This window comes from Cupressus sempervirens, chromosome 8 (assembly GCF_028749045.1).
Source record: "Cupressus sempervirens isolate cs-2001-9-10 chromosome 8, ASM2874904v1, whole genome shotgun sequence".
NCBI lineage: Eukaryota > Viridiplantae > Streptophyta > Pinopsida > Cupressales > Cupressaceae > Cupressus > Cupressus sempervirens.
The window spans coordinates 811,065,959-811,138,047 of record NC_143125.1 but is presented as its reverse complement, the minus strand read 5'-3'; the positions used below and the strand labels follow the sequence as shown (position 1 = coordinate 811,138,047).

At 34.2% G+C, this 72,089-nt stretch overlaps 1 pseudogene; it reads right to left on the bottom strand.

Annotated features, from left to right (window-relative positions):
- Nucleotides 1–11,962: 11,962 nt before the first annotated feature.
- Nucleotides 11,963–57,569, bottom strand: LOC149544884 (putative aldo-keto reductase 2; annotated as a pseudogene).
- Nucleotides 57,570–72,089: the final 14,520 nt, after the last annotated feature.

Genomic DNA, 72,089 nt, shown 5'->3' with positions numbered 1-72,089 from the left:
CGTGAAGTCTTGTTTTGAGCACCCGTTAACTCTGCATTTTTACCGCAAGTGTCAAACAATGACAAGAGGCTATGTTTGCAAGTGAATATCTCACACCTAGAAATGTTTCATGACTCACTGCTTTGGGAGTGTCTAGTGTCCATATCCAAGAACCTATGTTTCAAATTTCAAGTCATTTCGAGTCTTTTAGACTAGGTTTTGAATCCCTCAGAGTTGGTAGTTTACTGTTTTCATGCTGATGCAAATTGTTCAGAATTCTAGGAAGCCCTATTTGATGAGTTATAACTTTTGAAAGTTGACTAAAATGCTAAAATTTCTTTTGCATTGCATTATGGATGTCAGAGACTTGTTATGTTCCAATTTTGAGTTTATGATGAATCTATTTGATCAATTTTTGAATGTGATTCCAAACGCAATTTCTAAAGTTTTACTAGTGTCAACATTTGCAGATTGATTGGAACCCCTGTTTGTGCTGTCATATCTTGAAATTTGTGATTGCCTAGATCAAATAAATTTTACCCCTATGTTGTCCTCTAAAAATACTGTAAGTGTACCAAGTTTCAAGTCTTGACAAATCTGTCTGCACACTTTTCTAGGTCAATTCCATTTGCAAAAAACACTTTTCTGTCAATGTTTCCAATTTGCAAAATTTTGAGTAGCCTACTTTGACCAATCGCCATTTGCGTCCCATTATTCTTCATGAGCCCAAATCACAGATCCATATTCTCCTCGTGATAGTGAACCAACATCCCAATTTTCATTTTCCCAAGTGTTCATTTGCCCAACTTTCAAAGCCAAATTTGAACCTAGTTTATTGATTTCTAATGTGTTTTCTTGTAGGTAGTTCTGAAAGGGTCACTTTGATGGTCAATATCTTTTGACCTTGAATTTTTCATGAGACGAGATTCAACGGGGTGCAAGTATGCAAAACAGAGATTTAGTGTGCTAGTTTTCAGAGCCCAATTAAGCATTCTTGTTAGTTTTCAAGGCCAATCAAAGGACCTCCTAGCACAAAGTTGGTGAGTTACCAATTAATAGTAAAATGATCTTTAATTGATGGTTTGATGATCAAACTTGTTTCTATTCAATACGAGAGGGTGAATGGATCACTTTGGCACTTTAGGTGTTTGGAAATGAAAATTTTTTTAGTTGAACCCACTTGGAGGCCTGACTAATTTTACTAGAATTGACTTTCCTCTAGTCTTGAAAGCCATAGTGAAATGACTTGAACTCATTATGATTCCTTTATGTGTACACTTGTGTTTAAAGATTGAATGGGAGAATAAAATGAACCAATATTGCATGATAGATGTTCCTTCACTTTTGCATGCGTTTCTTTTGACTTGGTGCTTACCAAGGTCACTTGCAAGATTGACGTGACATCACACATTGTACAAGTGGTGACATCCTTAAAGGTTTAAAATACTAGATCAAGCATGGCTCCAAATGTTCTCATTTACATTCTCTACAGGCTAGGAAGGTAATCTAGCATATGTGAGAATAGCCACCATTGAAGGAAAGGGGAAAAATGAGGTTCTTTTTCAGCTTCTAGTAAGTCCTTCTCAATCAGAGGGTCTTTCTGATGGAGTAGCATTATTGTCAACTTCATTCTTGAAGCCGCTGATAGAAAATAAAGAGCAAAGCCCCACTCCATCACCCACATGGAAGAGGCAAGGGGTCATGTTTTAGGAGGAACCCACGCCCACATGAGAAAAGGAAAAAATATGCCAAGTTAAGGAAAGGGTGAAGCATACCATGCATGAACAAGCAACACATTTGACATTAGAGAACAAAAGAAGAAAGGTGAAGAAAACTAAAGATTGCCAGAGTAGACAATGATATGGAGATCAAATCTTAGACATTATGAAATTGATTGCAAGAGAGGTGGGGTTACATGATCTGATTATGATTCAGTGGTTCTATCTCTGATACCACTTGATTCGTAAAACTAATCGAGCACTTACTCGAAATAGTTCACGAGTTAGATTTACAAAGACTACATTGGTCAATATAACATCAAGATCTTTTAATTATTGATATGAATCCAACATGTAAATTCAAATCTCTAATCTACTAAGCTCAAAGAAACAACTGCAAGATTAATCACAAAAGAATAGAATCGAGATGATAACAGAGTTCACCAAAAATTGGCTACGTCTCTAGATTCACCAAAAAAATGAATCGATCTATTGCCTTCAAGACTTGGAAATGCCACAAGTTACAAAAAGAAGTCAGCTTTCACCTTACAAGAGGCTTCAAGAAAGTAGCTTCACCTATGACAACAACTCCCATGTCGGAAAGACATCCTTATAGAAGAACATGAAGAAGCTCTGCAACACTTTTACAAAATGTAGATTCTTCACCAAGTTACAAAATTTCTCTAAGGAATGCTTGGCTTACAAGAAGAATTGCTACGAGAAGAGTTGGAAGAATTGGATGATCAACTGATGGTCCCTCAGGAAGACCCTCCTAGTCCCCTTTTATACATAAAAATAAGCCAAAATTGGGCTAAAACAAATTTTTTAAAATATAGGGCTTATTAATTAACCCCATATCCGAAATCCCCATTTAGCTATTTTACAAATTTGGCTTAAAACCAAATTGGGGTATAAAATCCCAACCATATAAAAAAACCCTTATTTAGAAGAGGTTAGTGGGTTTTTTAAGGTTTAAAAATAACATTTACCATTCCCGTTTTAAAGCACACAAATAGTGCAATGACAAGCCTTATTTTAGCCTGGCCGTCGGTCGGGGGTTCCAACCTAACCGACGGCTCTTTAAAAGCCATTCCCGGTGTGATAAATGTTAAATATAATATTTTTCCCTTTGATTTTTGAAGTTGAGTGGTTTCCCAATGGCCACCAACCGTGTCTTGGAGCCCGCTGATCATGGGTTCAATTCTCGGTGACCCCTTCATGTGTCAAAACATAATTTTGATAAAACAAACTTCTCTCTTCCACCATGTAGCACAAATTTACTTGCCACATCTACCACATCACTTTATGATGTCATATGATGACTGTACTTGCCACATCACTAGTCAACCCTTTTCTTGGGTGAACTTTGACTAAAAACTTTTGCATACGAACTCCTTTTTTGACAAAACAAACATCGTTGGAATTGTGATGGCGAGACCTTTTCGATGATACCAACTTCGACCAATTTGGTGATAATGAATTTTTCCACCTTTTTTCTCATCCCTGATAGCTGAGTTTACCAAGCTTTGACCAAGCTTTGACCGGAAATATCTTGCACAAACAAACTCATTTTTTGCCCATTCAAATTGTGCCAAATTCAAAATTTTGTGCTCTACACGATGGTACTACTTTCGAGACAAACTGCAACACTTCAATTTTTGGTCCTGAAGATCCTCCTAGATCAAACCTCCTCCAAAATTATATAGTTCCTTCAAAAAATCTCACATTCAGTATCCTACCACTCACCACAATCTAAATCTCTCGAACACACTGTCACATTTGCTTGGTGTGGCGTTACACTTTGGCAATCTAGGAATTCACAACTCCTAATGATGCAGTTCAAAAATGGAACTTAAAATACCTAAAGCAAGAAGGAAAAACCAAGTATGATAAACCTATCCCCCAGTGCTTCTCATAGGGAGTTCACATTCTACATCTCTTGCCATCTTTGGACATGCTTCTGTTTCTCCTCCAACTACTCGAGCATGGTATTTGCGCCTCAGCCTGAAATATTCCCTCACCTTTGTACATTGGGATAGCTGATTCAAAGCTCCACCATATAGCTTAGGTCATGTTCATCTAAAATAATGAGGTCATTGATAACATCCTTCATGAACTTTGACTGAGTTCAAACATATCTTCAAAATGGCCTCAACTGAGTCTTCAAGCTGAGAACGTACAAGGTCATTGTTGACCATTCTCAATAACTCTGTCTAAAAAGTTCTCTTCAACTAAAGCTTCACACTAAAAGAAACTACAAGAAACTACAAGAAACAAATTTCTATCATACAGTATGAAGTTTTCAAGTATCTCTTTCCACTGATTACAAGAGACATGGCTTCTAAGAGCCTTACAAGTTCTTAATCAAGAAGAAATACAAATTCATAAATAAACTATTACAAACAATTTTAATGAGTTTTATTCTCACAAAACCACACTAGCTTATCAACATGTTTATTATACTACAAACACATAATAAACACAAACAAGTTGATATACTACTTTGACGAGCAATGTTCCCAACTCTTTCAGAGCTATTTGAAGGAACTCTCCTTTATTGGCTGCTTAGGTTGTGGCTTGGTTTCCTCTAGGATTGCTTTAGAGGTGGTAGCAACTACTGGCTCTACTGTCATCTCATCAACATGCTAGTGGTTGGGTCTCTCTATGGACCTTGATTGACAATGGAGCTCTGGATGTAGCTTCCAACACTTTGCATCCCAATGTCCACTAATGCCACAGTGGTTGCAAAAATTTTGAATTCTAGAGGATTGTCCCATTTCCTTTCTGAATCCCAATCCTTGGTTTCATGGTCATTTCTTTTCCTTGACCAGACTGGTGATACCTTGCTCAGAAACACCAAGGCCCTTTCCTCTAAAACCCATCTTTCCTAGCAGCTTCATTCTGATACCTTTTGTGTGCTTCTCAAAGTGTGCAAAAGAGCTCTGCTCATCCTCTGTTGACTTCTTTTGGTATGTGGAAGAAGATACTTCAAGATAATTGTTGTCACTATCTAGCAGATTAAGAGTCTTAAGGTACTCCATCTGTCGACAATAGACACACTCTACTACACCAGGATAATTTTCCCAATCATGGCCACAAGAAAACTAGGCTAATGACTTTATCATTGAAGAGGCCCTCGTACTATCAGGTGGGGTAAGCGGGGAGTATAAGGCTGATGTATCCTCAGAATGTAGACAAAACTCACAAATATGACCACCCTCAGATACAAGAGAACTCTGCTTGTTCTGCTCTTCAATGATCTCTTGTAATAGGATCTCCTACCTTTGCTTTTCCACATTGGCCTCTTCCAACAATCTCTTCAATTCTTCATCTCTTTCTACAAATGATGATTTTCCTCCTCTAGCCTCTGCACCTTGTCAGACTTTTCACAATGACCATGAAAAATAGTCTCGATCATCTTCTTCATCTCAAAGAACTCTTGTACCATTGATGATGTCATCACTGTGGATGCTTCACCTGATTTGGAAGCCATCTTGTGATTAACTGCAAAAAGAGTTAGTAACTTGCTTTGATACCAAACTTGATTTGATTATGATTTAGTGGTTCTATCTCTGATACCACTAGTAAAAATAATCGAGCACTTACTCGAAATAGATCTTGATGTTAGATTGACCAATGTAGTCTTTGTAAATCTAACTTGTGAACTATTTTGAGTCAGTGCTCAATTATTTTTATGGATCAAGTGGTATCAGAGATAGAACCACTGAATCATAATCAGATCAAGTTAGTCTCGGTGGGGTTGGAACCCCCAACCGACAGCCAGTCTAGAATAAGGCTTGCCATTGTGCTATTTGTGTGCTTTAAAATGGGAATGGTAAATGTTATTTTTAAACCTTAAAAAACCCACTAACCTCTTCTAAATAAGGGTTTTGTTATATGGTTGGTATTTTATACCCCAATTTAGTTTTAAGCCAAATTTGTAAAATAGCCAAAGGGGGGTTTTGGATATGGGGTTAATTAATAAGCCTTATATTTAAAAAAGTTTGGCTTAAAACCAAATTGAGGTATAAAATCCCAACCATATAACAAAACCCTTATTTAGAAGAGGTTAGCGGGTTTGTTAAGGTTTAAAAATAACATTTACCATTCGCGTTTTAAAGCATGCAAATAGCACAACGAAAAGCCTTATTTTAGACTAGTCGTTGGTCGGGGGTTCCAACTCCATCGGAGGCTCTTTAAAAGCCATTCTTGGCATTATAAATGTTAAACATAATATTTTCCAGTGGTGGCCCAATAGCCACCAGCTGTGTCTTGGAGCCCGCCGGTCACGGGTTCAATTCTCGGCAACCCCTTCATGTGCCAAAACATAATTTTGATAAAACAAAATTGTCCCTTCTTCCACATGGCACAAATTTACTTGCCACATTTGCCATGTCACTTGCTGAAGTCATATGCTAACTGTACTTGCCACATCACTGGTTAACCCTTTTCCTGGGTGAACTTTGACTGCTCATAACTTTTGCATACGAACTCCTTTTTTGATGAAACAAATGTCGTTGGAATTGTGACGACGAAACCTTTTCGATGATGCAACTTTGACCAATTTGGTGACAATGAATTTTTCCACCTTTTTTCTTGTCCCTGATAGCTAAGTTGACCAACCTTTGACTAGGCTTTGACTAGCAATATCTTGTACAAACAAACTCATTTTTTGCTCGTTCAAATTATGCCAAATTCAAAATTTTGTGCTCTACGTGATGGTACTAATTTTGAGACAAACTGGAATACTTCTATTTTTGGTCATGAAGATCCTCCTGGATCATTTCAGCTCACACAAACCATGTTGCTAGCCGAGATGAATTATAGAGGAACTTATCATTGTGAAAGGAAGAGACCCACATTAAAAGAAGCAGCTCAACAATTAAAGGGATAGAGTTTGCAGCAATATAAAAAAGTTGCCCAATTATACAAAAGGAAGTTCACACATTATAAAGGAGAACCGCAGTTTTAAAAAAGAAAACATTATAAAGGGGAGTCTGAGCAAGAGTGGCACATAAAGAGCAAGTAGTCCATGTTAAATAAGGAGGAGCTATCACGAGTATAAAATAAAGACCCTGTGCTAAAAATGGTGCCATGGTTTTAACAAAGAGAACTCATACATAAAAAAGCAAAGCTTCCACACGTGAGAATCTAAGAATCCATGCCATGTTTGATGATGCATTGAGTGGAAGGCCTTAAGCAAGGTATAGCAAGCCAAAAGAGCTTGTGTTGAAGTAATGGGAGGTGTATATGATGGCAGAGCTAGAGGAAGAGTTTAAAACTGTGCTAAAAGCATAGAGTAGACCAAGGAAGAAAGCCATGGCAAGTCAAAAGGAAAATCTTCCAAAATTAAAAGAAGAAGCCTATGAAACATAAGCATATGCTAAGTGGAAATATGGAGGAGTCCCATACCAAAGAAAATGGAGAAATGGGACGTGCCAAACAAAGAAAGTCACATATATGTTAAAGAGACCACTTAGCTTATAAAACAACAAGGAAGCCATGAGTTTGAAGACAATTGGCATCAAAAAGGCTCATGCTATAAAGAAAGAAGCTGGCTAATAAAGGATTAACTTAGAGGTCAAAGGAAAATCATAGATCAAGGGCACCATGCAATGGCAGATAGGTTCATAATTTGAAGAGAGGAAATTGGGTACCCAAGCAAATAAGAAAGACACCACTCGCACTAGATTAAAGACATCCAAAAAATGTAAGAGAGACCTAGTGCGAAGCATGAATGTTGCCAATCAAACAAAAAATAGAAGCTACCAGCCTGTCCCACACCATTTTAAAAAAAGGAAGCTCGTGCCAAAGAAGAAGGAGCCAAGTTCAAAGACACTGAATGCCCATGCAAGGGCAGTCAGTGCATAAGTAAAGGCATTTGTTATAATAGTCAATGCATTGGAGAATCTGTCTAAACCCAATTATCCCACATTGAGTAGGAGGGCAATATTTTTAGTCTTTAAATACTTTTAGACTCAACATGCATTGTGTCTTAAGGACACACCCTTTTAAAAGGGCAAGTGTGTGGTGGAGGGTCCCAGTCAACTGGAGGCGCTAGCAAAATTTTGAACTCGCACATATTCCAAAGAGATGACATCAGTAGAAACTCACTTGAAAGTCCAAAATCTGATAGCTCGCTACTTTGCTAGCTAGAAAATCCAAGGTTTTCTGGCTAGCGACATAGCGAGTTGTCGAAAAACCTCTGAAACTCAGTGAAAGTAAAATACAAGGTAAAAGAAATGTGGGTCCCACCTACAAATTTGACAATGAATTAGGTAGCACCAAGTGGTAGCTGGTAGGATGACATGGAACCTAAGTGTTGAGATCATGCCATGTGGAAAATCGTACAACCATCGCTATCTTGCCAAGGAGAAGTTGCTCATGCAATAACATAGTGACATAGCGAGCTTTGATGTGGCAACGACACATGGTAGCAAAGGATAGGGTCACCAACTAATCACAAACTGACACATAGAGCTATTGGATGGTTAGAGCAAATCAAAGGTTAACAAGTGGATTTCTCTGATTGGTCAAAAGAGCAAAGCAGATTTTTAAAAATAAAAAATATCTTTGCACTACATGTTCATTCTGAAGTTGAATAAATTTGATTCCAAATTATAAATTTTGTATAGTTTGAGCTATAGGTTTATTTTAAATTTTTCAAATTTATTCTTTTACTTGCCATGGAGTCATGAACAGAGCCTAAAACTTCAGAGGGCCATAACATGAGCATTTTTTTATCAAAAATGGGTGTTCCAATATACCATCAGAACTAAAATGAGATGAACTTTTTGAATATGAGGTCAGATTGTGCACAGGTCTTCACCAATTTGTGTTATAGGTCAATTTGTGTTTCCTAGGGTATTGGTAATAGAACAACCAAATTTGATCATTGAACATTAGAGTTTGTTAGAGGGTGGGTTTGAAAACTTTTTGAAGCCTGATTGTGGTAAAAATAAGTTGGAAAAGATTATCTTGCATTTTGAAGGCCAATTAACCAATTTTTACTTTTTACTTTGAGTTCAATTTGATATCAGCAACCAGCTATCTTTTCTACCAAATATCTGAGATTCTTTATGCCTTTAAGAGCCAAAATAATGGGGATTTGATAGGCAGTTATAGAGAGAAGGTAGAAAGATCCTTTTTCATCTTCTTGGGAAGGAATTATGAGGGTACACGTGTCAGTTGTAGATTCAATATGGGAATTGCTTCCTTCCTATATCTTTCTTTCTTCTTCTCTTTTGTAAGGTTATTGGCAGTTTTCTCTGGGTAATACTAGTAGGGTTCCAGTGCTTTACTATTACCAGGATTGTTGATGGTTTTTCTTCTTGTCTATTAAGTTGTGCTCTAGCAGTGAAGGCCACACATCCATTTATGTGCAGATTTTTAGTTCATGTCATGTATTATTTTATGAGATATAGGAATTTGATGCTAGATTATGTGACATATCTATAGTTTTATTCAGTTTTACCAATTTATGTATTCAGTCTTTTCTATGGATGAATATAAAAAAGGGGATTTACATGAGTTATCTAAGTTCTCTTATTTTGACTCCTAATTCTTCATATGTGATTAACTTTGTAATTGAGTGAACAAGGTTAAGTTGATTTAAGACATCTTGGATGAGGTGTGTATCAGATATGTTGTTGCTTTTGAATCAAGCAGTTAAGTAACTGCTTCATCATTTTGATAGGGTTTCTGGGTGTATGAAGGGGACATTGCATAAGAATGGGATATTGCATAAGAATGGGATTTGGGGATTTCAGTTGACAAACTTAATTGTAATGCAATCGAGTTAGGTCATCCTACTGGTAATGACCCTATGTTTCAATGGATAAGGCATTGATCACTAAATCAGATGCAAGCTAATAGGAAGGTTGTTTGTACAAAATATTTTAATCAAATAAATTCAGTATTTCACATTTTTTAGTGGGTTGAATAGAACTAACCCTCACTCAACTTATGAGATTCATATATTTCCATTTAGCTACTATAGATCTATGTCATTTCATGAGTAATTAGGAGATATAAGGGGTTTCATCTGTAGTGATTAGATTCGGGTATATGTTTTGCACTGGTACCATACATCACTAGTACATTTGACCCCAATTTTCGACCAAAATTTTTGACCATCTATTAAAATTTTTTAGATTGGTCGAAATATGCAAGGAAAAATATCTTTTTTAAAAAATCCATGCCCGTGTTGGTTGAATTTTCAACCAACACGGGCTTCATATGTTAAAATTTTTTAAAAAGTGGGAAAAACTCATTGTTGCTGAGGACGAAAATGGAGGAAGGGTTTCACAAGCTGGAGGAGGCAAAGGCGAAGGTTTTTGAGAAAGGGGCATCTATGTATAGGGGGTGCATGGAGACGGGTGTGGTAGCGGCGGTGTTAATGAAATCCTTGCAATCAATGTTGTCATCTGCTAATGAGGAGGCCAAGTTAGGGCTGGAGATGAGAGTGGCGGTGTTGGTTAATGAGGATGGGGTGTTTTGATAATGCAGGATCTGTTAATTGCTAGTTTCGACATCACTAGTGCAACAATAGAATGGGCAATGGTAAAACTCATTCATAATCTAGATAAAATGGAAAAACTCCAAGGGGAGTTAGAGGAGGTTGTAGGTCATAGTAGAAGAGTGGAGGAATCTGATATTGATCATCTACCTTACCTTCATGCAATGGTGAAAGAAGTGCTTCGACTGTATCCTCCTGGTCCTCTTTTGATCCCTCATAAAGCATCAAGATCTTATGAAATAGGGGGTTTGCGATTGCGAGGGATCCTGTTGTGTTGGAAGGAGCCTTCCAAATTTATGCGAGAGAGGTTTTTGGAGGGAGAGGGAGCTACTATGGACTTTAAGGGACAAGATTTTGAGCTTATACCATTTGGAGTAGGGAGAAGAATATGCCTAGGGCTTCCTTTGGCTGATAAGATGCTTCATTTAATTTTGGCTTCGCTGGTTCACTCCTTCGACTGGAGTCTTCCTAATGGAATGAGCACAAAGGAACTAGAGATGGACTATATATTTAGAGTGGTATTATGGAAGAGTCAATATTTGGAAGCAATCCCACTACACCTGCAACATCACTTGTATTAATTCTTCAATATTAAGGTAATTTCTTCAATACGTTGGATCACAAAGTCTAATACGATAATGCCGTTTAGAATGAAGGTGTCATAATAGATTTAGTAAGTTGACTGACTTTCCCTACAATAATTTTATTAGTGTCTAAGACTCTAAAGTATCAAGAAAAGTGACATCTGTGTACACAACATAGTGAATGAGGGCTACCATTTCTTTCTCAGGTGTCACACCTCTGTATCAAGAGAGACATACCCATACAATGTAGACCCTTCCTGCACTCTACATGGCACTACTTCTGTGCATATCAATGAATTTGAATGCAATATTATAAATAATTTCTGCATGCAACTTCTTACCATTATATACTTATTTTTATTTAAATTAATATGATCATAAACAAGTTTGAAATTTGTATTAGAAGGACTTTGAGATTTTTATATGGTTTTTGTAATGTAATATGGGTCTTATTCAATGTTATACCACTTCTCTGAGTGTGTTTCATATTGTTTCAAGGAAATTCAAGGAAATTTGGATTTATTTGTAGCTACGGGTTCTTGTGCTTTGTCTTGATAATAAAACATGTAATTGGCACTGGATGGACATTCTAGATTATCTACTTTGAAACGTGAATTTGTTGACATATGGGGTGAAAACCTCTAATGTATCCTTGGCATGCACTGATAATAAATGACATATTGTTATCCTGATGTACAAGCCCACAAGTTATGTGGAGTAACAATGGTTGAATATCGAAGTCTCTGAGAGAACCTTGGAGACATTACAACTCATTTATTGGATCTTTATTAATAACTCCTACTTAAGATCCATGTGGAAGGGTTTGGGTTTATCACTAGTCCATAAATATTGTCATGCATAAATGTTAAAATGCCAATATCATTACTATTAACGAAATATATTTCCACCGGGTTTATAAAACTCTTTATAGAGTCATTTACCAAAAGCTCTCTATTAATAGGCTCTAAAAATACTCTATTAATAGACTTTAAAAATACTAAATTTTCAATAATAAGCATTTATAACTGATATAGTACAAGGCTAAAAAGTCCATTTATTTAGATTCTTTTTTTTTTAACGCTGCTAACTCTTCAGAGCCCTTTATTCATCTAGCTCAATTGCAAATGTTCTGCTCTGGAACATAAACATTTATGTGCTTTAATTCAATGGAGAGTGTTGTATGGGAGTGTTTCTGAATTTATTCAGGTCAATTGCAAATCAACAACTCTGTGTCGATCTCCAGCTGCAGCATCTACAGGAAAGATGGCTTTGATTTCATTCATGTCATCTGCTGTCAATTTTACCGAGAGAGAAGATATTATCATCCAGGTTCTTCATCTTGGTGGTTCCAGGAATGGGCACAACATCATTTCCCTAGTCTTGAACCCATGCAAGAGCAACCTGGCTTGGGCTGCACCCTTTTCTTAAACTGATCTTACTTAGCTTTAGTAATAGATCTTGGTTCCGCTCAAGATTCTCACCTTAAAACCTCGGATTCCCCTATTTAACAGATCAATTATTATGATATGAAACAATCAACAATGACAAAATCAAATCAAATTAATTTTCACCTTTATTGTCAGTCTTGTCATGTAGATTTTTGTTTAGATTTTACTTTATTATTCAGTCTCAATGTTTGAACTCAACATCAGATCATCTTTAAAATGGTACAATTATTAAATGAAAAAAAAAAATCCTATCCTTTACCTTACGAAGTCATTATCTGTCACACTTTGAAGAAGTTTTCCTCTTGTGCTGAAGAAACCCATGCCTAAAGGACTGTATGGAACAATCCCAATCCCTAACTCCCTATGAATGGAATAAAATGAAATAAAATAAATATAAGTAAGCTTGTATTCCTTATCTAAGTTCAAATGGAACAAAGTTCAAAAAAAATCTTATTAAAAACTTCAACTTTTGGTATATACTGTGAACCCAATTCACAAATATTTATTCTTAGTTCTCTGCAATCTATAAAGTAAACATTGAATCACTGACTGTTGAGGGATTATATCATCACAACGTTTACCTAGAGGTGGGAATAATTTGGGCCTCAGAATCCCTACTCCAGAGAGACCATTCAAGCTGCACAACAGTGATTGGATGCACTGCATGGGCCCTACAGATTGTTGAAGCAGAGGCTTCAAAAAGACCCACATATTTTATATTTCCCTCTTCTACCAACTTCTTCAGTTCAGCCATCTGTATAAAAGGAAAACTGATTTGCTTGTTATCAAATTTCTTATGTTTTGCTAGGCATCGGTAAAGAGCCAGAGGGATACAATCTTGCCCTCCAAAGCCATACAACCTTGATTATTAGACACATATTTTCTAGTGAAATTAGAGGTTTGAAATTTTGATTTTGTTTTTTCTGAGACAAATTCATTGACTCATGTTACATTAGCTTCATAAGAACTCATCTCTCATGACAATAAGTTGGAGTAGTATTGCACTTAGTGACCTTCTGGAAAGGCTTAATACTTCACCTTATGAGCATCATCTAAATGTAATGAGTACTACGTGTTCCATTCATTCTTATGAAAAATGAGTTCTTGTGAACCACTATTAAAATAACTTGTGTCAATGTGTTTCACTAGAAAACCACATAGTTGAATCCTTGTAGTAAAATCACAATTTGACTTGCTGTAGAAAATATTTCATACTTATCAATCTCAAGAATTGATATGTAAAATATATTTCTCACATCAAATCAAATTCAAGATTCAACTATGTAGTTTTTGGAGAAAAACCATTGCCCAAAATTTTATAAATAAGATTAAAATAAAAAACCTATCATAGTAGTACAGATTTTGAATCTTAAAACTTACAGCGCCATGACAAAATAGTATTTTGGTGCAAGGTTAAGAGTTTGGAATCCGAAGACTTATAGTAGCTTCTATGGGTATAGTAATATCCACCCTATGCTAGTAATAAAGATCAATGTAGTCTATATCAAGCCTCTTGAGGCTTGCTTCATAGGCAGCCCTGACATATGCAGGATCTCCCTTCACACCAAATTCTCCATTACTCCAAGTCAATCCAAACTTAGTTACAATATGCACCTTCTCTCTGATACCTTTTAGAGCCTATTTAGGAAGGAACAATAAAAGCATTATGCACGGTGTTAGAACAATCAAGCTCAGAGAATTAATAGATTAAGAAATGGAAACAGTACGAGCTGGAAACAAGATGTGCATCTTTTGATCAATCAATGGTTTTAACAAATGCATCTTTTGAGTAATATTGATCACTTTTCAGTGATAGGTTATATAGTTTTCAGCTATGTAAGGATTTGGTACAGTTGATGCTTCCGCAACTCATAATTATGTTATAATGTTGAATTACTTTTCAGAAGATTCTTCTAGTGCAGGTTGGAAAAGAAGCATTAGAACTTAAGTATAAACACACAAGAGAGCTTGTTAGGTTTGTTTACATGAATGATCCAATGTTTTCCAAGATGACACAAAATAAAACAGCATGTATGGTAGAACCATTTTTTAAATTGTAAAGTGAAGCTTCTTGACACCTAACATATAGAAATTGTTATCCAAATTTGCTCATCTACATCACCACTTATCAGTTACAGCAGTAATCTTAAACTATATCATAGCAGTAACTAGGAGCCAGGCATGCTCAGATCAACATGTATGGTAGTCACAATCAAACATGGATTTCAATAATTTTTAAAGAAATGAAAGCATTTCATTTTATTCATGCTGCCTATCCAAGAACCTTGAATGGCACAAAGAAATCTTACTCCTTTTGTCATATATTCTATCTTGGCTATATTTATAAGATGTGTTTGTATAATCTTTTGTCTAACATGAGAAGTCATACAAAATATTTGGAAATACCTTCATCTCTAAGTTACAAGGCATAGAATCATGCTAAATTGCTTTAATCCACCTTAGGTTCAGATTTCTTGATTATGCTTTGCAAATATTGATACACTGTTATCCTCTTTTGTAAATCCAATTTGACATTATTTGATTCGTAGTTGCTCTATATTATGCATTAATGGTAGTCCATGTTCAGAGAATGTAATCCCATCTTTGTTATATGAATAGAGTTCGCATAAGAGATGTTGGTATGGTTTTTATAAACTAGGTTAACAGCTCTGTCTTCTAAGTTGTTTCTTATAAATGGACATTTGGATATGGTGATAGTAATGAAGGGTCTATATTGGTCAATATGATTGTGTTGGAACAGACAAGCAAAGGAAGTAATCAAAACAATTAAGAAACACATTGCCAATAAGAATCCTAAGATCCAAATTCTTTCTCTGACGGTTAGTATTGAATAATATTATAAATTTCTATATACATTTTGATTTATTTTAAGTTATCATTACTGAGATATTTGGTTGAATTCTGAGTGCAAAAAATTTACTATAGTAAGAATTCATTTATGATTGACTTTGATGGATAACTTTGATTTAATATTTGCTTGGTTATTTTTGTAGCTATTAGAGACACTTACAAAAAATTGTGGTGATACTGTTCACTTGCAAGTTGCCGAGAGAGATGTACTACATGAAATGGTCAAGATAGTAAAGAAAAAGGTCTGTAAAAAAAGCTTTTGTGTAACTTGCACATGTTTTTCTGGGTTGTAGCTTAAACAATTTTTGGTTTGTGCTCTTAGTGCATATTTTCAGCAGTCCTTTATGTGGGTTTTATTTGTATTTTATTTTGTAGCCTGATTTAAATGTTAGAGAAAAGATCTTGGTCCTGCTAGATACATGGCAGGAAGCTTTTGGGGGGTCAAATGGAAGATATCCACAATATTATTCTCACGAGTTACAGGTAAGGAAAAAAATAAAATGAATCTTAAGGATGTTCAACAAATCTCATGTTTTTCAAGGGCAGGTTGAATATATTTAATTGACTCTGCCAAATGGTAGGGTAGAACATTGACCTTGAGATTGACCCTCATTTTTGTTACCTAGATTTGCTTTCTAGCTCGCATACTTTAAATTCCATTTGGAAGTAGTGTATATTGTTAAACTATTCCAGGATTCAATGCAGCAGTGATGTTGGCATAATGACATTAGTTAGTAATTAATTTCATGCTGCATGTTCTTAGTTTGAAGTTTTATTATTAATTTTAGAGCCCAGTGGCTCTAGGGCCTTGAGTATGGTAACCTGAGAGAGTGCATGAATTTTTTGTTATTGCATATTAAAATGTGATTGCCTGCCTCAGTTTGCTACATTTGTAGATAGTTTAAGGCTTTCCAGAAAACAACAATAATTGTGTTACGATTGCTCAAGTATCTTCTGCAGTCACTCCTCAAAGATCTATTTTAAGTTTTTATCTTAACCAACGGAAGGCATCAACTCATTATGGAAATTTCCTTTTAGGTGCCTACCAAAAATGGTATGATTCTTCAGAATGATGGGGCTCCTACACAAGCAACATAATGATCTCTTTATGGGATATATTGGATTTTGCCCAAAAATAACAAGTCCCACAACACAAGTTATTTATAAATAGTATTCTATATATAAAATACGTAATTGCAATTCAATTTAGAGAAAATTGTATCAAGGATTTATGATAATTATACAAATGATATTGAAAACAGAACACCCTAAATTCACTTGTATCCATTTCACTGCATACTTCTAATAGCTGACCATATTAGGAATTCGGTGGAAAAGCTTGATAGGATGCTAGGAGAGTTGAGACTATCCTCCTCAATTAAACTCAAGGGCACATAATGAGTGTCCAAGTCATATGGCCCCTTGGGCCATGAGAATGGCAGGACATCTATCATCTTGTAGTTGTTGTAGATGGCATGGTTACTCTCGTTGATGTTATTTCTTTGTTGATAAATATGTCTATTGCATTTTCCTTGGTTTGTTAAATGGGAAGTAATCTAAGGGGAGAACACTTCGTTATGTTTCCAAGTAAGTTTTTTTATAAATATAAAATGATAGCATTATTTAGACTTGCACAATACACCAAATTTTTCTTTGCTTCAAGCGACTTGGAGGGGTGACTTGGTGAGCTGACTCGGCTAGCCGACATGGCGAGCGGACTTGGTGAGCGAACTTAAAGAGTTAAGCCATCTCACAAATTTCAAAAGAAAATGTTGAAAATTAATCCAACAATAAGATGCTGCTCTAACTAAGTGCAAAGAAAAGAAGGTTATTCACGATATTCAAAGAATGAGTTTGATGAGAAAAACAAGTGCAAATATACGAATCTGAAGAACATAGAGTAAATCATACAGGCATCTAGAAATTCAAGAAATAATACAGCTCACAATTAATATTTTATATCTTCTATACATGCTAGGTTGGAATGCTTTTTCCTTTATGGAATTTTTTTTGGGCTTCTACATGCTTTTTGGTCTATGAAACCTTGCTTTGTCAAGCCTACTCGGGATGTACGAAGTTTTACCACAATTGGAAGAGAGATTTCTTGGTAGTGGGCCAAAAAGAAAAGGATAATAAAATGTGTATCATCTAATATCTCACTGAGAAACTAACTTCAACAGATTGCTGGTATTCTGATTAAGAAGAAGCTAAACAAGGAAACATTAAATTGACAAAAGAAGAAATCCTTGAACTCCGCAAATGTTTTGAAGATTAAACCATGTATATTCAGCATGATGAGAATCAGATATGATATTATTGGTGTCAACACATATTGCTTATAGGAAATGGTTCTTCTATTAGAACTAATGGTCTTACTATTAGACAAAGGCCATCAAGGAGATGGGTTGCATAGATAGAAGACAACATTCAAAAGATCAGTTTGTTGGGCACCTTTGACACTGCAAAGGATGAATCAGCCTGCCTTTTGAGGGGCAAAGAGACTGCCAAGATGCTCCTCCTCAGGTTCAAGGATGCCCGTGCCAGAAAGAAGACTATCAACTCTAATTCAAGTCCCAATTTTCTCTCTAATTTTGAGCCAAATTGTCTCAGGAATCATTTCATACAGTCAAAAGTCAAGCTGGGAACATAGTATCTCAGCTCTAATGCCCATGTCCAAAATGCTGAACTTACCTTCAAAGAAGTCCTCTTGCATTGGAAGTAGGATTTCCAGCCTGAAAAACGTGCACATTACTCCAAGTAAGTCCATGGGTGAGGGGAATTTCGAAGGTAAAGATAATGACTCAACTAGTTTTTCTCACAACTCTATACAAAAAAGACATAGTAATGGTGAAAGGCAATGGCTGTAAACGTTAGTGAACCATAATTTGGTAAAATTTTAGTTTTCCATCCCTTGTCTCTCTTCTATTTAAAAATGTTCTTTGTTTTGGTAAACTTTTAGTTTTCCATCACCTTGCCGATTAGGATCTGCCTTGTAGATTTGAGGCTACATGTTTGGATTGGATCTAGTTTAGGTCCTTGTTTACGAGTTTTGTGCCCAGATTTGGGTCTTATTTCATGTGGCTAAGGCCTATATGTTTCATGTTCTGGGCCGAGGCCCACATGTTACCCTTTTGAGGTTAGATCTGTCTCAAACTTAGCCTAGTATATGTTCCCAAATTCACACCCTATATGCTAAAGCCCTAGCCACTTGGATCTAGGCCTAATTAGGCATGTATGTCAGCTATTGGGGCCTAATCAAGCCCATTCTACATTGAATTATGAACTTGTCTAATTAGATCAGGTCCATTCATTAGACCCAAAGGCTGTTTAAGTAATTTTTAGGCTACAATCTCGAGTTTTGAGCTTCATGTTTCATCGTAGGCCTGATTATAGGCATCATTATATCTAGTTTAAGCTTGATTTAGTCATATAAGGCCCACGTGTTTCATTACAAAGGGCTTGCTGATTGGTTGATATTATATGGGTCTTTAGGAATGTGCCAACAGTCCCATAGGAATCTGGCACCTGAGAGGAATCAGTCATGGAGAAAAGAGAAGAGTGAGCATTGCCTTAGAAATTCCTATGAGCTAGTATAATAATATGGTTCATTGGTTCAATAGATCTCAAAGTTTGTCATTTTTTCACTTAATAATTATCATAACATAATTATTGTTCCTCCATATTGGTATCGGTTATGAGTGTTGCATGCTTATTATTGCTCAGTCATATGTTGATTGATGTCCTCTTGATTATTTATATTTATTGATACAACTTCTCCTGATTTGTGTATCATCCTATTACATAGTAATCATGGACCATAATTGGATATACATATGATCATTGATCAATTATCACTTGGTTTTTGGTCTTCATAGTAGCTATCATACTTATCAGCACTTGGGAACCAGAATACCCATTATGGATTCCTCATTTGCTATTATGTATCACTTCATATTGATTTAGTAATTGGTTCATTAACCAAATCACTTCTTCTCATGATGTTGATGTGTATTGACTGCTCTTCAACTTCTTCCATGTATGATGCAGATTGATATCTTAGCTACTAGTGAAAATAGTTCTAAATGATGATTTATCCATAGTTGTGATTCTCTAATATGAGTACTTTCCTTCATCTAGGAATGATTTCTCAATACTAGATGTCACGTTGAGGATCCTTCACCATTTGATCATGGATAATCTTGTAATGGTTATTGCTTTACAATTTACATGATGACTAGTTTGAAGATGTCATGCTGATTGTCCCTTTGAATGGCTTACCCATACAACATAAAGTGTTTGATGCTGATGAAAGCCTATATATGAACTACTTGAGCTCCTCCTTTCCTCTTGTTGGTAGTTGTAATGAGTTTTATGCTCTTGTAATGAGTTTTATGAGAAGAGGCTCTTGTAGCTTGAGGTGGCTGAATGAGAATCAAAGTGTAGAAATATTATACAAGCTACTAGTTGGTAGCTTGAGACATTTTCATCAAATGAATCTTGCAGATAAAGGATGATGAGCTTGCATATTTTGTCAATGCTTTTGACATCAACTGGAAGACATTTTTTTGCCACAAGTAACTTAGGTATCTAACTAAAATAATAAGATAGCTCAATATAAGCATAACTATATTGAAATACAGTATAGGATGCCCATGCAGAGTTTTGACCTTTATAGTTAAGAAGTTTAATGTAAAAAATTAAAAATCTTTGCCTATGTACATGCCATGTATCTTAGTTCAAGATAACTACCTTGTAAATGTTTTAGTTAATTTGATAAATTTCTTAATGGACCAGGTACCTTGACTATGGTCTGTGCAACTTCATTAATATTATAATATATCTTAGCCGAAGTGATAAACAGAAACTGTGGAGATGATATGCAAAACCTTAGTTTGAATGTGAGATGGACAAACAGATTCCCCTTTAGTCTGCCCTATGGAACTATTGTCAATTATCAACCATACAAATCTTTTTATCTCTTAGTTGCTACCTTTTAGAAGGAATTCAACTTAGGTAATGAAGGTCACTGAGTTTGAATGTGAGATGAGACATAGACTCATGTACTATTAGGAATATCCATTCATATGGAGCTCAGATGACTTTTCAACAATGTGCCAATTTATTTCTCATAGTTGCTTTACAATAAAATTTTAGTAGCTCTACGCTTTACAGTCTGCATTCTTAAAACAAACTTATGTAATGTGGTAAAAAACATTTGTGCTGGTTTTCTATTAATTATTTAATGAAAATGCTAGGAATGGTTTTTTCCTTCTGTAAGGTTGATTGATCATGATGCGTCTTAATTTATCTAACAAGACACAAATTAAATATTGAGGCAAAGCTAATGTTCAATTTATTCATGTTCTTTGTAATTAGGATACAATGGCCAAGTGACTAGTTGATCCAGAGGAGGAGTTGAGGTTGATGTCTCAGGAAGTATGTGGTTATGTGGAAGCTGTTCTGAATAGTCTTGCTGCAAATGTACCCAAAGTAAGAACCTTAGAACATCCTTGCATTAAAGCACTATAGAAATAGGTGTTCTTCTGTATGGTTCTCATGAGTATTAACTTGTACTTCAATGATTGATAGGTTGTGGTGCTCTGCCAAGTTGAGAAAGCCAAAGAGGAAATGCTGACTCAACTTTATAGCTCTGTCAGGTGAAGGTTAATTACATGTGGCTAATATGGCCATGGTACTAGTTATATTTTTTTTCTATGTTCCTCATATATTATTTTTCAATTCTACTTCAAACAACTCTCAGAGTATAGCAAAGATTGAAGAACTACTCCAAGAATATCAGAATGCAAAAAGGAAACGTGAGAGATTCAAAAAATAGGCATCTTTATTGTCAAGACTTACTCATCAATTAAGTATCCATGATGTTCGAGCAACAAGTGATAATTTTTCTTCAAATGGAGGTACTTGATATATTAGTTTTTGTTAAGTGAAATGTTTGTTTTCATAGTAATTGAATAATATATTTAATTTCTTATAATTTTTATATCTATATACGGCTTCATATAAAGGGAGAATTCTTACAATAGATCTATAACCTCCATTATATTTAGAAGCTTCATATCTGCTTAATGTTCTTTATAATAGTATTTTATTGTGAAGATATATGTTGTTCATTTTTGTTGTCAAACAGAATTGCACTTGCATTTTAATATATGTTTTTAATGAATATTCAATCACAATAACTCAAAACCAAAACGATAAGAAAAAATATAGCAGATATTGAGAGGGATTATCACATTTGAGGAACCATCCATGTAGAGAAAAATATATTTAGATTATTTTGTTCGTTAGTGATGTCATTTTTTCCTACTCCTAGCTACATTCTGCAACTAAAAATAGTTGAAGCAAAGGAATATTCTGTACAAATATGATCTAAGAAAACCAACATATACTTTCTAAGCCTACAATAGTATCATTGGCTCAAAATTTTTAAATAACCATTTCTTTGCAAGGGCTAGCACAAGCTATATGCCTAAGGTGCATCAAATTGTTTGAATAGAGTTTGTCTCAAAGATAATACCTCTAACATTTACTTGCACCTTTTGAAAGACTTCTCTGACACTTAGCATAAAGAATAGGAGTCCCCATCTGGACAAAACTTTTTAGGTAGATAATTAGACCAAATTCTTGTCTCTTAGCCCAAACATTCCTAGAATCATGAAGACCTCATAGGAGGTTCAATTAATTGCACCAATCCGCAGAGGGTAGTCAAGCATACATGTAATCAGGAGTAACTTGAAAGAGTTTCTTACCACCAACCCATTTAATATTCTTCTACAAGACAAAATTGCAATATATTCTTGTATAACAATATTTTATTAGTTAACACAATTGCACACATGCCTAGATAAGTCCCCAACCTTATTTTTGCAAAGAGTTTGAGTTTGTTGGAAAGTTTGTGATTTGTTGGGTATTTGAGCAAGTATTCTCACAATTTGATGGTCCAATTGATATGGGTTCCCCTATTACGATTTCATGGTCAAGCCTTCATAAGAAATATCAAAATGAGTTTTGTCTCTTTCTTATCAAATTTTATATTTGATATCAGTGTTCCTTCCCACAGAATTACCACTTGTGTTGGGGATGCTGCTATGTTGCTTGCTATATGGCGCATGCCATACATATTGATAGAAAACTTTTTGAAATCTAGTTTACTTTTCATGGGGTACTCAAATATGTTATTTTGTAGATTCTGCCTAATATTTCAGTTCTTCTCAATTTGTATACTGGCTATTTTCCTACCCACGAATCTTGTCTCAGGGAAATTAAGCTTTTAGAGTATATGGTGACTAGATGCATTTGGCATCTTGACAAATTGATTCATGACCACTATCATTTGATACCTATCTTGTTGGTATTTTTTTTTTGTGAAAGAAATATATAGTGCTCTAATAGTCATTATTTTTACTCCAAAATCAAGTTATGGATGTCATATTAGGTTTTGTTGGAGGAAGGCTTGGGGTTGGACTTAGTTAACTACCTTGCCATAACTATTGGTCCTTTTTAAATTTAATTTGAACATCACTACTTATGGCCATTGATGTTACCTTGATGTGGGAAACAATGAAAATCAGAGCTATGTCTATGTTTAAGGAGTCAAAATTGAGAATGTAAAGAGTTTGTGAAGGGAAAAATGTCTAATTATTGAGGGCAAAGTTAGGTTCTCATCAAATAATATAATTGCCCCAATTTTGATTTGTAAAGGATCTTGATAGCATTTCCTAAAGTCTTAGAAAAGAAAATTGTTAGTTGGGGAAAATCTATTCAGTCATCCATCTTATCTTTCTGGACCAAGTCTCTCAGTAATAAATTGTAGTGTCATTTAAAGATTTACAAGTTTATCATAGAGGCTTTAAAGTAGTTTCAATTAAATATGCAATTTTTCTTTAGTGTTGATTGAATCCAAGAAATTATATTTTTATGTTCTTGTTGTATATGGTGTAGATCTTGTTGACATCTTATATTGGGTGTAGAGGACAATGGTCCCGCTGCAAAATATGCTAAATGTATAAGTTTTGACTCAAACCCTCCTCGCAGTTGAATCCTGATAAATTAACATAATTTGATACATTGGAAACAATACTCATATGGGAATTAAAGTTACAATATCCATAAAGATAGAGGTTTCACACATCACATATCCTTTTGTTATTCATTGATTACACGATCAATAAAGTTAACTAAAATCTCTACATTTCATGTTATATCCATTTGTAGCATGTGCCTCATGGCTATGTTTTTGTGATGGGCGATAACCAAAACAACAACTGTGACTCTCATGTTTGGTAAGTAGAGTGGAAGCTTAAGTTTCTAATAGACTGCGTGCCACCTAAATTTGTATATTTGACTTTTAAATGGACTGACTCTGATTTGTCTTATTTTAAAATAGGGGATCTCTTCCTGTCAAGAACATTCTAGGAAGATATGTAATGTGTTATTTGCGACTGTCACAATTGGGATCCGACATATACAGACATCATTAGAAATTTAGAGGCACGAGATTTTCCAGGATGTTACTTGACAATAGCTTTTATGACAACATGAATTTCTTTTTGTGGAGAAAATCCTAGTAGTAGTCATGCATCATATGCAACCTTCAAATATTGGCAGGGACCCTGGTGGACAAAAAACTAGTGGTTGTGAGTATGTGTCATTGGAGTATCAATTCCTGACTGGGGTAAAGCTTCTTAGGAAAATGCTGTCTATAGTAAAATGAGCAACTGCAGACTCTGCAGACTCACTTCTTAGTCACATAATTTGGTGGTTGTAATTTCCTTATGTTTCTGATTATGAGATACTACTTGAATTCTTCACAATTCAATGAATATAGAAATAGTTTCTTGTATTAAAGTAATATTTGAATGATTCTTAATTCCAAATGCATATGCAGTATGGTTCAAATCAAAATAATTATGATTGCATAACAATCAAGATGATATATATTTTCTATTTCTGATATACAGGAAATTACATGCAATGACTGAGGAAATTCTCAGTACCTTGTACTGTTCGTTGTGTCTGATATACAAGTAAGAATTTGCAAATATGCAGGCCGTCTCTGATATAACTTTATATTTATGCTCTAAATAATGTGATAAGTTGTCTGATATGACAATATAAGTATACTCAAAGATGATGCCGTTTCTAATGGTAGACTTTATATGCCTACACTGAATGGGTGCCAAAGGCAATATGCTCTCTTACAGAGCGATCATTGTGAGATAAAAAATATAATAAGTTCTTCCAATCATCCTGAGTTGAATGATAGAACTACCTTTTTATAGCTTTCATTAGAAATGATTAGTCATGTCGTAAATGACATGAGTTATCTCTCTTTTCAGTCGCACCCTTTCACAATAATCTATAATCACTTCTCTTATGATCCAGATTGGTTTGTTCACAATAAGCACTGGGTGGGGGTGACTTGGTGAGCTGACCTAGGGGGTGGACTTGGTGAGAAAACATAAAGAGTCTAGTTGGTGAGCATACTTGAATTGTCAGCTTGGCGAGCTGACTAGGGGAGTCAGCCTGGCGGTCGGCCTGGCAAGTTGACATGGCGAGTCGACTTAAAGTGGCGAGTTGGTGGGGCAAGTGGGGGTGACTTGGTGATCTGACCTAGAGAGTTGGCCTATGGGGCAGACTTGGTGAGTGAACTTAGAGAGTCGACTTGGTGAGCATACTTCAATTGTCAGCTTGGCGAGCTGACTTGGGGAGCCGGCCTGGTGATCTAACATGGTGAGTGGGCTTAAAGTGGAAACTTGGTGGGGCAAGTTGGTGAGCCAACTTAGCGAGGCCACTTAGAGATGTGACATAGTGAGCTGACTTGGTGAGCAAGCTTGATGAGCGAACCTAAAGACTAACCTTGATGAGGCACTTTGGTGGGGTGACTTGATGACCAAACTCAAAGAGTCAACCTGGCGAGCATACTTGAATAGTTGACTTGGTGGGGCAAGTTGGCGAGCTGACTTAGTGAGTCCACTTGGTGAGGCAAGAGGTGAGTCAACTTGGTGCGACGACTTGGCAAGCTGACTTGGTGAGCAGACTTAAAGACTAACCTTGATGAGGTGCTTTGGTGGGGTGACTTGATGAGCGAACTTAAAGAGTCAACTTTGTGAGCGTACTCAAGCAATCAACTTGGTGACATGACTTGGTGGGCTAGCTTGGCAAGCCGACCTAGCATGCGTACTTGAACAGTAGACTTGGTGAGCTAACTAAAAGAGTCAACTCATTGAGGTGACTAGGTGGGAGTGACTTGGCAAGCTGACCTGGAGAGTTGATCTAGGGGATGGGCTTGGTGAGAAAACTTAGAGTCGACTTGGTGAGCGCACTTGAATTGTCGGCTTGGCGAGCAGACTTGAGGACTTGGTGGGACATGTGGGTGAGCTGACTTGGTGAGGTGACTTGGTGACATGAATTGGTGGGCTAGCTTGGCGAGCTGGCCTTCAAGAGTCAACTTTGTGAGTGTACTCGAACAATTGACTTGGTGACATGACTTGGTGGGCTTGGCGAGACGACCTGGCATGTGTACTTGAATAGTAGACTTGGTGAGCTGACTTAAAGAGTCAACTCATTGAGGTGAATTGATGGGGGTGACTTGGTGGGCTGACCTGGAGAGTTGACCTAGGGGGCAAACTTGGTGAGTGAACTTAAAGAGTTGACTTGGTGAGCATACTTGAATTGTCAGCTTGGCGAGCTGGCTATGGGAGTCAGCCTAACAAGCTAATATGGTGAGTCAACTTAAAGTGGCAACTTGGTGGTGCAAGTTGGTGAGCTAACTTATTGAGGCCCCTTGGTGAAGCGACTTTGTGAAGCAACTTGGTGAGTTGACCTACTAAGTGTACTTAAAGACTGACCTTGATGAGGCGCTTTGGTTGGGTGACTTGATGAGAAAACTTAAAGTGTCAACTTGGTGTGCCCACCAAGTGAGTTTACATGGTGAGCAAGCTTAGAGAAGCAACTCTATGGAGAAAATTCGTAAGCACACTGAGTGAGCCCACTTGTTGGGGCAAGGTGGTAAAACCACTAGGTGAGTCAACTTCATGAGTTGACTTAATGAGTCAACTTGTTGAGGTGACTGGGTGGGGGTGACTTGGTGAGCTGACCTGGAGAGTTGGCCTAGGGGGCAAACTTGGTGAGCGAACTTAGAGAGTCAATTTGGTGAGCATACTTCAATTGTCAGCTTGGTGAGCTGACTTGGGGAGTCGGCCTGGCGATCTAACATGGTGAGTGGGCTTAAAGTGGCAACTTGGTGGGGCAAGTTGGCGAGCCGACTTAGCGAGGCCACTTAGAGACGTGACATGGCGAGCTGACTTGGTGAGCAAGCTTGATGGGCGGACCTAAAGACTGACCTTGATGAGGCACTTTGGTGGGGTGACTTGATGATTGAACTCAAAGAGTCAACTTGGCCAGCATACTTGCACTAGTGCATTTGGGTTCATTTTTTGACCTTCATTGATCAAATTTTCGACCCAATTTTCGACCAAATTTGACCAAACCATTGGTCAAAATTTTGACCAACTCACTGGTACATGATTTGTCTCAATCATATAACTAATTATATATTTTTCATATTAGTTACTATTAGTGTTTTTCAGGCATTCTATAAAATAGTTCACATGCCTTACGTATGATATGACATTTTGCATGCATCCTGCACTCTTTCTCATCTAGCTAATGATGGATTACGTAGAGTGATCTGAAACCATGATGCTAAAAAACACACAATCAAATCCAAAATGAACTTGCATTACAAATGGATTGTGGAAATCTGATATTGGTAAAATTGCATGCATGTCTACCAGGACAATCACAACTTAAACATATATTTGTCTTGGTAGACATGCATGCAAAATTAACAATATCAGATTTCCACAATCCATTTGTAATGCAAGTTCGTTTTGGATTTGATTGTGTGTTTTTTAGCATCATGGTTTTAGATCACTCTCCGTAATCCATCATCAACCGGATGAGAGTGCAAGATGCATGCAAAATGTCATATCATACGCAAGGCATGTGACTTTTTTATAGAATGCCTGAAAAAAATTTACACCTACCTGTTGGTAGAAATTTCTACCTTCATTGGTCAAAATTTCTACCTTCATTGGTCAAAATTTTTGACCTTCATTGGTCGAAATTTCTACCTTCATTGGTCAAAATTTTTGACCTTCATTGGTCAAAATTTCTACCTTTATTGGTTGAATTTTTTGACTTTCATTGGTCAAAATTTCTACCTTTATTGGTCAAAATTTTCTACCTTCATTGGTCAAAATTTTGACCAATTCCTGACAGAACTTGCACCATGGCTATGGAGGTTTTTCGACCAACGTATTGGTCAAAATTTTGACCAACCAGAAGGTTGGTTGAAATTTCAATCGAAAAAATTCTGACCAATGGGTTGGTCGAATTTGGTCGAAGTTTGGTCAAAAATTGGGTCGAAATTTCGACCAATAATGGTCGAAAAATGGTCTCAAATGTACTAGTGCATCAGAATCTCAAGGTTAACCCACTTAAGTCTCGTAGAGCCTAAAGTGAAGAAGGGTCAAGCCTTATAGTTGGCCCAGTGTCTGAAAAGACATGTTGAAAATGGGAATTAGCTACCCTTAGATGTGTCATATTGTCATCGGGGTAATTGAAAACCCTCCAGCGTTTTCAAACACCAACACCTTGGATGTCAAATGAAATTCAAACTGATAAAATTTATTACTGCTGATACTCAGTAAGCATACAAAAATTGTTGTAACTTAGTAAATACAGAGTGTGTATTGCTTTAGCAGATCTTAAGATGTTATGTGTAATTTACTTGCAAGCATGAAAGAAATAACATGAACACATAAGACACCAAGATTTAACGTGGAAACCCAATTTGGAAAAAACCACCAAATGCAACTAGTTACTATTTTTCACTCTTCTGAAGTGAGCCCTATTAGGAGCCAACTTTGTTAAAGGTTACAAAACAAACTATTAGGTGTGACCCTATTTAAGGACTTAATCACCCTAATAGGAGTGGCCTTGGAAGAGATCTTGAAACAATTCAATGGAATTGCCACCTTGTTAGTGGATTTACAAATGGTTGTTAAACCAACTCTGTTAAGAGATTTTAGTTCACTACTACAATGGTTAGAGAGTAACAATGAAATGACCTAATTATGATGCAACTAAATTTCTAATTATAGATCTTAATTCTTTTTCATACTTGATCATTCCTAATCGAAAAACACTTTTCTACTCCACAAGGATACCTGCTCATCCTTCAAGTTTGCTTCCTCTCTTCTTATCTTTTTCATTCAATTGGCATATCACATATTGAAATCACAAATTGACCTTTCACTTATACCTTTTAGATTGTTAAGTTGGCTCAAATAAAAATTAGAATAACCAATATTCATTACTTCAGTCGGCTAGAATCAATAGGTAAAATAATTAAGCTTTACATACCAAAATAAGAGAATTCTTTGGTAGCCAACCCAGCTCGGTAAAAACTAATTCCGAAGTGATTTCATGTGTTAACTAATAGGAGCTCAGTTAACATTGTGAAATTACAAAATTCCTTTGGTAATTGAGTAACTTGGTTAATACTAGTTTTGTTCAATTTCCCCTTTGTTAACCGAGTGAGCTTAGTTAACACTCTTTTCTACATGAATTCCTTTGATGCCCAAGTGAGTTTGGTAGATACTGCCTTCTATATGGAGCAAACTCAAGAGCACTCAGTAAACAAGGAAAACTATCTTTACTAATGAAGTGAGCTCGACATGCACTGACTGTTAACTAATATGACATTTGTGTAACACCAAAGACAACACACAATTAATCAATTGTATCCAACAATCTCCCTTTTTGGCATTGATGACAACACAACATGTCATAGCATAATAAAATTTTGAGAACAAGAATCCCTCTATTAGAGAGTTTCTCACTCTTGATTTTACACAAAAAAGCTTCTCTTATAGTATTCTCCCTCTGTGAAGGAACTACTTAACTTCTCCTTCTTGGAATTATAAAATTTCAAAAAAATGATATGATAGTCAACATCTCCCTCTTTGACAACACATGCCAAAGACAATAACTCTAATTAGTGTCAATGTACCTTGAGTACATATTCATCTGCAATATGTCCTTGTCAATACTGCATCAACTGATTGATCTTCAACTTAATTCCTATTGATGCATCACTAATATTTATTTAGTGAGCTTCAGGATAGGGGTTCACCCCTAGCTTACCTCTTGGATACAAAAATGCATCCTTAGGTAATGGCTTGGTGGATATATCTACAATTTATTCTTTTGTATGCACATTTTCCAATCTAATTTCTTTGTCCTATACTATTTCTCTTACAAAGTGATATTTTATAGCAATGTGCTTTGTTTTGGAATGCATCAGTGGATTCTTTGATATGTTGATTGCACTAGAGTTATCCCAATACATGACTATTGGGTCTTTGATTTCAACCTTCATTCCTTCCATCAATTGTTTGAACCAAACAATGTTAGAGCAATTTATTGTTGTAACCACATATTCTACTTTTGTTGTGGATTTAGATGTGCAATTTTACTTCTTGCTTGTCCAAGATACTAGCCTTTTACCAAGAAAGAATGCCCCACCACTAGTGCTTTTTCTATCATCAAAATTTCCTTCCCAATCAATATCAGTAAATATTTTTAAGTCAAGATTGCCTCCAAGTTTGTATCATAAGCCATAGTCTTCAGTATCTTTCAGATATCTCAAGATTCTTTTTATTTCCATCATGTGATTTTCTTTGGGTTTTGCTGAGAATCTTGCCACTATCCCAACTGCTAAGGGAATATTAGGCCTTGTATGTACTACATATTGTAATATCGCAATCATTGATCTGTATAAGGTCTGATCTACTTATTTGGAGTCATCATCTTTGGTAAACTTAAGTCTAGTACACATGGGGGTTCCAACTAGTTTTCAATCTTCCATTCCAAAGTTCTTAAGTATCTCTTTGATATACTTAGATTGAGTGATATAGATACCATTTTTGTTCTGCTATATTTCCAATCCAACAAAGAATTTTATCTCACCAAACATGGACATCTCAAATTCTTTATTCATTTGTTCTAAAAATGATTTGCATAATTTATTATTTTCTATAAATAGAGTATCATCCACAAATATTTCTACCAGCACAATCTTCTTATCTGGTCCTTCCTTGATATACAAACTACTATTATCATTTGTTCTTTGAAAACCAATTTGTATCAAATAGTTATGTAATCTTTCATACCAAGCTCTAGGGGCTTGTTTTAGACCATATAGGGCTTTGTGTAATTTGCAAACCATGTCCCTTTTGTTAGGATTAATAAAACCTTCTGGTTGTTCAATGTAGACTTCCTCATCAAGAATTCCATTCAAGAATGCAATTTAACATCCATTTGATATACTTTGAATCATCTGTGAGCTAGATATGTTAGTAAAGTCCTAACACCTTCTAATCTTTAAATAGGGGCAAAAGTCTCACCGTAATCAATACCTTCTTATTGACAATAGCCTTTACATATCAACCTTGCTTTATTTCTTGACACTGTTCCATCTTCATTCAGCTTATTTCTGAGTACCCATTTTGTACCAATCACATTTTTATCTTTGGGCCTAGGAACAAGAGTCCAAGTTTTATTCCTTTTTATCTTTTCTATTTCTTCATTCATAGCCTCAATCCAAGTTTCATTTTCTAGTGCATCCTTAACACTTCTAGGTTCAAATTCAGCAAGTAAACATGTACCTTTTAGTTTGCTTCTTATCATTATTCCATCTGATTTGTCTCCAATGATTTGATCAGGTGCATGATGCCTTCTGACATATTTAGCCAATATAGGTTCTTTAACTATTGAATGAATTGCACTATCTTTATTTTGAATCTCAACTTCAAATTTGGGTCCTTTAGACTTGGTATGCACTAGCTTAGTAGCCTTTGAATGTGACTTAGGTCCCTATGACTCGGTTTGCACTTCCTGCAACTTAGTAACTATTGGAGACTTGGGGAGCTTGGGAGATGAAGTATCCTTTTTGTCAAATGTGTTTGGAAATGTATTAGGTTCATAGTAAAAAAATCTTCTATAATATTCTAGTTCCTTTTTGCTTTCTTCTTCACTCTTTTCTACAAACTCATCAATTCTCACATGTGCACTTTCTATGATTTTGTGAGTGGAAAAATTCAGACATTTGTATGCTTTACTTCTGTAGGAATATCTTATAAATATACCTTCATCACCTTTTACATCAAATTTTCCTTTTTCTAGATTCTTTCAAGATATAACATTTGCTACCAAATACTTTCAAGTAACTTACATTGGGTTTGTAGCTATACCAAAGTTCATAGGGGGTTTTGTTTGAGTACTTCTTCAACTAAACTTACTTCAAAGTATGAAATGCAATACTGATAGCCTCTTTCTAATATTTCATAGAAACATTCTTCTCAATCATTAGTGTCCTTGCACAATCCATGATGGATCTATTTCTTCTTTTAGCTATTCCATTCTGCTCAAGAGTACTAGGGGCTAATATTTGTCTTTTGATTCCTCTTTCAATGAAAAAATTGTTGAATTCATTTGAGATGAATTTTCACCACCTCTATCTAATCTTAAGAATTCTAATATTTTTCTAGTTTCTTTTTCTACTCTAGATAGATACCATTTAAATTTCTCAAAAGCTTCTGATTCTTCTTTCAGATACATAACAATCATCATTCTAGAATAGTCATCAACAAAAAGAATGAATTTTTTTTATCTCTACTATAACTTTCTATTCCAATGGGTCCACATAAATCAGTATGCATAATTTTCTAGGCATCTTTTGATTGATAGTTTTTGCTCTTAAAACTAGTCTTTCCCATTTTACCAATTTGACAAATTTTTCATAATCCAACATTAAATTTTTTTCAAACTATGGATACCTCTGACTCTTTTCAGTTTGCTTATCTTTACCATGTTATCAAAGTTTACATGACATAGTCTTCTGTGCCATAACCAACTTTCTTCTACTTGAGAAATAAAATATGAGTAATCACCAAGATCAAGATGAAATAGGTTACCTTTTTTTTGCTTGCCTGGTCCAATCAGATTTCCTTTGTTACCCAGTAGTCTTGCCTTGCCATTCATGAACTCTACCTTGAATCCAATGTTGTTCAACTATGTCACACTCAGTAAATTATGTGTTAGTCCTTTAACCCAATAGGCATTGTTACATGCAAGCTCATTGGTTAATGAGATACAACCTTTTCCTTTTATGCAACAAAGTTCATTGTTTCCAAACCTTACACTACCTCCATCATAGTGTTCAAAATATTGAAACTTAGTTTTATCTCCAATCATATGGTGAGAACATCCACTATCTATGATCCAAGTACCATTTTTACTAACATGAGAAACAAGTGTCATCTTTTCTTTTTCATCATCAGATTCATCTTTTACAACAATATACACTATTTGATCTTCATTGTTATCAGAATCTTTAGCCATAAAACAAGTTTTATTACCTTTGTCTTTGTAGGATTTGTGACCTTTGAATTCCTTATTGCCTTTGTGCTTGTGGCTTTTCTTCTCTTCCTTGCTTTCTTTGTTTGGACATCTAGCAGCAATATGACCAATTTCTTCACAAGAAAAATAGATTAGAAGAATTTTACCTTTGTACTTCCCTTTGCTCCTAGAATATTTCTTTGCAAGTAGGGATTCAATGATTTCAAGATCACTATCAAAAATTTCTTTAGTTTCTTCCTCACTTCCTAATTTATTGTCTTTTATTTTCTTTCCCTTTTCTTTGAGTGAGAGTTTAGCTTCAAATGCAAACTCAATATTCTTGAAGTAGGAACATAGTTGTCAAAGTTTTCTAGTTCAAAAGCTATCAATCTTTCTACTAGGGAATTCAAGCCTATCTTATTATTTGGATCACATCTCTTTTCTTGAATAGCATACACTCTAATTGCATAGATGGGAAGTAAATTTTTGAGTGTTTTTCTTACAATAGTTTCATATTTGATTTCTCCTCTAGATGCTTTGATTGCACTGACACTGGCCTTAATTCTTTCCACATATTTTGCAACGTTTTCATCTTCTCTCATTCTCATTTGATCAAATTGTCCTCTAAGGTTTTCTTATTTTTCTCTTCTTACATTTTCATCTCCTCCATAGATTTATTTAGTTTGTTCCACTTATCAAATGCAATTTTATAGTCTTTGACCTCATCAAATTCGGCATAGCTGAGAGCAGATGCAATATCAATTATCATAATGTTATAGTTCTTTTTCTTAGCAATATCTTCAACTGATAATGTTCTTGTGGGATTTTTGTATTCTTAATCAAGATATTTGTAGAAAAGGCTACTGATGGTAGGTAGATGAAGCCTCATAAGTCTTTTCCATGCTACAAAGTTGTCTCTATTCAACTTTGGAATCTCTCTTTTGTAAGACATCCTAATCTTGAGCTTAGGTCCTTGAAACCTTCTCTACAAGCACCAAAAGCTCTGATAATAGTTGTTGGAAATATAAGAGGAGTAATTAAGAGGGGAGGGGTGAATAAATTACTACTTAAATAAATCCTAGATCCCTTGGATGTCAAATAAAATTCAAATTGATAAAATTGATTACTGCTGATACATGGTAAGCATACAAAAATTGTTGTAACTCAGTAAATGCAAAATGTGTTTGACTTAGCATATCTTAAGATATTATTAGTAATTTACTTTCAAGAAGGAAATAAATAACATGAACACATATGACACCAATATTTAACATGGAAACCTTATTTGGGAATAACCACCAATTCTGACTAGTTACTATTTTTCACTCTTCTAAAGTGAGCCCAGTTAGGAGCCAACCCTGTTAAAGGTTACAAAATACATTGTTAGGTGTGACCCTATTAAAGAATTTTATCACTCCGTTAGGAGTGGCCTTGTAAGAGGTATTGAAACAATTCAATTGAATTGCCACCTTGTTAGAGGATTTACAAATAGCTATTAAACCAACTATGTTAAGAGATTTTAGATCACTGCTATAATGGTAATTAGAGAGTAACAATGAAATGACCTGATTGATGCAACTAAAATACTAATTACATATCTCTATTCTAGCTTATACTTAATCCTTCCTAATCAAATAACACTTTTTTACTCCACAAGGATACTTTCTTATCCTTCAAGTTTGCTTTCTCTCTTCTTATCTCTTCCAATTCATTCAACTTCCATACTTTGAAATCACAAATTGACCTTTTACTTACACCTTCCAGATTATTAAGTCAATTCAAATACAAATTAGATTAACCAATATTCATTACCTTAGTTGACTAGAATTAATAGGTAAAATAATTAAGCTTTACATGCCAAAATAAGAAAATCCTTTGGTAGCTGACCCAGCTCAGTAAAAACTAATTTTGAGGCAATTTCTTATGTTAACCAACATGAGCTTGGTTAACACTAAAAAGTTACAAAATTCCTTTGGTAACTGAGTGAACTCAGTTAATACTAGTTCTATTCAATTTTCCCTTTGTTAATTGAGTGAGCTTGGTTAACACTCTTTTCGGCATGAATTCCTTTGATGCCCAAGTGAGTTCGGTAGATACTGCCTTCTATACAAAGCAAACCTAGAAGCACTCAGTAGACAAGGAAAACTATCTTTACTGACCAAGTGAGCTTGCATGCACTGACTATCAACTAATATGACATTTGTGTAACATCAAAGACAACACACAATTAATCAATTGTATTCAACACAACTCCCTTTAAAAAATATTTATCAATAAACTCAAAAGATCAAAATTAACTAAGTGCACACTTTTTCCAGAAAGTGCATAAGGAATGCCCATGTGTTCTTAGGTACTGAGGTGAGAATTTACATATTGAAAGATTCAATGAATGAAAAGCCCATAGTATTTCCATAAATAAGTAGGTTTTAACTAAGGAATTAAACTTAAAATATTTTAGGCTAATTTTGGAAAAAGATAAATGAAAATGAACAAAAAGAAATAACAGTAGATGTCACATAGAATTGATCATTATAGCTCACAAAGTAACCATGATTGAACTACTTTAAACACCAAGTTTTATAGCATGACAAAATGTGATAAATATATATTCAAAAAGACTTCTTTAGCACCAAGTCATTTAAGAAAGCGTTTCAAAATATATGACTATCTATCTATCACTACTTCTAGATTATTAACTTAAAACAGTACTAATTTTATCAAGGTATATTTTGGCTACTAAAAATCTAACCCCTAAATAGCTAAATGCTCCAACATGTATAGTTCATTACAAACCCAAAAAGACATCCATTAAAGCCCAACCTTTTGGTTATAAATAGTTGCAAGGACAAGAAATAGTTTTAAAAATAGAAAATAAAACAAAAAAAATTGCTCCTAACTAAACACCTTTGCCAGCATTCCCTCCATTTGCCATAGTCTGCTTCAAAATTTTCCAGCTCCTGAAGGTGTTTGTCAACTCCTACATTGCATGGGAGTGAGGATTCTTCAGATTGAGTAACTTTGATCTACAAGCATCCTTTTTCCATTTTAGTCTTTTAATTCTTTGGCTTTGTTTCAACATGAGATTCTTGTTTAGATATAACATGGATTCGATGTTTTCTAGGGTAGGTATAGGCATGTTGTTTTTTTTATTTTTGTCATAGCATCATTGAAGTTCTTGATCAAGACCTTTGAGTCCATGTTACCATCTTCAAATTGTAGGATTTTGATAGGATTGACAACTTGCATGTCCTTTAGGAGTTCTTTGTGCATTCCTGCAATTTCAGTTTCCACAAATTGCATTTCTTCAATATCTCCTTTGTAAATTGACTCCTCCCATCCCATATTAATCTTATGAATGAAAAGCATGCATGAATCTATAGTTTTCATGGGATTTTCATTTAGAAACTCCAATGCCCCATACTTCTCAACTTCATGAACCTAGAATACAATGGCTTGGCAGCAATTCTGGTTGACTTCCCAAACTGGCATGAGGGTTTGAATTTCACCCAACAAAACTTCTCCTTCAATGAATATGGTGGTAAAATCTAAAATTAATTTACTGCCTTCCTTTACAATGGATGCCACCCATTCTTGTACTACATCTAAGAATAGTTTACCCCTTTGCATCTATTTAACCAACTCCTAGCTATCTAGGGAATTGAGATCAAATGACTGTGTGATATAGACCAATGGAAGGGTGCCTAAATTCATCAATGAATCTATATATGCCACCATGGCGATTACTAGTTCCTTTAACTCCTTCTTCTCCTTACTATCCCTTTCTGATTGAGTTAGCATATGGTCTATAGAGAATTTGAAGAAATGATTACCAATGTCTCTAGTAATGGTCTCTAATTCTACAATGGTGACCTTAAAGCCTTTGACATCAATTTCCCTGGATTCATCTTTTAATTTGTATGTGGCCACATCTTTTTTCACCCTTCTAGTCACTAGATCTTTGATCAGCTATGCATCACTTTTCATCTTTTTACTCTTAGAACCATGAGCTACATACTTGGTGACAATATCTTTAACAGGTGTAGACACAGGCTACTGGGTTCATTTCTTGCTAACTAAATTAGACATCCATGATGGAATAGTATGAGTAGTATCCATCCCTTGACTTCCCCTGAGAGGAGTTATGAACTTAGGCTAGTCCAACCTAGGAGCTTCTACTAACTACACATCACCATTCGGAGTATCTAAGAAGCTAAGTTCTTCTCCCAGGCCTTGTCCTTGAGACATCATTTTCTCTTTTTAGATCTCCTACTACATGAGTGCCTCAGATTTAGTCTTTGACCTAGTTCTAGGGGCCATGCTTTTTTTAGGGGATGGTGTTCTTTTCTACTTAAAGGGAGCTGATGTACTACCTACAACACGAGACAAAATTGATATGTTAGAGGTAAATTTTTCAGAGAAAGAAACTTTCTTTGGAGATTTTCTAGTTTTTTTTTCATTATCGACCTTCATGTTTCTTCTTCTCAACCAATTATCTATGTGAGTAAGGATAGATTTGGATCTCAAATTCATGTCATCTTCTTCCCCTTGGTTCCAGTCTACTTCCAATTATTTTAACTTGCTTGCTTCTTCCCATCTTGGTTCAAAAATATCTGAACCATCCTCAACTACTCCTTCAAACTAAAACTTCAATTTGAGAGAATTTATTTGTAGGAGTGTTAATATTGAATTATCTTTCTTTATCACTTCTTCTTCATCATTACAATATTTCCATAAATCTTCTAAATGTAGAACCATGGGTGATTGAACCTTCAGACCAAGTACTTAAGCCACAAAACCTTTGTTGTTGAAATTTCTCCTTCCTTGGTAGGATCTAAGATTAAAACTAAGAAAGTTTCTTCCAATGACTAAGGAATTAATCATGTTGCTATAAGTTAAGTAACCAAGCTCAATAGGGAGAAGAAACTCCCATTTTTCCTAAGGTAGATTATCTTTAATTACCGAAAACATCTACAAATTTCAGCTATGACAAAATAGTCTAGAGCATAACAATGTAGTTTTACTGGTTCTTCTTCAAATCCTCCTATTCTTAAGTATCTGAATCTAGAAAATTGGATGAAATAGCTTCCATAAATCTAAACTAGATTTTGGGCCTCTATGCATAATTTGGGCATGGGTACCTTTTTTAGGTTCAAGTGCACACTTTCTATCAGTACATCATGCACTTTCCTTAAATCCTCCAACACTCTATCCATTTGGAGCAAAGGACAATAATGGTAGATAGTTACATCTTCACTCCAAGTTTCATGAGGGAGGGAAGTTATATTGTTGACACAAGCAATGCAGTAGGTCAGATAGGAAGACATGTAGAAATCTTCTCTAGACACCTTAGCATGTTTTAGCTAGTTTCTCATTGAGTTAGCTATCAATTTTTCCCAATCCAATAGCTATTCTCCCTTTAGAATGATTTCTACATAATGATACATCCAATCTTCAAAGAGAAAAACATCTAAAGAACCCTTAACCCAGTGCAATAAGACCATGAGGTCATGAACATGAGGTTTCATATGATCCTTGGTGATTATCTTGGGGAGTCTTGAACTACCTTTATAATTTGTTTCTATCCACTTCCTAGCCAACATGTTATGGTATTTGCTTGGGCTTTCTTGATACTCAATCAAAGAATGGGTAGGGATAAAAGTAGCAAAAGTACACTTAAACAAACATGAGACTGATGAAATAATCTCCATAGAGATGAATAACATTGGTTCTCCATATTTGTTCAAAATGCTCTTAGTCCTCACATCATAGTGGTCAATACATAACTAGAGTAGCTTAGGACTTAAAAGGGTAGGGGGAAAAGCCATAGCTTCAATCAAACCAATTGTTAAAATCTCTAGACAACCATTAACTTCGTTGGCTTGTTCAAGAAAATTTCCTTGCAATTTGTCAACCTTGACACCCTCCAAATTAGTATCAGAAATGATAGGCCTCCTATAGTCCAAACTAGAAATCTTCTCAAAGAAATGTAGAACAGATTTCATTTTAAGCAAAGGAAATAAAAACCCAACACTACCTTGTTCTTTGAAACACACACACAAAGAGGAAAGAATAAGGGGTTTCTTGTGTTCTCACCTGTGATTTACTCAGAAAAAACCATACCTTTTTCTTTCACTTATTGCTGCTCTTCCTTCAATTTACACGTTCACATGATAAAACAATTAAACAAGAAACTCATACTTTAAAAGGAAAGGAGACATACTGGTGAAAGTATCACCCCATTATGAGGCATTCATGGAAATTTCATTGTGGCTTGATTTGCATGCTTGAAACTATGATAAGAAACCTTGATTAAATGATCATCCCTCATGAGTGTCCTTGCAATAATTACAAATTTCTAAAAAATAATCCAACCCCCAAATGAAAGATTTTCATTTTTGAATCATGATGATAACCTATTTCATGTCTCAAACAAAAATTAAATCTGACACAATCCCCAATCATTACTCCTAACATCTCAATTAGTTTCTCGATAATCGATCATCCTTGGAGAATCATTAATGCTTGCTCAAAAAAATCTTTAGAAATTAAAGTACTTTGAATCACTTCAAACAAAGGTTCAAAGAGGTTCAAATAAACATCGTCATTATGCTTAGCATGTCCCACCTATAGAAAATAGTTAGTATCAAAAACTTTGGTTGAACTATTTTGAATTAGTTCAAACTAAAGTTCAAAGTGGTTCAAAGAGATTCAAGACACAAGAGTTGCAATTGGTATCACAAGATTGATCTCTAGATACAAGGATTATTGAGATTCATAAGATATGAGACTAAGAAAGGTTTGTTCAATTTATGGCTTTGGGCTTCAAAGGAAATTGGGGAAAGTTTAAAATATGGTGACTCAAATTAAGGCTAATAAACCTATACAAGGAAACCCTAGTTTAACATTGTCCATTATGCTGAACAATGTAGTTTATCTGGAAAATGTAGGAAGTTATCTTATAAGTAAGTTTGAATCTATTGGGAGTGAATATATGAACATATATATGGAATTAGTCTTTAACCATGATATGACTATGATGCCCAAATTTGAACATTTGAAAGAACTAGACCTTTTCAAATATCATTTCTACCATGAACTAGAAATAGATGAGTGGACACAGATCATACTAAGTATAATACATGATGGAAAACTATGCATGGAAGATAGTGAGTTGATATTTTAGCTAACTTTATTCATGAGGTAACTGGTCTTAGTAAACAAGGTAGTGCACCTATAGGTGAGAAACTGGTTAAGAAGTAAGTTGAGAGTTATACCAAATAAGTGTACAATGGAAAGGCCATGGTGATAAGCATCATTAAACAAAATGAAGTAAGATTCTTGAGTAGAATCATTCCCTACTCTTTATGTGCAAGTTCAAAGATTGATGAATTGTCAGTTGGATTCATCTATGTAGCCTACAGGATATGTGTTGAGAAGGAACAAGTTAATATTAGTGAAATTTTGAGAATGTAACTACTTGAGAACCTAGAAAAGATCAAAAGGACTAAGAATGGTGTGTTTAGATTTGAGTCACTGATCAATCACATATTCTTTCATGTAGTTAAGAGATTTCCATATTTTTCAATCACAAAGATTATGAGCAGTGAGAGGTGTACAATGGAAACGATCACAGAAGTATGTAGAAGACATGCAACAGATATGATATTGGATAGTGGGAACTTGATAATGAAGACATTTTAGAATGAAATGAGATAGAGATTTAGAATTGCACCTATAATTGTAGATAGATTTAAAGATGACATTATTGTTATGGTTGATACAAATTTTACTTATATACAAGCAGTAGGACCTTGGGAAACATTTCTTGATCCCTTAGGTTATGAATTGATTGATGAAATAGCAATTGATTACATTGATTTATTGCTGAAATTAGAGAAGGAACAAGCTGAGTACATATTTCAAACCTATGATGCGATCACCCATTATCTCATCAGGAATCCTTGGAGAAGGCTTTGCACAAGAAGATAGAGTCAATTATGAAGAAACCTTTATCAGAGGCCAGTATGATTGAAAGTAAGTCATAGGCAATTAGAAAAACTATGAAGCAAGAAATATTGAATGTGCAACCTTTGTCAGTGTCTATTGCATAGAAATATTCAAAACAAAGCATTCCCTATGCAATAGTATTAGATGTGTAGCCAAGTGGGCCAAGAAGAAAATCAGAGAGATTAGTGGAAGTTGTCACCACAAAGTCTAAAAGGGTCAAGCAACAAGCCACTAGACTAGGCAAGAGATAAAAGACATTGTTGAAAATTGTTGAATCTAGTGAATAAGAAGAAGAAGAAGTTAAACAAGCAGAGAAGGTTACCACTTCTAATCAATCAACAAGAAAATATTGGCAACCCTATAAGCCAAAGATAGAGAAGATAAATTCAACTATTTCTATTGAAGGAAACTATGTACAAATGAACAAATTTTATGATTTGTATAATAACTTTGAGAAAAATCGGATAGATATCTCTATTGTGAGATATATAATAGCTAAAATTCTGAATCTCAAGGACATTCAAGGCACCGTGAACCATGAAGTCTATGACAGACTTGTTGAGAAGAAGGAACTAGCTAGAGAAGAAGACTTAAGACTTCAGAAGTCTATGCTATGGACTATTTTCAAGACTATTGATGAAGAAGAAGTCAAAAGATTGTTGAACAATCTAGCACCTCACTTGAGGAACAAGGTGAGACCATTTCTATTAATGGTGGGTGAGAAAGATAAGTTGAGAAGTGAAACTATAGTAGCTATAAGTGAGATTATGGTAGAGTCCAAGGCAACATCTTCACCAACACGTAGAACCTTGGAAGTGTCAGTGGGAAGTGACACAATGTAGATAGATCAGACCAATGTTACCATTAACATTAATGACACCAATCCTTTTGAGAGTTCAAAACCACTTGAATCTCATGCCGAGGATATAGAAGAAAAATTAAGACAAATTGAAGAGGAAAAGAGGCTATTAGAGGAAGAGAAGAGGAAAGTAGAAGAAGCTATGTAGAAATTGCTTGAAGATGAGAAGAAAAGAAAAGTAGAGGAAGAAAAGAAAATATTAACTGAAGAAGAAATGAAAAAGGAAAATAGAGGAAGATAAGAATAAGAGCTTAAAGGAGGAAGAGAAGAGAGAAAAAGAAAGAGAAGAAAGAGAGGAAGAAGCGAGAAGAGTCAAAGAGGCAGCTGAAAAGAAGCAAAGGAAGATGACACTAAACCTTCTAGTTCATCTACTCCACTTTCACTTGCAAGTCTGACAACTGATGAAGCTGATCAAACTAACTTGATCTCATCTTTTTCAAAGCTTATTCAGAAGAACAGAATAATGAAGAGCCTATAGAAATCCTTGATGGAGCTTATTGATAGACTATGTAGTACACTGGTAGTACAACACATATGGTAGATCTAGAATAGAGGGCACAAGTAGTGCTGAAGTCATTTGATGAGGAATTCACTAATTTATTGAATGTTGTAGAAACTATCGCATAGATCTCATATGATGCTAACTTGTTTAGTACTATTTGTCAAAATATTAAGAATGATTTGATAAGTCTTGATACTTGTATCAAGGAACTTCAAAAGTGTCAATAGGATGGCAAGGTATTGTGCATTAAATGTACCCTATCTTATAAGTTGATTAAGGATATTGATAGTCAGATTGAAGGAAAGATGAGTGAGTTGGAGGCTCTCTCTAGCCAGATGCAACATCCATTTTGTAAAATTGATGATTTTGAAGGACAAGTAGCCAATATTCATAATGATATAAAAAACTAGAACTTTGGAAGGAATAAATTTTGAAAAGAGTATTGAATTTCAGAGATTCTATTGCTCTGAAAATGTCTATGTTAGAGAAATAGTTGGAAGAATGTGTCAAGGCCAAGGACACTTATTCTAACTTTTTGTATTCAGACCTTAATACAATTGAGATTGCATCATATGCCCTATGTAAAATTATCACATTTGCCAAATCAACAAAGGATATATGGAAAAAAGTTATGAGCAATCTTAAGGAAAATTTTGATGATTGCATGAAGATACTATCAACTTAAGGTAGAAGAACAACATTTTTTACAATAGTTTTTGACATTCTAACATTTGTCATTGATGTCAAAGTGGGAGAAAATGTATTAGAAAATTGTAAATCAGTTAAAGAGAAGATATAAATTGTAAAGTATGAAATCATATTGTAAGGGGGAGCATATGTAAGATGAACAAGTTGTAATAGATGTAATATTTTTGTAGTATTTTTAAGTTTTTGTTACTTAGCCAATTTTCCCTATTTTGTTGCCATCAATGCTAAAGGGGGAGATTATTGACAATTGGCTAATGAAAATATGTAATTTTTTTCATTTATGGCATCACATGATGTAGATTCTTACAAGAAACCTTGAAAATTAAGATACTTAGCTTTCGGTATCAAGAAAATTGTTTAAGTATGAATTTGGTATACAATAGTGTATTATTTTGTATGTAACTTGTTACTAATGTCATATTATGATTAGAAAAGTTAGAAAAAGATTGTACACATATTGATGATGATGTGTATAACCTTAGAAGTTAGTACAAACTATACAAAAAAGATTTATTCATGTTTTGGTAATGAAACATGATAGCGAATAAAGGAAAGGAATTATTTTGTTTACAGAATAATTAATTGACCAATTAGGGCCGACAACCTAGATGTTTACTCTAAGTTGGAAAAGTATGTTATGATCTTAGCCAAACTAGAAGAAATTTGTGTAAAGGCATGGTATTTATGCAAAGAACATCTTAAAAATTCAAATGGAGAAGTCTTGATATGTTGTGTTAAGAAATTGTATGCGAACTTTTGTAAAGTGATATATGCGAAGTTTTATAAAAGCTATTTTGTGATCCGAGATCGAGTTGAAGATTAGAGATCAATCAAGAAAGAAGTTGTAGTACCCATATTCCAAAAGTTTGATTACTTATTTGGGTGATGAGCTCTTCTTGTAATTGGAAGTGCATGTTTGGGCAGTGGGCTCATCTTGCATCTATTATACTACAACTCCTAAGAGGGTTGGCACAATTCCAAACAGGGTTGGAATCTCCTAAAAAGGATTCAAAGTCTCCTTATACTAAATTTTCTCATTGACTTCTAACAAGATCTGTCCTCTAATAAGAAAATTATATATCAGTATAATATCTAGTGGGTATCATCCCCACTAGGGTTTTCCCTTAGCAAGGGTTTCCCTAGTCAAAAAAATGGTGTTACGAGTTATCTTTGTGCATGGTTATTCTTCCTAATCAGCATTACTTTTTTGCTTTATTATGTATGGTTTAAAGTATGAAATAATATCTAGTTGGAGACTAAAGTTTTTAGATTATTGATTCACCCCCCTCTCAGTAATTCCTATTTCTAACACATGCCACTCATTCCCACTCTTTTGAAGTGATGCCCTGTGAAAGGCCAACCCTATTAAAGGTTATAATGCACATTGTTAAATGTGACCTGGTTAGAGGTTTTCAATGATCCTGTTAGGAGTGAACCTTATTAGAGGACTTCAGATCATTCACTTGGAATGTCACCTAGTTAAAGGATTTATAGATGACTGTTAGGTCAACCGTAATGCAAAGGGTATATCCTAGAATAGTACAATGATTAGAAAGTAATAGTAAGACTTGATCTGATAACAACTTACAATACACTTGTAGATTATAGATCTCTATTTTAGTCTTCCATTCTACTCGGCTTTCATACACTTCAGCTCTAATAGCTTGTTCACTCTTCAAGCATCCATACCCTTAAATATTCTTACTTTGCTTTCCAATAGGAGTCTCTTCTCTTTGGTCACTAAATGAAGCAATACCTTAGACTTCTAGTCTTCTTTAGGTTCTCACACATGAAAACCTTTGCTTCTAACCAACCATCTCTATAAATAAAAAAATTAAGATCTTTTTTCATTCAACCTCTATTGTTCATTTTAGGGTTATGTAGGATTAGGTAGGATCAATGAATATACCTATCTTTTCATTTTATTCCCTTCTAGAAACTTCTCCTTTAATCTTCTTTGAATTCACCTCAAAATGGTTCACATTTAATTCTGTGCCACCAGCTCATCAAGGTTATCTTCCACACGGTTCACAAAATCCAAGAAATCAAACTTGACTGCTCAAATTTGTCAAATTCATGATCTTTCTCATAATTTTATCACTCGATATTTTCTTTCTTTTGATGCTAAACAAAAACTGTGTTGCTTGACATCCACTGTCAAATCACTCAACATGAACTAAAGTTTACTAGTGCTCAACATCAATTAAACTTTACTTGGCTTACACTGTATCACTCGACATACACTGAGATTTGACTTTGCTCAGCTCCAACTAATTTTTTTCTTAGCTTTCACTAACTTTTCTTGGCACCTACTATGTAGATTGTTAAACTTAGTAGACTAAATTCATTTTTCTTGTTCTTCTGAACTTAATCAGTGTATCCATCCTATACAACCTTAAGTAGATAATCAATGCACTATAACATCACTGTCTTAACTGATCCTTGTACTCCTTTTCCATATTGTTAATGTAGATAGTTAATTATTATTACACTTTACCTAAGTTTACTTAGGTTAATGCATTATCATATTAGTTTTCAAATAGACACCTAGGAGTATGGGTAGTCATATGAGTTATCTTGTTCACAACACAGGAGTTTGCATATTCATATTACTTGTCTTCTATAATATTTTTTCTTATATCTTCTATAATCTCCCTCTTTGAAAACAATGCCAAAGACTTATCATCTTAATATGCATATTTGAACATTTTTAGTTTCTCCCTCTATCACCTAGCTTGTGATTGATTTGTAGCTCTAGCTCTTTGCTTACTTTAGGTAGTTCCTAAAGTAAGATCCACTACATCAATGTGTAACATATGTTAATCATCTCATTTGATGTAGGGAATTTCTCATGCTTCTTAAATAGCCTTGGATAGGGGTATCACCCCTATTTTACCTCTAAGATACTAATGAGCATCCTTAGGTAATTCTTTTGTGAAGATATCAGCTATTTTCTCTTTTGTGTTAACATATTCCATCTTCACCTCTTTATCTTGAACTAACTCTCTCAATTAATGATACTTAATTGCAATTTGCTTAGTATTTTTATGAAACACAAGATTCTCTGATATATTTATAGCACAATAAATGATCACAAGTTTAGTGATTTCCTCCTTCATACCTTTGAGTAGCTATTTGATCCATACAATGTTTGTACAATTTACTACAGCAATAACATATTTAGCTTCAACTGTAGATTGAGATATAGAATTTTGTTTCTTGTAGTCCATGTAACCAAAATTTTTCCTAAGAAAAATGCTCCTCCACTAGTGCTCTTTCTATCATCAATATTTCTAGCCCAATTAGCATTAGTGTAGGCTCTCAATTCAAAAAAAATATTTTTCTTGTAGTATAGACCATTGTCTTATGTTCCTTTTAAATATCTCATTATTTTCTTAACAAGAATCAAATTATTCTCCTTGTAATTATTAGAGAATCTTGCAACTATCCCAACAAATAATGCAACATCATGTATGCTATGTACTACATATTGTAATTTTCCAGTCATAGACCTATACAATGTTTGATTCACCTTAGTTGAAGCATCATTCTTTGACAATTTATGTCCTATCACCATAGGTATGCTTAATGGCTTGAAATATTCCAATCCAAAAGTTTTCAGTATCTCCTTTAGATATTTAAATTGAGTGATGTATATACCACATTTTATTTAATTTACTTGCAAACTCACAAAGAACTTGATCTCTCCAAACATAGACATCTCAACTTTTTTCTTCATTTCATTTGCAAAAGCTTTACATAAAGTATCTTGACCTCCAAATATGATATTATCAACAAAAATTTTAGATAGTAAAATACCTTTGCCTTTATCTATCTTCAAGTACAGATTATTGCTATCATCCATCCTCTCAAATCCAATTTTCACAAGATAATTGTGAACCCTTTCATACCATGCTCTTCGTGATTGCTTCAAACCATATAAAGCTTTGTGTAATCTACATACCATGTTTTTATTGTTAGTATCAAAAAATCCTTCTGGCTATTCTATATAAACCTCTTCTTCCAATAAACCATTTAGAAATGTAGATTTAACATCTATTTGATAAACTTTGAAACCTTTGTATATAGAGTAAGCAAGCAAAGTTCTTACTCCTTCCAATCTTGCAACATGAGCGAATGTTTCTTTGTAGTCTATTCCTTCTTCTTATGCATATACTTTGCAAACTAATCTTTCCTTATTCCTTGTGACTTCACCATTTTTATCTAACTTATTTCGATACAACCACTTGGTGCCAATCACATCTTTATCTTCTAGTCTAGGAACTAGAGTCCATGTCTTATTTTTCTCAATCCGTTCAATCTCTTCTTTCATGGCTTTACTCTAGTCCACATCTTCTAAGGCATCTTTCACTATTTTAGTTTCATGCATGCTAAGAAAACATGTATCATTTTTCAACTTATTCCTTTTCATTGGTCTTACATCTTTATCTCTAATTATTTGTGTTGTAGAGTGATGTTTCTTGACATACTTTGACAATCTTGGTTCTGCTCTATTTTCTACATTTGGGCTTTCAACTTTTGAATCACTATGTACATCTCTATTAGATAGTTCAACATCTCTTTCATGTATACTAATCTCAAAATCAAAATGTATCTCAACTTCATTTTGTAACTCGACACATGAATGTAACTCAGTTCCTAAATGCAACTTGACATTCATAGTATGTGACTTGACAGTCATTGAAACTTCTTGATTTGCAACTTGATTTAAAACATCTTCATTAGCAGACATACCTTGATAAAAGTATACAAATGATTTGTATTCGTCTAGTTCCTTCATAGGTTTAGCCTCATGTACTTCTATATATTCATCAAATTTTATATTTGCACTTTCCACAACTTTGTTAATGTTTGTATTTAAACACTTATAAGCTTTAATTTTTGTAGAATAGCCAAGGAATATACCCTCTTAATTTTTTGAATCTAGTTTACCATTCCTCAAATCTTTGAGAATGTAACACTTGCTTCCAAATACCTTAAAATATTTTATATTGGTCAAGTATCCATATCATAGTTCAAAAGGTGTTGAATGACTACCTTTCTTGACTTGCACACAGTTCAAGCTATAGATAGCTATACTTACAAGTCCTCTCTAGTATTTCAAAGCAACATTCTTCCCCATCATGAGTGTCCTAGTATAGTCCATTATAGATTTGTTCCTCCTTTCAAAAATTCTATTTTGTGGAGGGGTCTTAGGGGCAGATGTCTATCTTTTGATTCCTCTATCATTAAAAAACATCTCAAACTCATTTGATGCAAATACTCCTCCTCTATCAGATTTCAAACATTTCAAAGTTTTACTTGTTTCCTTCTCAACTCTTGTTAAGTACTACTTAAACATTTGGAAAGCATCAAATTTCTATTTTAGAAACATAATTGTCATCATCCTAGAATAGTCATCAACAAATAGCAATATGTACTTATCTCCTTTGTAGCTTTGCACACCAATTGGTCCACACAAGTTAGTATGAAAAATCTCCAAAATTTTGTTAGAGGTACAAGTCTTACTCTTAAAACTTGAATTTTTCACTTTGCCTAACTAACATTATTTGCAAATTATATTGTTAGGTTTCTTCAACTTAGGAAAACCTATGATTCTTCTCATGTTACTAATACTAACCAAGTTATCAAAATTAACATGACATAACCTCTTGTGCCATAACCACACACCATAAAACTCTACAATTAAACAAGTAGTATCATCCATATCAATGTAGAATAGATTACCTCTAGTTTGATCACCTTTTCCAATTAGATCAGTATTATATATCTTAGCAATCTTGTTCTCAAACTCAACCTTACAACATGAACTATTCAGTTGTGACACACTCAACAAATTATAGTTAAATCCTTCTACATAATAAGCATTGTCACATAAAATATTTTCTGTGAGTTTGATAGAACCTTTTCCTTTTATCAGACAAGGTACATAATTACCAAACCTTACATTATTTCCATCATAATAATTTAAGGTAATGAACTTACTATTCTCTCTAATCATGTAATGTGAACACCCATTGTCAATGATCCATCTGTCATTCTTGTTCACACTAGACACTAGGGTAGTTGCCTCATCCTCATCAAAATCATCCTTCATTGCAACATACACCACTTCGTCATCATGATTGTTAGATCTATCTTTAGTTTCTTCTTTTGTAATGTAGAAAAACTTCTTGCCTTTGTAATCTTTGTTGGATTTATCTCTTCTACTTTTTTACTTGTTTCCACCTTTTTAATTCTTCTTCTTTGGACATCTAGCAACAATATTGACCAACATCATTGTAATTAAAACACATGATAGGTAACTTACCTCTAAATTATCCTTTACCTCTATGAAATCTCCTTGCCAAAAGTGCTTCAAGTTGTTTTACATCCTCCTCATCTATATTACTATCAATGGAAACATATTTTACCTTTTTCTTCTTCTTCTCATTAGGTTCCTTCAATGATAGCTTAGCTTTGAAAGTAGATTCAACATTGTCAGATATGAAGTTTTCAAGATTAGATAGCTTGAAAGTAGTGCACCTACCTACTAGACCTTCAAGAGTCAAATTAGAACCTGGTATACATCTTAATTCTTGTATTGTAGAAACTCTAATAGCATAAATGGATAGTAGTGTTCTCAAAACTTTTCTTAGTACATTCTCATCATCTTTCTTACCTATAGCTCCTTGTATTGCATTAGCATCTTTTATCCTAGAGCAATGTTGAGCAACATTCTCACCTTCCTGCATTCTCATATCATCAAACTTACCTCTAAGACTTTTAGATTTGGCTCTTAGAACATTTGTGTGTCCTCCATAAATGGTGCAAAGAGAATCCTAAATTTTATTTGTATTGACACAACCCTTGATATCATAAAACTTGCCATAATTTAGGGTAGAGGCAATTTCCAACATTGTCTAGTTGTGTTCTTTCTTCTTTTTTAGATCTTCAATAGTTAAGGCTCCAATAGGATCAACATGCGTTGTGGTGATGGTAGATTGTGCATGATCTCCAAGACCTCATAGGTTTAGCTTCATCAAACTTTTCCATGTAGGAAAGTTACCTCTATAAAGCTTGGGTACCTCTCTTTTTAACATCTTGATCTTTTTCTTCTAGTACCTTCAAACTAGTCCTCTTTAATACATGGCTCTAATACCAATCCTTGGAACTCTTTAAAATATTTGAGAGGGGGGTGAATCAGTTATCCAAAGTCCAAATGTACATATAAAGCTTTTCATGGCTTAGTGAACCCATATCCATAAAAAATATTTATCATGCATACATCCATTAGATCATACAATCACTTAAACTTTTAGGTTACTGTCAAATCAACTTTGTTGAAATGTAAGCATGAAACATAATAGATTCAATAACACATTAGACACAATGATTCTATGTGGAAACCCAATTTGGGAAAACCACTAGTAACATGCTACTCATTCTCACTCTTCTGGAGTGATGCCTTGTGAATGGCCAACCCTGTTAAAGTTATAATGCACACTATTAAATGTGACCCATTAGAGGATTTCAATCACACTATTAGGAGTGAGACTTTTTAGAGGACTTTAGATTATTCACTTAGAATGTCACCCAGTTAAAAGATTTACAAATCACTATTAGGTCAACCTTAATCCAAAGGATTTACCCTAGACTAGTACAATGATTATAAAGTAATAGTAAGGCTTGATCTGATAACGACTTATAACACACTTGCAGATTACAGATCTCCATTTTAGTTCTCCATTCTACTTGTCTTTCATACACTTTAGCTCTGATATCGTGTTCACCCTTTAAGCATACATACCATTAAACCTTCTTGCTTTGCTTACAAATAGAAGTCTCTTCTCTTTGGTCACTAAATGAAGCAATACCTTGGACTCCCTATCTTCCTTAGGTTCTCGTACATCACAACCTTTACTTTTGACCAACCATATCTATAAATACAAAATTTAGATCTTTTTTTTGTTCAACCTTTATCGTCCATTTTAGGGTAGGTAGGATTAGGTAGGATTCAATGAATCTACCCATCTTTTCATTTCATTCCCTTACATAAAATTCTTGTTCAATATTCTTTGAATTCATGCCAAAATGGTTGATCTTGAATTCTATGCCACCAGATCATCAAGCTTATCTTCCACACAGTTCACACAATCCAAGGAATCAAACTTGTCATCTTAGATTCATAAAATCATGATATTTCTCATAATATTATCACTCAACATTTACTTACTTCTAATGCTCAACACAAACTGTGTTGCTTGACATCCAGTATCAAATCACTGGGCATGAACTAAAGTTTACTAGTGCTTGACATCAACTAAAATTTACTCGGCTTGCATTGTATCACTTGGCATACACTAAGATTTGGCTTTTCTTAGCTCCAACTAATTTTTTGCTTTCCTTGCACTAGCTTTTCTCGACACCTACTATGCAGATTCTTAAGCTTAGTAAATTCAATTCATTTTTCTTGTTCTTCTAAACTTAATCAATGTATCCATCTTTTGCAACCATAAGTAGATAATCAATGCACTATAACATCACCTTATTTATTGATCATTATACTCCTTTTCCATATCATAACTCAACCTTTCCTCTAGGTGCTATTATTACCTCATTTGATCAAATCCTCTTCATCAATCAAACAAATGATAGTATTCAAATCATAGAAGCAGTTGTCTTACCAGCAAGTAGTACGTTTCACATCAATGACAATATAATGATTGAAACACATTCTCATACCTATATCAATCTATTTCCAACAATAGTATATAAGAATACTCTATTTAGCAAGTGAATCATAGGTTGCATCAAAGTTTGAATTAGCACAAAATCTAATAAGGCATGATCATATTGAGTTGGAGAATTTTTTTTACACTAATTGAGGTAAGGATTTGAAATGATTGTTGATGATTTCAAGGTTGAAAGGACCAATGAAGATAAATTATGGAAAAGGAATGAACTAGTGAATAATTTTTGAATATTGATCAAGATTAGAGAAGAATTATAGAAAGTTCCAAAAACCTTAATTAGGTAGACAACAAAAGGCAATAGAAAGCTATAAAAGGACATATCAAGAACAATTTTCAGGTTGTTAATGTTAATAAGGTTATGAAGTTGCTACTATTGCTAAGAAAATTATTAAAGAAAGAAAAGAAGATCAGAGGTCATAACTCAGTATATATTTTAGAGATAGAGATAATATAGAGAGGAATTGTAGATCTAGCACATAAGCTGGTAACTATTAAGCATAAGAGTATTCTAATTAGGAAAAGAAAGTTGCTATTGTAAAGATCATTTCATGCTACTTTCTAATCACTATAGTAGTTTCTAAATTCTTGGAAAAGGTGGACCTAATAGTCTTTTATGTACATCCCTTAACTGAGTACAAACTTTAAGAGTGTTGTAAAATCCTTGATAAAGTCAGATCCTTGCAAATCTAATTGTATATTTCCAATAGAGAAAGTCATTAGAAGTGACTAAATATTGTATCCCTAACTAGACACCCTCTTACTATATTAATTGATGGAATTTTGGGTACCATCCCCATCATAGTTTTTCCTTCAACCAAGGGTTTCTATGATATCAAATGATTGTGTAATGTGTTATGTTTCATGAGCTTATGAATTTATATTGATAACTATTGAATTAGTAATTATGTTACTTTCATTTACAAAGTATTATGATTAAAGATTAGTGATTATCAAGTGATAGAGGAAGTAAGGAGAACTCTAAATTTTCTTAAAGATATTTTTTTTTGAGGATACTAATTCACCCACCCCTTTCAGGATCATATCTCTCCTAATAATTCTAAAAAATACACTCCATTTATTTTAATATCTTTGATGATTCATCTAAGATTCAGTCAATAACTACATTCCTTCATTCTAAATTGGCCCTTGCTACAAATAGGAAATTAACATTAATGTTGACATTGGGTTTTTCAATGTTGGCATTGAGTTTTTCTGTCAAGAATTTGGCCACACCATAGGATTGAATCTTGCTAATCTAGATAATATATTAATCTCATTTGATCATCTTTTCTTACTATACATTGAGTTCAGATCCCAGTTCAACAATCACCTTGTTTGGTCGTGCCTTAGTTTCAGTGAAAGTGGAAATATAGTTCTCTCCACTGGCCATTATTGAGTCTACCCAATAATTGAACACCATGTAAGTAGATCTACCCCTCTTAATTTGATCTAAAAATATCTAATTAGCAAGGGATGTGATATCTACTACAAAAGTATCATCTAGCAAGGTGAATGCATCAAGATTTTGAAGGGTATGGATGTACTCAACCATCAATTTCATGGATTTCTTTAAGTGTTTCTTATCATTCTAATATTTTTGGATTATTTTCACAATCTTCTAATTGAAGGCATTAATTTTTTTTATGTTTGCACCTCTAGTTACAAGCCCAAGGTTAGTTCTTTCAATTGTATAGTCTTGTGGTAGAATTTCATCTTGGCTCTTGTCACTAGTTGGCTTGTATACATTGGCCACCCACTATCAAATTTTCTTATCTAAATGAAGCATAAATTCAACTCTAAGCCTTTTTATTTTTGGTTTTTTACCTGGAAACTTGTTGACCATATCTTCTTTTAGAATATTATAAGTACTATTCTCCTCTTTTTGTTGACAAAAAGGTCAAACCAATTAGGTGATGTGGAACTTCTTTTGGTTTAAGATGTTTGAAGCACTAAATGGTTTCTAATAGCCAGCGATATCAAGGTATTGGCATCATCAATTTTCTACTTGTTCCCTTGATTCATGACTTCTATAGGACTTATTGTAGTAAATTTTTCTGCCGATTCACATTCAGCTTTCTCCTTGTCTAGATCCACCATAACTATTTATTGCACTTTTTCCTCTAGCTCCATGAATAAGTAATTTTTAGGGAATATTGAATTCAAAGTTAAACTGGTTCCTACACATGAGGTTTAGCTTTGCATTCAGGTTCTTAATTACCTATAGAGGGACATTGTACAATTTCATCAGTATGTAAGGAGGAAATGTTGAACTAGAACTAGTTGAATCTGTCAAAGGGATCTATTTTTTTCCCTTCAATTTTAACTTTATCTTCTCTTTAAGTCATTCTTTAGTCTTGGTAATGATAGAAAGATTTCTTTCTTAGAGGTCATCTTTCTCTAACTTGCTCCAATCTAGTGTGGATATAGGGAAGGCTTCAACATGATTTACAAATTTGGGATTCACTACTTCTTCATCCTCAACCTCTTCAATCTTGGAAATCTTTATTGGTAACTTGAATCTATCTTAAAGTAAATTTGGACCACCACCTCTTTCTCACTTTGAAGTTATCTTCACAATTTTCCTAATAATCTTCCATGTGAAGTTCATGGGCTAATGAGGGGTCTAGTTCAAATAGAGATTGGGTGAATCCCTTACTATGAAATCTAGGCTCAACCAAGTAGGGATTCAAGTTCATAGTTTTTAATTCATAAACCAAATTTAAAAGTATCTTGAATGCTCTTGTAGTGATAGTGACCCAATTCAATTGGGAAGGCAGATCCAAAACCTCTCCCAACTTTATAATTTTTGTCCATATTAGCAAATTTTTGGCATATCTCAATTAGCACATATTTGTCTAAACAATACCTGGGTAACTTAATGGTTCCCCCAAAATCCACCAACGCTTAAATTTGTAAATTGAAGGATCTGAACAAAGAAATTTCTATATATTGTAAGTAGTTGAATAACTTCTTTAGACAACCTTCTATTTTCCTTCCCCTGTAGTAAAAACCATTCTAGCCAAAAATATTTCTTGTACCCTCTGAAAATGTTTAAAGTTTCTTTTCTTTTGTAGCAGAGGATAATAATCATATATAGTCATGTTATTAGCTAGGACTTGATGAGGAATCACTCCCACTCTCTACAATATGCCAGAATGTAAAATAGATAAGATGACATGTAAAAGACAATGATTCTAGATACTTATGAGAGATTCTCATAAATCCTATCTGCAATAATCTTTGCCTAGTTAATGTACTTACCCTCTCCTAGGAAGCTTGAATGAAGAAATACATCCAATTTTCCCATTAAAAAGTGTGTTAATTTACATTTATCCTATTCAAGAGAATGATAATATCCCTAATTTATGGAATCATATCGATGAAGAGTGCTCCCCTTAATACCATAAACATATAATGGAAACAAATAAATAACAATAACTTGCAAGAACAAAATATGGGCTTCTTATTATCGCCACAAATGCAAAATTGCAAAATTTAGAATTACAATATGATAACCCACATGAGCACCTTTATTACAGTAATTTGCAAGAGAAAGCTGTGAACTACCACCCAGAGTTGTCCTACACAATGTTCAAGCCTTTCTTAAATAGACAATTTTATGATTCTCCGAAAGGTTCTAAACACTCAAACTTAATAGCTAGGGCTAATAGACCCCATGTTCTTTGTCCATAGATCAAAAATTTTTGCAAAAAATAGAGGCATGAGACAAGACTTATAATGAAACTAAATAACTTTCTGCTCTTTGTATTCATTTTTTTGAAATAAGTACATTCAAGATACATGAAAGACTCATAAAAACACCCTAGCAGATTAAAATTGCACTCTATATTTATATTGTTGCTATTCATACAAGAGAGAAATGTTAAGAGAATGGTGGAATCATAGCTAGAGCTAAGCTCAATAGTCATGAAACCAACAACATCCAACCTAGGTGGTATCAGAACTATGGAAACCAATCCAAGAGTCTGGAACCAACCTTGTACAATGAGAGAAGAAAGAAATATATAGAGGATGTAGTGCCTGCGCCTAGTCTACATTTTTTCTAGTTACATTTCTGATATCATTGCCAAACTCTTTTAGGCCAAATTTTATGTTTGATAATCAGTAGCATTATCTTGAGATTATTAGATATTGTTCCAAACTTAGTTGATATATGATGAGATTACTTGGTACTCTATACTTCATGTGTGCATGATGATTATTACAATGCTGTTAGATTATTGATGATGTTTAGTTAGATGGATTATCCTATGTCTTTTATGATGGATACTTACCCCATACTGCATGTGTATGGTGTGCGTGTTTGTTTTCTTTATGTATGATGTTTATGATATGGTTAAGGAAGGGAGTCGTAGTCACCTGCTAGTTGGGATCTACACGATGCACCACTTCTTGCCATTGCCTATTTAGCTTAGTATATATTATGTATGTACATTCATGGATTTTATGCAGGTTATAGATACCGGGTATCGACTTCCCTGAATTGCCAGGATGAACGTACCCTATCGCATTATCTCAATGGTAAGAGAGGGGAGATAAATTCTTAAGTCCAAATCCTAAACCTTTGAGCCATTTGTCTTAATTAACAATTAGGACAAGTATCTAAGTCGTGTACCATTCGAATGCGTCGAATGACGTTAATTCGTGATTTTTAAACCCTTAGTTGAATTTTGTATGTGTTTAGCTATGATGGGTTTTCGTATTTTTACATTATGAGTTTTGGTGAATTTTTTGTTAATTAAGTCTAATTAAAAAGATTTAATTAATAATTTAATTTAATGGAAAATTATTTGTTATGTTAATATTTTATTAATTGAGAAATTAATTATATAAAAGAGTCATATAAAAAGAATTAAATTTGAGAATAAATCTATAAGTTTAAATTTGAACATGATGATATTTAATTAATGTAATATATATACATATATATTTGGAGTGCATTTTTAAATAAATGCTAAATAATAATAATATTAAAATTAATAAATAGTTATCAAAATTATTGTTCAAAAATAAATTTAGAAGTGGGAAAAGAAAATTAAATTATTAAAAGTTTTAGGATTGCATAATATGTGCATGAGATTAAAGTAAATAAATTGATTTAAAAGAGGTCAAGTAAAAATTAAATAAATAAATTTAATGGATTATTGTATGTGCATGGAAAAGATAAAAGAAAGATAAATGAAAGTTTATAAAGAGTTAAAAAGGTGTGAGCAAAGAGTTCTATGAGGGGAATGCACAATTAATGCCCCGATTATAGGGAGAGAACTCCTTTATCACAAATTGGGGGTTCATTTTTCAGGGGGCTGGAAATTTTGGGGGAGAAGAAGGAAAAATTTTAGAGAAGGAGAAAGTTCTGAAAGGGGAATTGTTTTCTACAGATTTTTGGAGCGTAGCAAATTAGCATCAGTGTCTAGGTAGACACTTGTGAAGATTTGCATAATTCAAATACGTTCTTTTAATTCCTATCTTCTTCGTGTTTGCTAAATAATTGTCTGGATAATTTTGGTAAAGAATATATATATATATATCATGCTTTTGAATTCTGGATATTGGAAAATTATTCCCTATATGGGATGTTTTAATTGATCAATATAATTTCTTCCCAATAGATTGAAAATTGTGAAAACTTATCAAAAAGGGTAGAAATCTTATTGGAAAATCTTCTAAAAATATTGATAAGAAAATAAGAAATGGGGATCTAGATTTTTGTCTATCAGATTTAATTTTGAACTTTCGGTAAAAGAATATATATATATATATATATTTACACAGTAAATATATATTCATTTAAAAAAAGGTTTGATTATAATCGAATTCATTATTTACAAAGTTCTGTTGTTAAAACATTTTTTTTATAAAAAAATGAGTTTTTCATAAAAATGTCATTTTTTCCTTGGAAATCCGTTTCATATATATTTTTAAAAAATTATATTAAAAAAAAAGAATTGACTTTGGGAGGGGGGGTTTTACCCCACCCTGTCCCCACTTTCTGCTTGCGGCACTGTTGCCACTGACCGCAATACAAACTGCAGCAGCAGCAACAGTACTTAGTACTATTGCTGCGACCGCAGCCTGGCCTGCGGCCGACAAACTTTTTGTTAAAGCCATGCGGGCTATAAGCCTTTGAAAATAAAACATTTTCATTTTATCATTTTTAAATTATTAAAATTTGTTAATAGCTTTTTTTAATATGTATAAATTTTTAATTATTAATTTTATTAATAATAATTATTAATAAGATTAATATTAGTTATATATATATATATATCTTTTAATATAAATAAAATATTACTAAATAATATTTTGTTTATAAAATATATATTGTGAACAATTAATTAAATATATTAATTAATTATTTTAAATTAGGTGATCATTTAATTTAAGTTTAGATTAATGAAAATCAACGGGAATCTTATCATCATCAGCTTAGAGTCAATATAATAATATTTACCTTAGTAAATTTGAAAAATTGATCATGGGGTAAATATTTGTTTTATACTTAAGCTATTATTTAAATTTACTATAAGGAAAATGATGAAAATATTCCATCACTTGTTAGTAAAATCTGAAATGGAAAGTGCATCTCCACATTCAACTTAAAACTGAAAGAAATGTGCTTGTATCTTGTTTTCCTTATGCTATGTATGTTTGGGATTCTTTTGGGTTGACTAGATTGTTGACCAAGTTATAGGACATCTACCAGAGGCTTGGGGGTTTTGTTAGTGTGGTATCATGTTGACTCGATCTTGATCATTATTGCTCAACCATGTATGTGATGGTATGTTTATGATGAGTATATTTGTTTTGTTGATTATTATATTTTTAGTGTCTTGGTGAAATAGTGGAATGTATGCTATGAGATACCTAAATAACCATTATGAGTCATTGATCAGTATTGTTGGATTACTTTCGGTTGCTTGTTGAGAACCGATGGATATTTTGATTTATCTTGTTGCTTTCCAGTTGCTCGTAGAGAACTTATGTGATTACTATGATTATCTTTATGATTCTTTCCAGTCGCTTGTATAGGACTGAGGTGATTTTGCTATGATTATGTGATTTGTGATTTCATGAGCTTAGGCTAGGTTATCTTTATTCAGTGTCGAGAAGTGGCTTGCAATGGGGGCCGGGGACCCTAAGTGGTCCTGGGGGTAACCAATTGTAAGTTGTTTAATAAGTGATAACTTTACACTTAATACTAACTTAAATGAACCTAATAAGAGATAATTGTATGTTCTCACGCATGCCATGAGTGCTATTACAGACTAGGATGGGAGTAGAGAGAATGCTTGGTTATGACCTTGCATTCTGTAGTATGCCTTGTCAGTGCGAGAGGATACTAGTGGCGACAGGGATCACTAGGGACCCGAGAGTCCTAAGGGACTGCTCGGGTAACTCTGAATGTGATTTATGCGATGACACTTTTCCGCTTACATAGTAGATACCTACGTGTCTTTGTGGTGCCTCTGTGTTTAGATGTCAATCTATTTTAGGAACCTTTGAGTTAGCATACTTATAGGATTTCCTGGACTTAGAGAGTATTTATGTTATATGTTTTGTTATCTTATTTGGGACTTGAGACTATCTCCTCAGCACGGTGGGAGTGGACCATTTAGGTTCCACGTGGTTGGGTGGTAGTGCTTTTTACTCTTACCATTGAGATTCGTCTGAGACACCGTGGCTGGAGTATTCCTATTGGCATATATCTTCATTATGTTCATGGATCATTATGATAGATGGTTATATTATATGTTGGATGTTGTATCATTTTATGTTGGATGGTTAGAGAGTATTTATGTTATATGTTTTGTTATCTTATTTGGGACTTGAGACTATCTCCTCAGCACGGTGGGAGTGGACCATTTAGGTTCCACGTGGTCAGGTGGTAGTGCTTTTTACTCTTACCATTGAGATCCATCTGAGACACCGTTGCTGGAGTATTCCTATTGGCATATATCTTCATTCTGTTCATGGATCATTATGATAGATGGTTATATTATATGTTGGATGTTGTATCATTTTATGATGGATATATATCTCTTGATGTATGGATTTATTATGTATGATGGATGGTTTCATTTATTTTATTGTACGTGTATCATGGATCTGAAGAGGATGATGTATATTTATCTTTCTTATGTATATTCTTTTAATCCTTTCATACCTTGTGAAATGTACAGTGGATGAATGAGCATTCCGAATTAATTTGCCAAGAGGCATTCAAAACAATTGTATATTTTACTAACATTGGACTTTTCATTATTCTTTCATATGGATGTATTAAATAATGGACTTAGTTTTAGATTAGATTTTAAATGTGATTCAATGTCATGGGATCTTTAAGGAATGCAACTTGTTATGTATGTTATTGCTTCTGCTACTTTGTGTTTGGTGTGTATGTTATTCTTTCTTTAAAAAAAATGCTATCAAACTTAGTCAAACTTGAGGTTATTTCTTTTGGATCCCTTGGCAGGGCGTTACAGAGGAACAAAGAATCTCGAATCTAATCTGTTGATGCCATTTGTCCAGTTGAAATTCTTCCATTTTTTGAAGCCAAGCCTCTCTCTTCTCTCTACAACTATGGATCAAATCCCATCATTCTGAATAACAAACTCTAAAAATATCTTCTTGGATGATGGAAAAAGCCCCTTTTTGATAAAATATATGATTTGTTGAAAAAAAATTCCAAAACCCCTACCAAACTAATTAGGAGGTGTAATAATATTGCTATAATGAATTTCTCCAAGTTTGACACATACCCATTTCATTGTTTAGCCACAAACTGAATCAGATTTGTCTACACCAGAATGTAGTTGAAAAAGAGCACCTCAAACAAAATTGAGTACTATTTCTTACCATTGATACCTATGTAGAATATAATGGCATAACTAGAAATTATTTGTTGAGATCTTTCCAACAATATATGATAATCCTATATTGGCCTAAAAGAAATTTCCAGGGAAACCATTTAAAGTTGTAGGTTCAAACTGGTTTGTAGGCCCTAAATTCTTGCACATATTTAAATTTATGTTCAAGTTGAGGGTATATGATATAATTAGTTTTGATTCAAAATTCTTGTATTCTCATTTCTAAAAAATGAATAAACTAATCATTTTTTTCAATTTTTAAATTTCTCCCCATTTTCCAATTTGGGTCAAACTTGGTTGGCCAGGTCTTGCCATGTGGCACCACCTGATTGGTTGTTTTCTACTTAGTCACTGATGATGTCACCATCCACCTATCACCTCCACCATTTTTCATCATCTCATTTGTCAAAATTTTCCACCTCATTCGCTTATGGGCCTAGTGCCACTTCTGCACTCTTATGACCTTAAACCATAACCGTAGTGACTGCATGACTAACCATGGTCATAACTACTACTATTTAATACCACCTTTAACTACCAATCATGTGATTAACTACTAATCATGGTCAAAACTAGTAGCCTAAAACTACCACTTTGTTTACTGATCATGCGAAACCACCATCTAAAACTACTTCATGCAATCGGAACTACTAGTGGTTAACTGCTTCTCTGATTGCCAGCCATGGAACCATTGGCCTACCTCAGGATGTGTGCAATAAGGCAAGTGTGCATTCATTAGTGGTCAACTTCTTCTCTGACTGCCAACCATGGAACCACTCAGCCTACCTTGGGATGTGTGTCATGATGTAGGTGCTCGTTCATTTATCTACATTGAAATTTGTGCCACTTGTCATTCTCTAATTCAACCTTAGGCTACCACATGTCACTTTCTCATTCATCAATGGTTCTATGTCATCATTGATGTCACTATGTCTGGTTGGTCAAAATTTGCCACCTGTCACCTTCAGCTAGTTGTTGGCCCCATCTACACATGGTCTTGCCTCAAAAAGGCTTGTGTCTTTAAGATAAAATGATATGGTGGGCTTGGGTATATAACTATCAAAAATTTCCCTTGCATGTTGAGTGTGGGATGAATGAAAAAATCAATATTGACCCCAAAATAGACATGTGCATGATGTTGGGACTCTGTCAAAGGCTAAAAAGGCATACAACATTTGGGTGTTGGACCATCCACTTCTTATTCTCATTCTCTCATTGGAAGATTAGATAGTGATTCATATAGGTGGCATTCCATACTTGACTAGTCAAGTAACTATTTAGACTCAAAGTGGTAGATGCCTCTCTAAATCTGCACGTAAATTTGAGAAAAAGTGAGAGATAGCGAATTGCTTCAGCAGGGTCCATTTTGCAAGTCTACATGGATTGGATTCATCTCTGGTCTTCAAATGAAAGGGAAAAACATTTTTTCTATAAGTGAACCTACATGGAACTGAAAATGTACCTTATATTTTTGCATTTTCTTACTGCTGAAGTCAAATTTAATATTAGTAGCATTGAGAGAAAAATGTCTTCATATTTGCAATGTCCATTTAGTTTTTATCTTGATTGGTGTGTTTCTCATAAGACAATTTATTTCTCTAAGTGGTGCCTACGTTGACTTATATAGATCATGCCTCTATTCACATTTTCCTTTCTTTGATCGTGCCCTCTTTCCATGTGTAATGTCCATGAATAGACTTTTATAACATAAAATCTTCAAACACCCATGCTACTCAATTGATGGTCCCTTTTCTTACTAATGGGCTTCTATGTATGCAATTGCAAGCTTCTCTCATTTTCAATGGTGATACTTTTCCACCCATTACTTTGATTGAGAAATCAACATTATTCCTCCCACAAACTCCCAAAGAAACCATATAGATTTCAACTTGGAATATGACTTTCCATCTGCAGTTTAGGGATAACCATGCAAATCTCCTACATAGAGTCCCATGTTCCTTGAATTACCATGCATTTCCTAGCAAGATGTAAATATTTTAGAATCCAACATCTCCACCCAACAAATGTATTTAACTACGAAAATATCTCCAATTTGACTTGGGCATTTGGTGATACCATTAGGCCAATCATTATTTTCAATAGATTATAGGCACACATGTGGATGAAAAACATTAACAATCTCCTTTTCCTCCACTGTGTATGTATTCCAAAATATTATTTGATTGAAATTTGATAACTTGTGCATGCCAAAATTTCCTTATATTGATTTGAACCATTACAACTTCTTCATTAAAACATATTTGACCCCACGATGTCATATCAATTTTCAGAGGTCAATTAGGCCCCCAAAGTGGGTCTGGCTAATTCTTTTTTGCATTTCCACTAATTGACACTTCAAAGTTATCTATTGAGCACAAAAAAACTAATTAAATTCAAGACCAATTACTATTTGATTACTTAAAAACTCCTTTTTCAACCTTTTGAAAACTACAACTTTCATGTCAGGAGGCCTCTGAACTGGCTTTAAAAATTGACAGAAACAAACAACAAAGGCCTAAAACCTTGCATTCATGTTCTCTAGTATATAGTCTTTCAATCTACAAAATATCACTTTATGACAATCATTCATCCAAAAGTGCTTCACTATAAAAAATGCACTTTTCAAACTGCCTACAATTAAACATGCTAGAAAACAAAAAAAACCCATTTGGATTTGGCTCTGAAAACAAGTCATATGATCACTTGGGGACACAAAGTTTGGGGAATTGGTTTACTATCCCATAAAGAGTATAATTTTGTGATTTGGGCTTATGAAAAATAAGAAGAAAAAATTGGCAGGTATGCAAAATTGCGTACTCAAAATCACAAAATTAGGGACACCAGCAGAACAGTGATTTTCAAAAATGGAATGAGTTTGGTTAAGTGTACAAATGAATTTGTTAAGACTTGAAAGCTAACACATTCAAATTATTTTTAGAGTAGAACACAATGGTGCAATCCATTTGTCTCAAAATATCACAATTTTAAAGTTATGACATTCCAAACATGGCTACCGATCAATCTACACTTGTGGACACCAATAAAATTTCAAAAATTGCATTTGGAATAGCATTTGAAAACTAGTCAAATGGATTATTCATAGGGTCAAATATGGAACATAGAATTTTTCTAAACCATAGAGTGTAATGCAAAAAGAAACTGGTCAAATAGGGCTTCTTGAAATTCTAAGTAATGTGCATTAGCATGACAACAATAAACAACTTTGAGGGATTCAAAACTTGGTCAAAACACATAAAAATGACCCAAAATTTGAAACATAGGATCTATAATATCCATACTATTGATCTCAGATTGGTTTTGACAATTGAGTGTCAACACACTTAATATATTTACTAAGTTCATGCCGAGCTAGTAATACATGCTGAGTATAATATGTATAGATGCCGAGTTGAAATGAGTACCAAGACACTTATGTGCTTAGTCAGTCAAGTGTCAAGTAGATAGACCATGCTGAGAAATTCAAGTGCCAAGTAAGTAGTTGATGCTAAGCAATTTAGGTGCCAAGCTAGAAATAGAACTACAGTATGTGTCGAGTATCAATATTATCAAGTGTCAAGTAACACAAATTAGATCTAGTTGTTTGTGATGGCACAAACAACTATGTAAACCATTTTTAGGCTGACTTATGGATAAATCTCAAATCTTTGAAGATAAGGACAAATCTATTTGCATTCTCTATGCAATCAACATGAAACCAATTAGAAAATTGGAAGGGATTAAGTGGAAAAATGAATAAATCTCAACCGTACATTCATACCTAACCATAAGCCACCAAAAGGTCTTTATAAGGAAGATAAAGCCCCATAATTTAGTATGTATGTATGAAGGTATGCATGCAAGAAAAGAGTAGAAGGAAGAGAAGGGGTGAATTGTTCAGAAGGCATTCAAGGTGACTTAGCGAAGCAAAAGAATTTCAAAATTAGTTTATAGAATAGAGGATCAAAGACTTAGCATTCACAACTCAGATCAGAAAGGATTAAGAAGGATAGAATGGTGATCTAAAACCATCAATTTAAGGTTGTAAGTCATCAGATCAAACATTCTACTATTACTTTCTAACAATTGTATTAGCAGAGTGAAATCCTTTTAGACTAAGGTTGACTTAATAGTCATTGTAAAATCGGTGATATTCCAAGTGAATGTTCTAAAGTCCTTTAACTAGGAACACTTCTAACAAGGTGTTAAAATCCTTTAATAGGGTGAGATTTAATAGTCTCTTGTAAGCCTTTAATAGGGCAGGTCTTTCATAGGGAAAATCATGTTTTAAGAGGTGACACTTTATTACTGCAGTAGTGAAGAATTGTGGGTGTCATCCCTACCCCAATTTTACCTTCTCATTTACAGGGCTTTTTGGGTAATCATATCAGGTTTCAAGTGTGTGTATACTTATATGTCTTGATGCATTTGTTTTACATTTCATTTTAGTTTATTACATGCATCTAGTGAATGGTATAATGGAGTTTTAAGTGCTTAAGTTTGAACTTTTGATTCACCACCCCTGAGGTGTATATTTCCCATTTGTAATTCCAACAATTGGTATCAAAGTTGAGTTCTTAGGAGGAGAAGCTTTACAACTTGGAGAAAATATCTTGAAATGGAAGTCTACAAGTTGGAAAAGACCATTAAAAACCAAGAGATTGAGATACATCTCATACTACAAAAACAAAATGAAGCTAGAGATCCATTGAAGAGTTACCTAAAGAGAAGGAAAGAGATTGCTATAGAAGAAAATGACACACAATACAAAGAGATTGACACCAAAAATTTATTTGTAGATGGTAACCCCAGTGAGTTCAATGCAGCAATTGCAAATCTAATGGAAAAGAATAGAGCACAAGCTAAAGAGATCAGAAATCTCAAGATGGAACAAGAATCACAAGCCATACTACTATGTGAGGTGACTCAAAAAAGAAGAAAGCTATAGAATATGAGGCCATGATTGAAGAAGACAAAATAATTTTGGCAAATAGATTGGAGGAAAAATCAGCAGTACTATCTAAGATCTCAAACATACAATTGGACACCTTAAGTCAACTAATGAATGCTCATCATGATTTGAATGTCAAGGACATTGAAATAACCACTTTGAAGTGTTAGAATGATCTAAAAAGAGAAAAGGAATTTTCTAAAAGTTTCAACAAGCCAAATGAAGCCATCAAGTACTTTGAGCAACTACTGAAATCTCCTAGATCCAATACAAATACATCAAGATTGGGCTACACAACCACTAAAGAAGGAGAATCATCAAAAGCTACTGAGGAAAGGAACAATAAAGGTAAGAACTCTAAACCTACTTGTCATCACTATGGTAGTATAGGACATACATCTAATGTTTGTAGGAGTAATAATGCAAGTCAAAATGCTAAGCCAAAGAACATGACTTATTGTCACAAGTGCAACAAAAAAGGTCATCAAGAAAATGAATGTAGAACCAGAACAATGAATGCCTCAAAATTTGAAGGACACTGCTACAATTGTTAGAAGTTTGGACACAAAGCCTTTGAATGTAGATCCAAGTCCACATGGTCATCAAGCAAGCCAACAAAGGTAAGAAGCTATGAAAACTACTACAACTGGGATTAAAATAGAAGATATAGTTGTCACTATTGTCAAGAATATGGACATATCCCTAAGAATTTCATTAGAACACACTTCAATGGTAAATACATGAGATGGTTGAGTCAAACCACATGTTTTACTGTCACAAGACTGGTTACATCAGCAAGCATTGTCCAACTAGGTCCAAGGCACCAAGTTCCAAATTTGACAAAGGTAAAGGCAAGACAGATGTTGAGCACATTAGGAAATGAAATGAACAAGACATGGAAGAAGAAAGATGTTGGGAGTACATCAAATGGAGAAGGGATCACTTCACCCAATGGGTCAAGTGGTCAAACTTCATCGAACTAAGAAAAAAGAGGTATGTGGGATTGATATTTAAAAGTTTTATCATACATTAGTTCCAAGAAGTATTAGTACTTAAAATGATAGATTAGCATAAATAAAGATGCAAAAAAATGAGGAAAAGTCCAAGGTCAAATCTTCAAGTTCTCACATTTTTGCCAAGTATAAAAGGTCCACTTCAAATGTTGAGTAAATACTAGTGTGTGCCAAACTAATAACCAAAGTTAGTTGGAGCCAAGTTAGTAGTAGCTGTTAAGTAGTGGTAAAATCAATGGATGCCGAGTGAAAAAAAAATCACATTGAAGTCAAGTTTTATAGCTGTACACAACTAAGCATTAAATACAGAGTTCTGAAGGGTATATTGTTTATCTTCAACAATTTTTTGTCATTACAAATTTAAAGAAAGAGCAAGCAAAGTGAAGAAGTGATCTACAAACTATTTTGAAGCATTTTCATAGATTATAGCAAAGATCAAGCACCAATTCATTGATTTTAAAGGTATTCTTCATTTGTCGAGCTATGTAATTTTATATTTGTTAAACCCTAGTTTTATAGAATGGCTTCTAGTTCAAGAACTATGAAAGAGAAAGAGGTGTTTGATGTTCAATTAGTCAACAATGAGGTTAAACAACCCAATTTCAAGGCTATACTAGAAGTTTCCTATAGAAATGATCCAGCAAGAGCATTATCCATGATCTCACCTAATGTTATAATGGTTCAAGATGTGAAGAAATGTTATAACAGAAAAGTGGGAGCCATAGGAAACATGGAAATAAGACAAGTGTAGGAAAAATTGTGTGAAAATAGAGTCCTAAAGGAGGAATTCAAGATTGTAGAGAGAGGGTTTGACCCATGCCCTAGATTTTCCCATAGTTTTTGAAATAGAGTGGATTAAAATAGTTTTGAGTAAGATACATGATGGATGTCTATGGTTAGAAGGTGGACTTATTAAAATTTCAAAGAAAATTATCCATGGGGTTACTGGTTATCCAACCCTAGATCAGCCCAAGACATTGAGAAGTGACTCCAAATAGGCCATAGAGAAAAATACAGGTGCAAAGTGGAACAGGCGTGGTATGACAATTGACACCATTACAAACTTTTGCTTAATTTTGTGGTTAGAGTCATATCCCACAAATTCTATCAATAAATAAAGTTAAATGGTGTGCCCTACATAGCAGTGGATGTTGGATATAAGATTGTGAAGAAAGATCACACCTATGATCTTGCAGAACTTCAACTTAAATAGATAAATGAGAATCTTGGAGCTATTAGAAGTTCAAAGAGTGCTCAATGTAAGTTTGGATCAATACTTATATGTATATTTTTCTATGTGAAAAGTGAGTTTCCATCTTTTGGCAAGATAGGATGGAAGACAAATAGGTTAGTTGGTGTTCAAATTGATGAATATATTGAGCAAATCAGAGACAATTTTGAATCAATTATGACTAGCTATTTTGAAGATTTTAAGAAATCTATGAAGCAAAGGTTAAGGATTCTTGTTTCCATAATTGAGAAATATTATAATGATATTTTTTTCCTTATTGATATTGACTACACATATATTCAAGCTGTAGTACCTAGGGTTAGATGGCTAAGGCCCCTAGGTTATGAAATAAATGTTGATGAAGCCTCAGCTGCCATCACTGCACTCCTTGCTGAAGAAATTAACAATAGTGCTAAAATATTTGGAAATTATGATGTTGTCAAGTCAAAAGTTGAGATCAAATGGAAGACAGCCTCTACTTTGAAAAAGAAGGATAAAATGGTAAGGAAACTGAAGGAAAAGTTTGGAGAAGGTGTCAGTGATGATGAAGAAGAAGATGATGAAGAATATGAAGAGGAAGAAGAGGTGCAAGGTCAATAACCTTTAGCTTTAACCCAAGGTATGGGTGAAGACCTTGAAGAAGAAGGTGTAGAGGAAGAAGAAGCCGAGGAAGCACTAGTCAAGCCAAAACTCAAAAAGAGAAAGGCTAAGGCACAACATGTAGCCAAACCTAAGCCAAAGAAGGCTACCAAGCCAAGCATAGCAAAGCCAACTGCCCCAACAACAAGAGCTAGCACAAGGGCCACTACTCAGAAGGCCAAAGAGAAAGCATAGAAGAAGAAAAAATAGTAGAATAGAAGGGTATTATAGAAGAAACAAAGAAGAAAGTATGTTGCACAACCTAAAACAAATGATGAACAGATAGAGTCAGAAGATACAAGTCAGTTTAGGATGGTAAGTCATGCACCTAAATCTGATCTTGAGAATATTTGTGATAATATAAAAAATAATGTAGATATGATAGGATTAAAGAACATTGATTTTGGTAAACTCACTAGAGAAGAGCAAAATAAGGTAGAAGAATCAATGTATGCCATGATGTCTAAGTTCAAGAATACTCCACTTAAATTAGACAACACAATGCCCAACGAGTTATACACCCTTGTAGAAAATAAGTGGCATTATTGTTTAAACCTTGAAAAGAAAATAAGGGAATTAATCCTAGCCCAAGTGATGCCTGACATAACAAAGGGGAAAATTATCAAAGAAAATAAGAAGTATGGTAGCAGATTTACACCCAAATACAGGGCATTCAAAATTCTCCAAAACAACATTGAAGATGTTGTAAAGAAATCCACTCAAATGTGGAAATTGATATATGGGTTGATCACTGTCAAAGCAAGAGAAGAGGATCCCTTTGAGGGAAGAAATAACGGAGAAGGAGAGAAGGAAACCAATGTGGAGGAGACACATAAGAAGAAAGATTATATGGCCATAGCTGAAAAGTAGCAAGAATAGAATGTGGAAGACACACAAGTGCTAGCCATGAGCCCTCCACATGATACAAGCACACCTGTAGAAACCATAACAGTAAAGGACGTTCCTAATAATTCACCTCGAAACATCAATCCATTAACTATAGAGGATATATAGAAAATCCTTGACCAATCTACACTACAAGCTAGGTTTTGTGAGAATCCTATATTGGTCAGTGTTGAAGAGCTTCAAAAGGTAGTAGCTAATATAACAAGGGATAAGGTGAATCCACAAGAACCACCTTCTACCATCCCTTTAGCTACTAGTGTTCAACCTATAGTGCAAACATCATATATTACATTGGCAAAGGTTGAAACTACTATAAAATTTGACATGATTGAACAACAAACTCAAATTGTTCAAGAAGAGAAGGCTCCAGAAGCACAAATAGGACAGATAGAAGTATCTGTACCTAAAAAACAAACACAAGGAGTAGGTTAGATATTAATGATTGATCAAGACAAAAATGAAGAAAAGGACATACCAAAGGAGAAGGAGTAAGAAGCTATACAAAGATTGGTAAATTTACCAACATCTGACATTCCAACAAAAGTCCTTCAAAGACTGAGCACTAATACAATACCATTGTAGATTTCAACACTAGGCTCCAGCTCATCCAAGGTTGCCAAGGTATTTCACTATGGTGATGCAATTTTAGATGAAGAAATAGTGATACCAAAATATGACTATGTAATCATGACACTTGGGCAAATAGGCATAACACAAGAAGCCATAGAAAAGAAGAAACAACAATAAATACTCAGAAAGGAGTACAAACAAAGACAAACATTACAAGATATTAAAGACATCATTTTAGATGCTTTTAGCTCGCAAACACCTGATGAATCTAAGCCAATATTAGAACAATTATTAGAAATTGTGGAATAGGTGAATAATGAAGACCAAGAAACCAATGCAAAATTAATGGAATGGTCTAAAAAGAAATTCCAAGGGAAAGAAAATGAGAAAATATTAGGTGGCATATCACTATCACAAGTTAAATTGGCCACAAAAATTGAAGAAGTAAAGAAGGTACTTGAGAATATATTCTCATTGTACACAAAATTGTGTGATCCCACACTCTTCACATAGGAAACAAGCCATAAGATTTTGAGTCTAGAGAATAATTTGAAACTATCAAGTATGCAATTACCTAAGAATCCAGCTCAAAGTAAGAAGCATTTCCATTAATTGCTTCAAAGACAAAGTCAACTAGCTATGTTAATAATATAAGAGGCTAATATAAGAGCCAAGTTGACTAACATTCAAGCCTCCCTTACCCCTTACAAGGAGATACTCCACAAGGAACTAGGTTATGCAGAGGCATTGATGAAGAAAGATCCAAATCTTTCAACATTAGATGGACTAGTTTACCTTGCCATAGAGATATCCATCCAAATAAAATTATTAGATGTTGCATTAGACAATTCGGATGCTACTCTGAAGATTATAATGGAAGTCCACAAGAAATTTTTGGACAAATACACAATCAGTGTGTAGACCCTTTGACATAAGTGTCAAAAAGGGGAAGACAAAGAGTAAAGGGGGAGATACATTATGCAAGGGGGAGTGCACAAAAAAAAGGGGGAGCAAATAGTAAAAGACTAGAAATAGAGTTTATATTAGATAAAGAGTATTAGTCAGTATTTTTGAAGCCAAAGAGTATCAATGAAAGACAAATCTATGGAGAATAGATTTTGGATAAAGAACAAGCACATTAACTTAGGGGGATTTACAAATTTTCTGAGGTATATAAGCCTATTACAAAAATTTGAATTTTTTTGAAGTTTTTTGAATGTATTATTCTCGAGGAGATTAGATCTATTATATATAGTTAAGTTTTTTTGACACTCATGTCAAAGGGGGAGATTGTTAATCTCAGATTGGTTTTGACAACTGAGTGTCAACACATTTAAGATATTTACTTATCTCATGTCAAGCTAGTAATACATGCTGAGTATAATATGTATAAATGTTGAGTTGAAATGAGTGTCGAGTCACTTATGTGCCAAGTCACTCAAATCCTGAGCAAATAGACCATGCCGAGCAATTCAAGTGCCAAGTAAATAGTTAATGCCAAGCAATTCAAGTGCCAAGCTAGAAACATAACTATAGTATGTGCCAAGAATTAGTATTATTAAGTGTCGAGTAACACAAACTAGATCTAGTTGGAACTATGTAAACCATTTTTATGCCAACTTATGGATAAATCTTGAAGCTTTGAAGATAAGGATGAATCTATTTGGATTCCCTATGCAATCAACATGCAACCAATCAGAAAATTGGAAGGGATTAAGTGGAAAAATGAATAAATCTTAGCTGTAGATTCATACCTAACCCTAAGCCACCAAAAAGTCTTTTTAAGGAAGATGAAGCCCCATAATTTTGTATGTATGTATGAAGGTATGCACACAAGCAAAGAGTAGAAGGATGAGAAGGGGCGAATTATTCAGAAGGCATTCAAGGTGACTTAGCAAAGTGAAAGAATTACAAAATCAATTTCTAGAATAGAGGATTGAAGACTCAACATTGGAAAATTAGATCAAAAAGGATTAAGAAGGATAAAATGGTGATCTAAAACTAGCAAGTTAAGGTTGTAAATCATCAGATCAAACATTCTACTGTTACTTTCTAACAACTCCATTAGTAGAATGAATTCCTTTTAGACTAAGGTTGACTTAACAGTTATTATAAAATCTTTTAATAGGGTGACATTCCAAGTGAATGTTTTAAAGTCCTTTAATTGAGCACACTTCTAACAGGGTGTTAAAATCCTTTAACAGGGTGAGATTTAATAGTCTCTTGTAAGCCTTTGGTAGGGTAGGCCTTTCACAAGGCAGATCATGTTTTATGGTCAACTTATTGTAACCTTAACAAGTGACACTTTATTGTTGACCTTCTCATTTGGAGGGTTTCCAAGAAATCATATCAGGTGTCAAGTGTATGTATGCTTATATGTCTTGATGTATTTGTTTTACATTTCATTTCAGTTTATTGATGCATCTAATGAATGGTATAAACACATTTTAAGTG